Below are 72,089 nucleotides of genomic sequence, written 5' to 3' on the forward strand. Positions count from 1 at the left end.
CACGCGCGCGCACACACACACACACACACACACACACACACACACACACACACACACACACACACACACACACACACACACACACACACACACACACACACACACACACACACACACACACACACACACACAGAGCTACCAAGTATAGTAAGTATCAAATGCTGGTGTCTATGCACAGATGCGAAAAGCAGATGTTAAGGCTTGTCTATTGGCAGCCTTTAGACATTGAAACGTGTCACACGCATCTCTATAATTAGTTATGAGGGTACACCCTGTGCACAGTGGGCGGTTGTTTATGTTATTATGTGGCGGGTTTTAGTCTGTGCCTCTCATGGCACCAAGGACATCTTCACTCCCCGAGATAGGGTGCAATAACAGGCAGTGTAGGCCAAACCCCTCATTTGGTTCAAAGCACGCAGCCCATTAAAGTATGAAATTCTATGTAGCCCCCCGCCCCCTTGTTTCCCCTCAATAGGTGGTATACCCCACCCACTAAACAAACATCGAACTCTACCTGCTCCTATTAAGCTTTGTCCCCCACGTGCCACTTTTAAAAACCTGGCTGCAATATAAGAAAACATTTGCAAAAGAAATACCCAACAACACCACCACCACCAGAAGAAATCAATTATTGGAGCACTGAGCTGAACTGTGTTGCATGAAAACACTTTGGGGTACAATTTGGGTGCTCGCTAGCCATCACCAAGTATCGCTGGCCAAGTATTTGCCCTCAACTGCTTAAGTAGGCCTTTTCCCTTAAGCTTTGTTGCTGCAAAGTTATTGTTTTTACTTATTAAGGGACCTCTGTAGCAAATCAAATAATTTGACAAAAACAATGGCTGGCTTTTTGTTGCTTAAGGAGGAGGTACTGTACAAAGCCACATTCTCCATGACAGGAATAACACTTGTTATAATATGATTATAACAACTGCTTGGACAGTACAATATATAAGCACTGCTCGATAACTAAGTGACGCTTCTTCTTAACAGCTGGATTCCCATAAATACCGGTATACAGCATAATTGTTTTATTTAATTTCCTATTCCATACACTAGCAGCGTTTACTTTATTCCATACTGTACATTACTATTTCCGAAGATCATTTAGCAAGCTTTATTCACTGATGCTGAATGATCTAAATTGACTGTGGAATGCTGTGCAAAAATCATCGGTGGTAATTACAGCAAGACAAATAAACAATAGCTTTATAGTGTCACATTATTGTACAAGAACAAATTATATTAATCAAAATGTATCCTCTAATGTACTAGGCATGATAAATCAGTTAAATGGAACTGCTGCAAACTGCAATGAAATGCAGAAAAATTGGCTGCAACGGCAATTTAATGAATACCTCCATCCACCCTCTCAGAGAAACAAACGGACCACAGAAATATATAAGGGGTGGTATGTCTCCCTGTTTCCTTTCCTTTGCTAAATACGCCCTTAAAATGTTGTAATGTTCCAGAGTCTCAGACTTCTCAGAGTCCAGACTGTAATTTTTCTATAAGTCCTGGCATCTCCTAAAAGCATTTTCCACTTTGCTCCCAGCCCAGCGGGGAACACTTGACTAATGTCTGGGAATGTATAGTATTAATAAGTAAATGCATTGTGATGCAGTCTAGCATAGAAGAGACAGTGGGGCTGGTGAATGTTAGTCCAGTTAAAACTATTTTCAGACAGTTGTGTGTTGCCCCCGCCAGCCCCTGGCCCAGATATGAGCCTTTTCACTGCATTCCCCGCTAGTTCAGCCATCTGACTGCCCTTAATGGTCTCCACATGTACATTCCGGAAACATTGTGCACAAAATAGAAGGGGGGAGCTGGGGCAGGGGGTCAGAATGGGTTTGCTGACCTCACAATCCCTAATGGCCTTCAGATATTGTATTTGATTTAGATTGAGAGCTGAAAGCCCCATTTTCCCTACCAGGGAAGGCATTCACTTCCCAATAGTGACTTCACAAGAAAGAAATGTGGACACTCTATAAAGTGTTTTCCTTTTTCTCCAATCAGAGCTAGCTTGCCCCCTCCTAATTTTCCCCATCCTCTCCCTCCTGTTCTCTCCTTTTTCTCTCTTCTGTCTCTCTATTTCTCCCTCTCGTCAAAGCAAGCCGTTCATGTGATTGAAACTTTGTTTCTCCCATACTCTCTACTTCCAGAAACCGACGACCACCAGACCACCGCTGTGCTCTGTGTGTACAAGACGGAGAACGACTGTGTCATGAAGTTCACATACTCTGAGCACGCCAATGGACAGTCCGTCCTCACAGCTCTCAAAGAGCCAGGTCAGAGCTCCCAACACTGTTAGTTCTCACAAGAAGGAGAGAGGGGGGTTAATAGAAGACCCTGTGAAATTATTTTTGAAACATTCCTTTGGCTGTTTTGTACCAAATAGGCTATGCTAGTTTAATTTATGGCTAATATTTCTAATAGGGCTGGGCAATATGGACGAAAGCTAATATCCTGATAGTTTTAACCCTATACCTCGATATCCATATTGTGAATATAAAATCATATGGTGACGATATTAAAAAAAATAGTTTTGCAAATAGCAGATCGTATAAAACAAGGCTTAACTGATTAAAATCAGGAAAAAAACACACCTTTGACTTTGACCTCTTTATTGATAATAAAAACATATGTAAAATGACATACATTGTTACACCATTATCAAAAGGATAGATGCAAAAAAGCCAGTGGCTTATTTACATTCCATATATTGCCAGTCCTAATTTCTAACATCCTGTCTGCCCACCTTCTCACAGAGTGTGGCGGAGCACCTGACGCCATGACCGTACTGCTAGCGGTGGTGGGCAGCATCTTGCTGGTGGGCATCGTACTGTTGGCTGTCTGGAAGCTGGTCATCACCATCCACGACCGACGAGAGTTTTCGCGCTTCCAGAACGCACGTTCCCGCGCGAGATACGAGATGGTGAGGATGTCCCTCCTGCTAATCTTTACATCCGAAACATTTTGCCCCCATCTCAGCTGCAGCTATTTGGTTATGTAATACTGTTCTAGTAAGCTGCGTTTGCAGCGAAAAGTACCAGCTCCAATTGCGAGGCACACCGCTTAAAATGAGGCACACCGAGTATGATATTTTACATGTATGTATTTTCAAATAAGTCTGTGTCAAATGTCTGTTTTTGTAAAACCGTGGAATTTTGACTTAAGGGCATACATTACATTGCGGTCTCTAACTAAGGCACATGTGGACCACATTCCTCACATCCATGGCTCTCTGTGGATTAGGACAGCAGCCGAATCTGATGTGAGGTCTATGGCTATAAATATTATCAGTGAGAACAGAACTTATGCGACACATCCGTTGTGGCATAAACATCATGTGCTGATTGAAAGCATCAGGCCCCTTGGACTGCTAGAGCTGTCAGTGATTGTTTCTTTTTTGTTTGTTTTTTACGCTGCAATCCGGAACTTATTTTTATGAATAATCATTTTAGCCACTTGAACCATAGTGTCCCTATTCTTGGGCGAATAGTTGGTGAAAATGGCAGGTCTACAAGCTCACTATGCAACATATTGTGAGCTTGTAAATCGGCTATTTCTGACAAAGACATTTGGTGTATCGGGGAAAAATGAGGGGGCCTAAACCGCTGAGAAATTATGCGTTTCATCGTGGAAAGGATTTTATTAAAACTGCAATCCAGAACTTTTGCAACACGCTGTGAGCTTGTTGATCAGCTGTTTTTGCTAAATGTCATACGACAAAGTATATAGGGCTTAACTACCTAAACCCTATATAGTTTGTTGACCGGGTCCTCCAGGGCTCTATACATGGTCCCCTCCTTTTTTCTTTCTACACCTCTTCGCCGAAAATAGCTGATCTGCAAGCTCGCAACAGCTTGTAGTACTGCTATTTTCGCGGAATGTTTTCTTATTATGACATGCCCAAAAAAGGGACACTAGCGTTCATGTAGGTAAGTGGTCAAAGGGCCATCTAACATTGTGTCCCTATGTCTCACTTTGCCCCCAGGCCTCCAACCCTCTGTACAAGCATCCCATCTCTACCCACTCAGCAGAGACAGACTTTAACATGTACGGCAAGTCCTACAACGGGGCGGTCCACTGATCTCTCAGCCAGAGGGTCAGGGCACGGCAGGACCGGTCCAACTGACTTAACTCTGGAGATGTGGCATGGAGGTAGATAGTGAACTAAAGCACACCCATCCCTCTGCACTGCCAAGGACCTGATAGCAGAAGTGAAACAAACTCTCGACTGTGTTGGAGGGGAAATTGCTGCCTTTACTATTTTTTTTTCTTGTCTGGAGGAGAATCCAGCTGATTGCGGAGATGTGACCTGACTTCTGTTTTAGTCTGGTAATGGCGACCGAACTCTGCATTTCGGAGCAATGAAGCATGGACCCCCCATGGGTGTTCTATAAGAAGAGAAAACTGACAGCTTGAGTGCGTTTGTCAACTTTTGCATTAAACGATAGCTCACATAAAAAAGCAGTTTGTATTGTACAGAGCAGGCAAGGCATTGGCCTATATTTGTATGTATATTTTTTTAAACGCTGAAAATGCCTTTCTCACTACCAACTATGCATCCTACAGTGCTTCCTTCTCTGCAAATGGACATTCATACGACATCAGAGGATTCTAGATTCACAAGTTAATTAAAAGGAAAAATACATATTTTTGAAGTTGATTATGATGATATTGTGGTACTACTAACATTAAATGAGTAATAGACTTAACCTCTTACCCATGTTTTGCACAGAGAATACTAGGAATCAGTCTCATAAAGTGACTTAAAAGAATCATTCCTTTTTTTTGTACAACTGCACTTACACTCACTTGGTCCTTATTGCAGGATAGCAACCCTTTTAACATTTACACTCTTCTCTTAGTAATCCTCGGTGAACGGGGGGAAAAAGTACAGTTTAGATGCTGTATAAGCCCTAACATGGTAAACTGCCTGGCATCGCATTCTTAGACACCATGGTAGAATATTTGCTCCATTATATCTAACTGGCATACCATAGAGCATATCTAATATGGAATATACGCTCTCCATGCTGTTCTTTGAGATCTAGAGAAGTAACCATGTAAAGGCCTTTGGGTTCACTGAGAAGTGTGCAGAGGACTGCGTTAGTTCCCCAGTGGCATGATGGCCTGTCCACCCTGCCTCAGGGAGGAGCAGAGACACTGAGGTTTCTATGGGGTGGTGACCAGGGTCATAAATCCTGACACAACTGTTCCCACAGGAAGAGGTGGGTATTGGAAATGGCACTGGTGATCTAACCGGTTTACAGGATTAGCCGGGATGGATCAACTTTGGGGTGGTGAGAAGGGTTTTCTGTTGCCTATTTGTGATGGTCTTAACAAGTGTGTGTGTGTGTGTGTGTGTGTGTGTGTGTGTGTGTGTGTGTGTGTGTGTGTGTGTGTGTGTGTGTGTGTGTGTGTGTGTGTGTGTGTGTGTGTGTGCGTGCGCGTGCGTGCGCATGGGTATAAGTAGTACATAGTGTATGTAGGCGTGCTAAATGCAGTATCCATCACTTCAAACTCTCTGTCGCCTAGTGTTTACTTGACTTCCTTCTTTATCTTGGCACAGCATAGGGAAATGCTTTGACCCAGACCTAGCATGTCTGTTTCAAAGTAAAGCCAACAGTCCTGTACAGTGTTCCTGATTTCACATGGACCACAACATGTATGCAATACTGCACACATGACAGATATGCAAAAGCAATAAACTGATTTACTTTAAAGCAAATGAATGTCTTTCTTTAGCCAATTCTGTTTAACGCCTACAGGGCCTAGATTGTTTGAGAGAAGGGAGAGGACAGGTGGCATGAATTGGTGGTCTGTTTCTGCCCTATGATTGACAAGTATGTAACTGTTTCTCACTCATGGTGTGTGTGTGTGTGTGTGTGTGTGTGTGTGTGTGTGTGTGTGTGTGTGTGTGTGTGTGTGTGTGCGCGCGCACACACATGCTTGCACACTCACTTTAAAGTATCGGAAAACATCTGTTTTTGCTGGTTCTCGCCACCAGTAACCATGCACCCCTTACCCCAACATACACACCATGTTTGAACCTCTGAAGATGTATGATCTCTCTCAAACACACACACTTACACGCAAACTCAGGAAGGGTGGTCTGTTGTTTCCCTCTCTGATGTTATAATTTACACCTCCCTTGGTAGCCACTATCCCGTACAAAGTGATCCTGTCTACATCTGGGACTTAGCGTTTCCAAATGTTCACATTGTTATGGATTCAGACTTGAGTTTTGTAAAGCTAGCATTAAATGCATAATTAGGGAGCACTTATAGCAGCATTCTATAAGATATATTCTATAGCATTTTATGACCAAACCTGATTTATTCTATGTTTTTCATGTTTCGCTTTTTTGTGACTTGAAGACTAAATTGACCTACAAAGTGATCAAAAGTTTACGCACACTATGTTTAACTACATAATATAGTATATTCCTGGCTAATTGCTAGCATTGATGTTCTGCATTATGTTCGCTCTCGACTGCTCCCAGCTGCCGTGTTTGGAGGATAAGACCAACTTCTGGCAACTTGGGGGAAACGAATGGTGTGATGTGGAACATGTCTATGAGACTGTAAAGGGTTGTTATTCCTGCCTGGAGTGAGCTCATAAATCTCTTAACCCCTCCCTCCCTTCTGCTGTTTTTGAGTGGGCAGGCTGCACAGAGCACTGCCAGCACTGTGAAGTCACCCTCATAGGGTGTAACGTGGGTTTCGGCTGGGTTAATGGGGACAAATTAGGTTGATTACCATCAAATATCTCATTTTTATGTGCCTCTGTCAGTCTGTCTCGCTCTCAGCCCTCTGTCCCCTCAAGGGACATGGAGTAGACATTATTGAACAGAGAGGAAAATAAACCCTGTTGGCATAATGTTGATCAAACCTAATCACCAGTGTAGGGAGAAGACCTGGTCCTCATTAACACAATCGATGCATTAATTAGCTGTCATTGACTGACCCAACAGACTCAAATGGACTGTAGGTCATGAGAGATACTGGAGATTGAGGGATGTAGGTAGAATATGCCTACCTCGTCTCGGTTTACTGTTCATTTGTAGAAGGCCCTTGTTCTTTTCAACATTTTCCTTTTCCCCAACACTAAAAGGAAGCTTCTTTTCGCTTATATTTTGATTAAATAGTTGTCAATAATTGCAAATGGTTCTATACTGTTGCTTCAGTGTAATGCACAAGACAAATTCCTCATTATGTGCAAACATTCCTGGCAATTAAAATAATTCTGATTCTGAAACATGGCTACTATACATATATCACGGTCTATGCATAAAGTCATCCTTTATGGTGTCATGTTCACAAATGTAAAGGTTTTTCTTCTTCCAAAACAATACAAGGTAATTATTACTATATACTGTTGTAGTCTGTTACAGAGGGAATATGTCACAGTGTCAGGTATGCTATCAATGTGTTTTTGTGTGCATTCATTTTCATGTCCCTGATGAAACCTAATGATTGTCTTTTCCCATCTAGCCCATGTCCTCACACCCACATGACAAATCTTTTCCCACGTCAAAGTTTTTTCTTTTCTTTTTTTTTTGTACTTTGAATTCCTCCTTTTTGGTGTGATTTGGGGTTTTCAGTTTCATGTCCTCCCTCTTGTTTCCTTCATAACTTCCTTTTTATTTATGTTGGTGTTCTTCATTACTTCTCTGCTGCTGTCTCAGTATTTTATCACTTTACCTCAGTGAATTGGAAAACAACCCGCAAAGCAAGGACAAGTAGCACCACACTGCAATTTGCCTTTTGGATGCATCTACCCCCATTGTGATGTTTTTTTAAGGGAAAGTCAATAACTGGCAGTCGTCACTGACATGTTTGGTAACAGTGGAATGCTCACTGTGCTTTTCAATCTTGAGAGGGAAATTCCATTTGACAGCTGTTTTATTTATCACTCAATAAGACATCAAAGATTTAAAGCAAAGCTCTCTTTCTATCTCTCCCTCTCTCTGTTGCACTTATTTAGAGCTCCCGTGTATTGTTGTCCAACCAGCATGAAATCCTCATTGTTCCTAGTACATATCATGTGCAGTGTCAGACCCCCACCATGTCAACATCATTGTCAGAAATATAATCCAGCCAATTTATTGCACATTATTGACTAATTAGGTGTTGACTGCAAACGGCAACTCCTGCAGTAAACACAGACCCACTTTGCTCTGCTCTGGGGTACAGGGATGGAGGACAGAAGCTGTGACAGCTTTTTTTTGTGGTGGATGGTCTCATTGTGATGTAAATGTTTTGTTTAAACTACAGCCTAGTTCCCAGGTCCACTCCAGAGACAGACAATATGAGGAATGGGAGGTTTTCAGACAAGTCCATGTGTGTGTCAGCAGCGTGCACATCACCAGGCCTCTTTGTTGGCATAAACACACTTCCATGCATATGACACCAGGGTGTGCTGCCCTCAGATGGTTGCTCTCACCATGCCAACTGCATGATTTAAGCCAAGTTGTTCATTTGGCCTAGCCCTAGAGCGTTTTGTGACTAACTCTCACAAACATTTTGTGAATCATAGAAATCATCACAATGTCACATTGCTGTGATACGGTTTTCCTGTTGTTGAATACATTACTGTTAATCTGCTGTTTAGTGCTAAACAGTGCAGTAAAACACAAACATAGATACCCCTCTTCCTTCAGTTTGTTATGTTGACATCACTAATGCATACACACTGGGAGTGATGACCTGATTCTTGCAATTGGATGACCTATATCTGTCATCAAGATTACATAATATCTGAAATGGGATTGCAAAGTATGTAGTGACATTCAGGGAAAGACCAAATGATAGAATTGCCAAGTAATCAAAAAATAGAACGTTTCAGTGACTGTATTGTGTGGGCACATTCCCATAGCTGGTTTAAATCACGTAATTACATATTGTGAACAGTGATGTGATTTTCTTTGTCTGCCGTGGTGTGAAATTTCACATTGTAGACAGGAGATCTCAGATTTCTTTTAATATTGCTCCCCCTGTTGGACATTTGGGATATAATCTTTAATTTATTTACCTTCATATTTTCCATTCAATTATTCTACGATTATTATGTATTAATATCACCTCAAGTCATTTGATAAAGGCCTGTCCATATCACATGGAATAGACATGTGAACATTTCAAATTTAAAGAAATTATGATCCTTGAAAAATTAAATGAAAAATCCTTGAGAAATTACTTAAATATCCAGGCTTATGCTGCCATCTATTGGATGAAACTTGTCATTAAAAACTATTTCTATTTTCAAGGTTTGTGCTGTTGGCGACTCTTTTATATGAAACCTTAGTTACTGCATGAAGGCAGGAAAACATTGTATATATATATATATATATATATATATATATATATATATATATATATATATATATGAGACATTTACAAATAGATTTTTATTTATTATTTTTTGAATGATGGATTAGTCTGATTAACCACTTAAGCCCTCTTCTGTGTTGCACTTTTTTTTTAATTGCATATTTTATAGCAATATATTAATTGATTAAATTGATTAGTTCGATTAACTGCACCCCTACTATGAAATGCAGTATGCCAAATCTGCTTGGACTGATATAAACTAAGTATGCTTGACTTATATACAGTAGAATCAGTTTAGGTTTTAGCTTTTCCTCAATCTGATGATACAAGGGAGCAAGTGATTAAAAACTCTTATATCTTATGTTAAATAAGCAAATAGACAAACTGATCTGTCAACTTCTGTGCGCCTGAGCGGAGAAAGAGTAGAGAAAATGTGTGTGTGTGTGTGTGTGTGTGTGTGTGTGTGTGTGTGTGTGTGTGTGTGTGTGTGTGTGTGTGTGTGTGTGTGTGTGTGTGTGTGTTGGACCCAGACCAACAGAGAGAGCAGCACCGCCACCAGTTTGGCTCAAGCCAGTGGCAGGATGTTAGGTCATGGAAGCTGCTCTGTCAGTAGGTACAGTAAAAACCAGTTCTGGAACGAAGACCTCATTATTTCCCCTTTGCATCATGTCTCTCTATCCCTCCATCCTCCTTCTATCCACACCCGTTGTGTTTCATGTCCATGTGGGGTTATAACTTCACAATGATCACACATGGCCACAGAGACTCTGGACAGTAAAACAAGTGTGGCTCCAGAAACATGTTGTGTGTGTGTGTGTGTGTGTGTGTGTGTGTGTGTGTGTGTGTGTGTGTGTGTGTGTGTGTGTGTGTGTGTGTGTGTGTGTGTGTGTGTGCGTGCGTGCGTGCGTGCGTGCGTGCGTGCGTGCGTGCGTGCGTGCGTGTGTGGGATTCCAGTGATTCCAGTAATTATTGCCCACATGTTGCACTTAAGTTGCACCACTGCTCAAGGGAAATCCTCTGAATGATGGTGGATGTATTTTATGGAGCAAAAGGTCAAATATTTTAACCACGTCACCAGGGATTCTCTCTCACACCTCTGACCCAAAGCAAATTAAACTAACCAGACCGGTCCTGTGTGAAGTGTTTCTGTCCTCCTGACCTTGGGAACAACAGTAGGCAATTTTTCAGGCTTGGGGACTTTTAAAATGAAGTCCAGAACAGAGTATCCTATATGCATGAGCTGTGACTGTTCAAAGTCTTTGTCAAAGTGACCTACTTTTGAATTACTCTGCCTTCAAAGTATTTCCGTATTTGTAAAAATAGACATACATTAAATTCTAAATCTAAATATATGGTCAAATGTGAATCACCTTGATTCAAGATACAAATGCCTTTGCTTTATTTGGTCTATTAATTGTATTATTGACTTCTATCTACTGGCTTTTGCAAACAAAAAGCAACTTCACATTCAGCACAAAAAAAAATTATTAAAAAATAACTATCAAGAGTTGAATCCATGTTGTAGGCTATCCAAGAAACAGCTCATATAGGTTCTGCCAAAAACGTAGCCTGTATGCCTGTGCTGTTTTTACTTAAGTAGTTTGTTTATGCATTTAGGCTAACATGGATTCTGCATGCAGGCATAATAGCCTATTATTCACAAACCTACATTCTTTATGTGATTTTTCAACGGGACAAATAATTCTTGTAATGAGTAAATGCTCACTCAAAGCTGTTAGTAATTAGCTTCACTGTAACTATTGGAAAAGACGAAGAGCTCCCTATTAAATTGCAACTGTAATAACGCATGACAATTACTGTGCATGGCTGCATGCAGCAGAGTTTCCACGTGGGGGTGTTGAATGGGAGAGGCACGCTGGGAAGGTACTGCTCATTTCCTGTCAGGTCTGGAACCAATTCAACACCATTTTACCCCCACAGCTTATGTGTTCAATTTCACATAAGCATTTTCAGTCCCCGATTTGAGAGTGCATGGGAGGAAGTGTTGATATTGAAGTTAACCAATAGGGTCTATCAGTTTCTTATATCAAATCGCTGACCATGCGCTAGTTGTCTAGGGAAATAGTTTAATACTTATGTCTGTTTGCAGACGTTTACCATGGAATTTGATAGTGATTTTGTGTATTGGCAAGATTGACACTGTAAGAATGTTGTTCCTGCTCTCTCGCTACAGTTACGCCAATTGAATAGTTACATAAACAACTACAAAAAGTGGTCCTCGAAGCACAGGTCTCCGCCAGGTCAGGTAGGTTATTGTTAGCCTCGTGTGGCCAGACTATATCACTGAGTGGATATGAGTCTGGTGCTTATGTGAGGAAGTTTTTGAGTGGTGCCAGCCACTCCTACACTTGACCGTGTGTGTGGGTCCGTCCGTCCGTCCGTCCGTCCGTCCGTCCGTTTGAGCACGGCCTCAACAGCTGCAGCTGATTGCAACACAAGAATGCAACCAGTTACACTAATTCAAAGGCACCACTCTCTTCACACAGGGTGTGATTTTTTCAAAAGAATGGCTCTGGACGCAATTGGTTAGACCTACAACCAACTACCAATTACAGTCTCCCATATTTGAATACTGGGCCCTGATTGGTCACCCCAGACTTCGGGAGCAGGAAATTGATTAAAATTTTCGCCAGAAACGGACTGTTTTAAAAATGAGTGACTGACTATCATAAACGATACAGAGCCACCTCCCTGACAATATCGCCGAGACAGTTTGTTTATTTTTGGACCACAATTCTTATATGAGACGATTCTATGATGACCCAATGTAATTCTCCATAGAGAAATTACTTTACGACCCAGGGGATGGACGCGTGACCTCAAGTGGCATTTCTTCCTCGGCCTAGTGGGAATGTGCGTGCAAAATTTCACGGAAATCGCACGCTGTGTTCATGATTTGAGGCATTTTGTTCAAAACGGAGCACTCCTGCAAACTTTGGAAGCCAATCTTAGCCAATCAGGATGGAATATGAAAACTCCGAAAGACCCGTTTTGTTTAATGACTATAGAGATACTGTGTACCGATGTGTGTGATCATGATTGGACAAAATCTGTAGGACTATGGTAAAAAAAAAATATTTGCAAAAATCTGCCTCCTGGTGGCGCTATAACAGGCCGATCGGAAAAATTCGGCCAGAGGTTCTGCTCTGGCATCCAGGGAGTGTGCATGCACAGTTTCATTTGCAAAGGGCCCAATGGTGCCGGAGATTAGCTGGTCACAGACACACATGCACACACGCACACGCGCACACACGCGCGCACGCACACACACACACACACACACACACACACACACACACACACACACACACACACACACAGGGTGCAACACATATGTCTGGCTATGCCTTTCGGCCTGGCGGAGACAATAATCTAGGCCAGTTTAGGCCACACTGGATAATTTCGTAATTTTACCACAGAAAACTTAACCTAACGTTGTGCTGCCTAGAAATAGGCAAAATGCGCCCTTTTGAAGGGACAGGAAGAGATCAAATTGCTACACTATATGGCTTGGGCAGAGCGCATTAGCATGGCAAATTTTCAGTCCAGAATGGGTTAATGATGCGAAATGATATCCTTCATTAAGTTGACAATATTTCACATCTGGAAAAGCCTCCAGCAACATCATGTTCGGGCGACAATGTGTTTTCCAGGTCCCCCCCCCCCTAGTGGCAATTCCGTTGAATTCCCTGCCTTGAGCAACGCCACTTACTGGATTGTTTTGGAAGTAGAACACAGCACGGTGAGTGAGTGGAGAGTCACTCACTATATAAGCAAGGCCAGTCCAGATGAGTTGCATTACACTGTGAACAAGCTTGGCGCTGGGAAACATCTGGCTGAAAGAGAGGAGAGGATCAGAGGACCGCGGCACCAAGGATCTGTACCAGGATGCGCTTCTTTTTCTTCCTCTGGGCAGTTGGGTTCCTGCTGAAAGAGGCGCACGCATGGGGCTTCAGAAATGGAATATTTCATAATTCCATATGGCTTGGTAATACATGTATTTATTAATATATTTTTGGTGTCAGACAGTGTTCTAAATGTTTGACTAAATGTATTTGCCTCAGAATCCTCATGTAATGGTCATGGTCTTCAATCTCAACATTTTTCAAGATTGTTTTGAGCTACATGCGCGGGCGCACGCGCGCGCATAACGCGTAACGCACACACACACACACACACACACACACACACACACACACACACACACACACACACACACACACACACACACACACACACACACACACACACACACACACACACACACACACACACACACACACACACATTGGGGATCATTCTTTTTTTCTGTATGGACTTAATTTGAGTTGACATGCAGTGAGCATCATTAAGGATTCAGGTTAACCTGCTTAACTTTACTACTTGAAAGTTGAAATAGACCTTCATTTGAGTATAAACAGATTACAAACTTAGTGGCAATTGAGTTCCTGTTTAATGTAATCATTTGATCTTTGGCCTTTCTTTATTTCAGTAAAACTAGAAATTAAACTTTCCTTTTTTTCCTTTGGATGTAGACAAATATTAATGAATTGTCATAAATCAGCAATGATCACCCAATATTTTTTATTATACAGCAGGGGACTCTGCATGTGTTCAAGATGTGTCACAGTGGGAGGGGGGCATGTTTATTACCTGATTGAGTGTTGTATGAGACCAGCATAACAACAGGAAATTACTTCATCTTAGCCATGTCCAAATGCATTTAGGCTACATAAAAGGAAAAGATATAGAAACCAGAACCAACCCCATCTTGTCACTTAGTGATGAGTAATTGATGTAGGAATTAGGAAAGTATTAGAACCTCCTCTTTGTGTCCATACATTAATTCAGATATCCTAACAACTATTTGTCTTCCACTTATAACATGGGCCTCTGACACTTATTTTGAAGACCATCTGCTTGGTGTTTATAGAGGTGAGAGAGAGGAAGACAAATAATATACCATATCCTATTTTAAACATTGAATATGAGTTTTTTAATAGTTAATATATTTGGCCGTTATTGTCTGTTATTCCTACACATACTGTAAACACTATGTTCCTAACATCTGATGAGAACCTTTCCATGTATATTATGTGTATCACATGTTTTCTGGGTGAAAAGATAATGGATGGCTTGAAATGTTTCATTGATTCATTTGTGTTTCTTGAATTCTGAAAATGGATATATTAGGGGTGCAACAGTTAATCAAAGTCATCAATTTAATCGATCATTGAAAATGTAAAGGATTTTAATTTTAGACCTTTTTTTTCCTATTTTTGCGCAACACCATTGAACGACCATTGAAAAAGTAATCGATAGTTGCAGCCCTGATATGCGTAGATTAGAACACAGTAGCTGGAACTAAGTTATGTGAACAGGAATGGTACTGGATCTAAGTTATGTGAACAGGAATGGTACAGAAACAATGGTATAGAAATGATTTGGTGAAAAGGCAGTTGGCTCCTGTGGTAGCGAGGCACATAGCACAACAGGGGATTGAAGAGGGCAAAGCACTTCAAATGAACAGGTTAACTAGATGAAAATATTGACTTGAGCCTAATTTGGAGCACACTCCGCAAGCTTTGTAAGATCATGCATGCGTGCTTAACAAAACAGGCTCAGCAGAAGGCTCCCTATTGAGAAAGCCTAGGTTACGACCATTGCCACAATAGAGAGCAATGTACTGTAATCTGGACTTTTCCATAAACACTCTTGATAGATGTCTCTCCACTATAACTCGATCTTGTATTGTTCACTGAATGCATTCACACATGCTTGTACTAGGGTCCCTAGAAAGGTTTCTTGAAAGCTGTAAAGCAAAGTGAAATCTTGTATATGTGTATCAGGTTGCTTGGATACAAATCATTGTAGCTGGTACACAATGGTACACCACACAGGCCTGGCAGAGTGTGAGTTCTCTCATGGCATGTGACAGTGGTACACAGCGCACACCTCAGTCTTCACTGAGAGTGTAAAATTGTACAATTTTACATTAAAGGTACTGTAAAGTGATATTTTTTGGTAAACATACTGTAAGTCTTAAACATCTGTACAGTATATTCAGCAAGCAAGCTATATATATAGAGTGTTTGTCTCCCCATCCAGCATTTTTAGATCGCAATAACAATTTCATCCAGTCAGGAAAGAGAAACCATAGTGAAATTGGAAGAAGAAGAAAATTAGCAGACAAAATTGGAACTTGAACACACATAAGATTGAAGCTGATAAATGATCTTTGTGAGTATCTCTCTCCCAATTGGATGAAATTGGTAATCCACCTGAAAATGTTGCTGAACGAACACTGAAAATGTTGCTGAACAAACACTCGATACAATGATTACTACGGAATACAGAGCTTTAACTTTATTTTTACCAAAATATATCACTTACACACCTTTAATACTGAGGATTTTACTGTTGGCTGAAAATGTGTTTCTGTCTACTTTCATCTTACAGAACAGGCTGCTGGAGTGTACCACAGGGAATCACGCAAAGGACGATATCAGCTGACCTATAAAGAGGCCAAGGCTGTCTGCAATTTTGAGGGAGGAAAGCTGGCCTCTTATGAACAACTGGAGGCAGCTCGCCAGATAGGTCTGCACAAACACACACAAACATATGCATGAACTTTGAATCCACTGTATCTCGCATTGGTCTCCAGTCGGATTGTGTCAGTATCACCTCAAACCTGTCCATGAAGTTTATGTAAGCCCATTAGCCCATTGGTTGTCTCACAGTTTGTCTAAGCACATATGTACAGTAACAAACTGTTTACACCCGCCAGCCTTTAAACTTTGGCAGGAAGGGCTGTGTTTTTCTTGACTTTCTCCCATGAAATGAATCTGTTGGGTCTCATTTCTTCTTACAAGCGTGTTCATGCTCCAAATCCAAATGGGGAGGTCTTTAACCACTTAAACCCTACATATATGCTGAAACCCTATAAACCCTATAGGTCTCCGATCTTCTATTTTCGCCAAATGTTTGCCCCAGAATGCTAGGGTTCATAGGGTTCATGTGGTTATGGCAACATGATTGAGAATATACTGTATATTTGATGCCTTTGGAATGCTTGTAAAGTGTGTAAAAAGGTTTGATTTGTTCAGAGGCTAGATATTATGGAGCCGTACTGACTGAAGCACTTCTCTGCTCGGCTTGGTGCTGTTCGATGACTCCATGTCAAATGTCAGTGAGCCCCACCAGTATAATACAGGCCTGTTAACACCTGCTTGTGTGGGCAACATTACTGTTCCCATGGCACAGAGATTGATTCCAGGCCTCGGCTCTGGTAAGTTCCACACGCTTGTCAGTGATTACAGCTGAGTTTCCCCATGGCATCTTCCTAGGAGGTCCCCTTTTATCTCAGCTTTTCTAGCTGTGGTCTGCTGATTGTAACTGGACCACAGACACAAAGGAGATCATTACGTAGCCTGTGGCCCCAGTTGGCCTCCAATATCAGCATCAACAACATCCTCAAAAGAAGGCTCCTTTTTTCACTGGCATTTTGAGGTCATTTTGAAAGAAAGACGCTGGTTGGTCAGTGAACTGCAATATAATGATTCACTCATGAGAATATCATGAGAATTTGATGTGACAATTGTAATCGTGTCACGATAATTCTCCAATCTTGTTTTATAGTAATATTTTTCAATTTGTTTCTATTTTTCTAGGCTTACATGTTTGTGCAGCTGGATGGTTTGACAAAGGGCGCGTTGGCTACCCCATTGTTAAACCAGGCGCCAACTGTGGCTTTGGTAAGGTTGGCATTATCGACTATGGATACAGGCTAAACAAAAACGAGAAATGGGACGTGTACTGCTACAACCCAGAAGGTGAGTATATACATTACACATAATGACAAATGCTGTTTTTGGTAATCCTGGGTGGGGGTGTTAGTCGTCCATGAGTGTATGAGATGACTGTATGATTGTGGTTGAGTCAGAGACAGGGAGAGACGTGAGTGCCACTGGGTGAGGTTAGGGCACACAGGCTCAAGGCAGTAAACAGCGATGTGGTTCCACAGTGTCTCCAAGTACAGTATGTTTTCCTTCTGCACATACAACCTAGCTTCACATTCATCACCACAACTTGAAGTTAAAATGGAAGTACACAATAACAAAATAATGATTTAAAAAAAAGTGTAGACAAATGATGGGAACGTAGTACAGAACACAACGGTTTTTGGTTCAAAACCACAATCTCACTTCCACCCTGTAAGCGATTAACCAACTTTGAGACACAGCTGCTGATAACTGAGAGGCAGGCTATGGGGGACATAGAACTGTAGCCGTCACCACTGAGTGTTTCTCGACATTCTTTCACATGGAACAAAGTCATGACACCTTTGATTCATTTATTTTCACTGTCCTTGATACTAGATTCCTGCTAAAACGTATTCACTTGCCCATCCCATTAACCACTCAAGCCCTCTATACTGTGTTGTATAATAGCAAAATAGATGATCTGCAAGTTCACAATGTGCCGTGATGCGACATGTTGTGAGCATACACTGTAGATCTACATAGATAGACCTTGATTGTTCTTGTGGCGGAAATTCAGTTGCCAAAGGCAGTACTGCAATAAGAAAATACTGTCCAGATACAGAAAATAGGAGACAGCCTACAGCTAAGGGTAGCAACCAGGCACGCCGGAAGGGGTTAAATAGTGGGGGGGCAATGATGACGTCATGGCTCTCACATTCCGTTTTGGTGTAGCTCCAAATAGCGCACACAAATGGACTATGGACACCTCTGACTATAACTAAAATAAGCACTTTAATGTGTTGTTAGATGACAATTGTTTAAGTTGCTCAGGTTAAAGAATTTAATTTAAATGAAGTTTGTGTGTTTCCCAAACTTTTTATGACATGCATTAATAATAATAATAAAATAACTGTCCACAGCTGGACAAACTGCAATAATATTATAGCCTAATAATAAAATACCTATACCATATAGAAGAATTGAGACGCAAATTTTCGTGAGCTTGTGTGTGTGTATATATATATATATATATATATGATTTGTTTGTTTGTTTTCTCCTCAAACCTTGCAAAGCTGATTTCATGGTCTCTCAAGTTAGACAACTTCTCCACAATCTTCGAATGCTTCAGAGAGTCTGCAATTACGCCTTGTAAAAGTTGTGACTGGAAGCTGTCATAGACAGTCATAGACAGTTTGTCATTTCCATTCTTAGGCGGAAGTATTTGGAAATTGTGTGAGCCAACCATTCTGTCTTGAGAGACTCATTTTATGGAGATAGTCAACATTTCAATTTGTTTCCTTACTACTTTAATTTATTTTATGTCTCATAAGCAACCTTTGGATGGATGTTTTCAAATGTTTGATCTAAGACTGCAGTATGGTTTTAATCATGTTCATTAAATAGCCTACAATTATATACTTACCTCTTCCCCCTTTAGCAAATGTAGAGGGAAAAAATACATGTGCACTAATTTGCACATGTGCTGTTGATTTCTCTCAGTCAACAAAAGGACTTTATTTTCTCCAATTGTGATTCAATTCAGGGCTCACATGCAAGTCATAGACCCAAAACCCAACAACCCTTGGGTTGTACATGAGTACATGAATTCTCATCTTTTGATGTTGATGTTTCCCACAGCCAAGGAGTGCGGTGGTGTGCTGACAGACCAGCAGAAAACCCTTCAGTCTCCTGGCTACCCCGAGGAGTATCAGGACGAGCAGATTTGTTACTGGCATATCCGTGTACGTTACGGCCAGAGGATCCGCCTGCACTTCCTTGAGTTTGACGTGGAGGATGATACATCTTGTCTCGCAGACTACTTGGATGTTTACGACAGCTACGATGACGTCTCTGGTTTCGCTGGGAGGTAAGATTCACTGCCTACTGGGTAGCCTAAATAGAATAGAATGGAACAGATTCAATACAGCTGTCTTTGATTAAGGATTGAAGAGTACACAGTAAAGTCCTCAGTGCTCATTGATCCATTTGTACACTTAAATTAACTCTGAGGATTTTACTTTATAGAGTTGTCATTTGTAGGCACCTTCAGAAAGTTCTGTTGTTCTGATACTCATGTTTATCTATGTTATCTGTTTGCAGGTTCTGTGGTGATTATTTACCAGATGACATCATTAGCACAGGTGAGATCTCATTATGTTATTTGTTTTGTTGTGATAGTGCTACTGTCTTACGATTTTGACTGAATTGATACTGGTCCTGTTTTGTTTCCTCCTTTTATTATCAACAACCTACCTCAGTCTGTCAGACTGCTTTGTTATCCGAGACATTTGGGCACACTGCTGCACCAGTGGACCATGATAAAAACACAACTTAGAGGCTTGTTACACCAAATGGGACATTTTGGCCAAACAGTGGTGCTAGAGGAAAGGCCATGGAGTCCCCAAAACCAATATATCCTTCAATCTGGCTAGGGTACTGCTTTTAGATTATGAGATATCTTGTGTGCAACGTTTACATTTTGGCTTGACAACGGGTATGCTAAAGGAAAGGGCATGAAGTAAAATCAGTAGGGCTCATAAGATGAGATAGACCTATATCGATCCCAATTGGGAAATTCAGATGTCGCCACTGCATAAAGCATTTAGCGTTTTTCTCTATATAATGACAGCCCCACTTTGTCTTACCCTGCAGGAAATGTGATGACAATAAAGTTTCTCTCTGATGCTTCAGTCACTGCTGGTGGCTTCAAGCTACAGTACATTGCCTTCAACGCGTCCCTCTTCTCGCAGAATGACACTGACTATTTCACTCAGTTATAACACACTGGTGCTATTCCTGTTGCTGTATATATGATGTTGTTCTTTAACTCATGTAACACATCTTTGTACTGTATCTAATCAAAGAAACAATGAGAAATAAACAGCCATTGTGTTAAACTTTCTGTCCATTCATTTTCACTGACTACTTGCTTGACAATTATGGTCACACAGCAGAAAAAAGAAAAACTTGACCATCATTTTATAAATAGCATGAATATTGGGAATTCAATTATGATATTCTGAGACAATTTTTTATACGGAGAGTGGACGAATATGTTTCTATGCTTGGTCAGGGTCCATTCCCAGACATAGAAACACATTAATTAACAATGCTATTGATTGGAGCTCACTGTTGACAACTTTGTAGTAATAAGTGACAAAAAGAGCACATTAACCACATGAACCTATCGTCCCTATTCTAGGCATGTCATAATAAAGTGAAGATAGCAGATCAACAAGCTTACAACACATCGCCTTACGATTCGTTGTGAGCTTGTAGATCAGCTATTTTTGGTTAAGAGAAGAGTGAAGAGATTTTGTTTAGAGGGACCAAGTATAGACCCCTGAGGGAACCTGATCAACAAAGTATATGGGTCTTTAAGTGGTTAAAAAAACATGGAAGAACCCGCTCTATAAGTGGGATCACAATCACAATCAGTTTTACAGAGGACTGTCCCGATCCCTGGAGCATGGAATGAAATCAAATACTGTAGGTGTATTTGGTGAAAACAAAAACGTTTTTTTGTTAAAAGGTTAAAGCACTATATTCTAATAGTACATTACATTACATTACGGTCATTTAGCAGACGCTTTTATCCAAAGCGACTTACAATAAGTGTATTCAACATAGGTAGGGAACGAAAACTACTAATCACCAGAAGTTTTAAGTACATTTCCTGCAAAAACAAGCAACCAAGAGTATACCTAGCGCTAAGGTAAAAGTGCAATATATCAGCTACCTACTTTCTTAAACAGATGAGACAAAAAATGGCAAAATCAAATGAGCACGAGCTAAAACAAATAAGTGTATCGACTAAACAAGATCCAATAAAACAATACAAAAATAAAACAAGAGTTCGTACAACTAGTTAACAACAAGTAGGCCAGGCAAAGAGGAAGGATAGTGTTTCCTGAAGAGGTGGGTTTTCAGCCTGCGGCGAAAGATGGGCAGTGACTCTGCTGTCCTGACATCAGTGGGAAGTTCATTCCACCACTGTGGGGCCAGAACAGAAAAAAGTCGTGACCGTGTCGATCGACCAGAAGGACCGTTGAGTGGCGATAATAGTAATGGTGGTGATAATAGTAATCATTGCTATAGAGCGTTTGTTCAGTAGCAGGAGTCTCCCCATATCTCCAGCTCTTTAATAAACAGAAAATACATTTTGGTGGCAATATGTCAGGCAATCAGGAGAGAGTACCCATTTATCATCTTCAATTTTATGGTGTTACAGTTCCAATCTTGTGCTCATTTGTCTGCTAATTTATTTGTGTCATCACTTCCAATTTCACTTGTTTAATCTGTATCCTGTCTGAGTTCTCTATCCTGATTGGAAAAAATTGGTATCCTGACCTGAAAATGAATTTTCTGTTTAATAAAGAGCTGGAGAGACATGGAGAGACTCCTGTTACTGAGCAAACACTATAGCAATGAGTACTAGTATCAGAATATAGAGCTATTTGACACTTATTTTAACCAAAGAATATCACTTACCCTACCTTTAAGATAAGATTAGATAAGATAAGATAAGATAAGATAAGATAAGATAAGACTTAGTGATGATTGATTATTTTATTTTTGTGCCCAACCCTCTTGGGTTTATAAGACACCATTTTACACGATAAGATGAGATCAGATAAGATAAAAGGAAAATTTCCAAATGGCAATTTTCCAAAAGGAAATTTGCCATGGACATTTCTGTTGTTTGTCATTGTATGCTGTTGTGGCACACTACTTTTGAGTACCTCACATGGTTGCATTTTGCTTCAGGTACCTGTATGAGTAGTGACAAATAAACCTTCTCGATTCTTGTTTGATTCTAAAAAATATAAAATAACATAGTTCATACATGCACAGATTGCCACCAACCAACAAAATGCATATTGCTCATTGTACAACATATCCACATACAATCATCATAATCATAATCATCAATAATCATAATATGCCTTATACTTTGCAGTCAAAGTAAGTCAGCCTCATCAATGCAGAATCATACAATGTGCACACTAATTGATTTGGACTTAATTATCATTACATTGAATAAGAACTGGTGTCAATCTAATCTTCTCTTCTACATTATCCTGAAAGATGTTTATTTCTTCAAGAAAAATGAACGAAGCGCTCAACATTCTGTTCACCAGTAGACCTGCTCAACAGATGGAACTAAGACCTTGGTCGTGCTTGACAGCTAACAGCAAGAATATTACTGCATGTTATACTTATCTGTTGGAACAGTGTGTCATTATAGATACAGTGTGAATCTGTATGATGGCAGTTGGCACACTTGTGTCATATAGACTCAACACTTTCATCCTTGGTCTTTGTTCCACTCTGTCTGATTACCTTTTTAGTTAAACTAGGGTGACATGTAACAAGCAGAAACAAGTAAGAACTCATTTTTGGCTGTATGAATACTTTGCTCTCTTTTGAGTGCAGAGGCTGATTATTAATTGATTGATTGATGTACTTTATTTAGTAAGACATGAGAACAACAGTACATGGAAGTACAAATTCACAATACAAGGTCTACTAAACTGGAAGACTCATAAAAGCACTGAGCTTGTTTCAAATGAGTTCCCCATGCACACAAATCATGATGACATATAAGAGACAGACAGATATACACAACTACTCTAGAATGTCATACAATCAGTTTACAGGTTACTGGTATGAAGAGTGAGAAATATGTACAAAAGGAGAAGGAGAGAGGGGGGGGGGTAGGGGGGTAGGTTAGGTTAGGACTGGACTAGACAGGGGCCATTTTCCAATTGCAGCCTCCTGAAGGTGTATCTTTAGGGCTGTTTTGAAAGAGAGTAGGGTTTTACACTCCTTTACTCCTTTTGGTAGGGCGTTCCACATTTTTGATGAATAGCATGTGAACGAGTTACTTCCCTTTGTTGAGCCAAAAAAGGGTTGGACAAGGTTTGTGGAGCTGCCTCTGGTATTGTGATCATGGACATCATTAACATTTTGGAAGTATTTTGACAAATACAGGGGGATCCCAATGTTGTGATATATCTTGAAGACCAGGCCCATAGCAAGTTGCTGTACTCTGTCCGCAACCCTAAGCCATCCAATCCTATCAAAATGATCAGGGGTTAGATGGGTTTTGTAGTTGAGGCCAAGAAGTAGCCTTACAAGTTTGTTTTGGGATGTTTGGAGCCTTGTTTTTAAGGCCTTGGAGGTGTTGTGATACCATGAAGTACATGCATAATCGTAATAATCTCCTTGACTCTGAATCTTGTGGTTGTCTTCCTGCCTTCACTACTTCATACACGTCATGTGGGGTCAATGTGATGAAATAAATAAAAAGTAAAATAAACTCATGGATGTGATATGATGGACGTAACCACTTAAACCCCATATGGTTGAGCGGAGTCCCTCAGGGGTCTATACAAGTGTATTTTCTGTTTTCTGTTATCGTGGGGAAGCTTTTGCTGAAAACTTGTGAGCTTGTCGATCTGCTATTTTCAGCAAAAGCTTTCCCCACAATACTGATGCTGGGGTTTAAAGTGGTTTAGAAAAAAAAGATAATGAAATTATATTGATTTCTCACATTGAATAACCCAACATTTGGTACAAAATAATATTAAATAAAGTGCTAGGAAGAATACCAATTAAAATACCATAAACTCAAAAAGGAAACTAATGAATAAATACATAAATAAATGAATAAACAAACAAACAAAAAACAAACAAACAAACAAACAAACAGTTGTCTTTTAATGACACAGTACATTGGAATCATAAACACACACACTGGTCATGGAGAAACATACATTTTAAGCACATGTGCACACACACACACACACACACACGCACACACACACGCACGCACGCACGCACGCACGCACGCACGCACGCACGCACGCATGGTGATGTGAAGTGAACCAGACACAACCAGAGCCATGTGTCATGTGGCTCTTTCTCCTTATAAGGCAGAGTGGGCGGTGCCGAACGACGACGTATTGAGGGTCAAAGGGGATTTTTTTGTGCGTCGGCGTGCGTGCTAGCCTGGTTTGGCGCGAGCGTTTTCGCGGCGCAACAACTGCATCATCAGGACAGAGGCAGACAGCGGAGCGAGGCCACATCTCTCTCTTTTTTTAACACCAAACACGTATTTATTCACCAAACAAGCTGAACCTGGCGAGTAGCGACGACACGTTAAAGGCGTTCGCGTTGATGGTGTTGTTGACCGTTAAGCAGCGTTTCTGTGCATCGTGAAAACTCTCCAGGTGAGGAAGAGGAGGAGGAGGAGGAGGAGGAGGAGGGGGGTCAGTGTTGATGCTATGTTGTTGTTTAAATGTCTGTGTCAAAGTTTGCCGACATGAATGGCAAGGTTAAAGTGTGAAAGTGAACACAAAATGAGCTCCGCTGTCTGTCATTGACGCGTTTAGCTACACAATGTACCTCTAGTCACCAGCACCAGAGTCTTCAGACAGTGTGTAAGATGAGACCCCGGCCTTGCATGCGTTGTGTGAAGGCAGGGGGCTAGTAGTGCTAATAGGCGACCTTATGCAGGCTAGTGTGTGAAGTTAGCACATGATGCTAGCTGCAGATCTGTGTTGGGCTCTATGGTCGTTCCATCGCCTTGCTTGTAAACACGTTTAGACTCAAGACATGTGAGGGTTTCTTCCGTGTGCTAGCTAGGCCAATGGTTCTCAAACTTTTACATTTCAATGTCTCCCCTTAACTCTGACAATATACACATGGAACCAAATGGACCCGCTAGGTTCCATTTGTATACTGTCAGAGTTACAGACTTGTAAGGGTCAATTTAGACCCCCTAAAGGAACCCAGAGAGTCTCTGAAATCCACTATAGAACCACTGAGCTAGGCCTCAGTGTACTTCACTCTTTTTTTTTAGAGTGTACACATGTAACCAAATGTACCCTCTCTCAGAGTTATACATGGTTATTGTTAGATAACACATTTTTGTGTATGGGATGTAGCTGTGCAGTTGTTGTGGAGATCTTTTTTGATAGCCCAAAACTGCACTGACTAGTAGTCACTGCTGCTGCTGCTTCAGTTGTCACCTGTGATGCCACCTTTTTGTTCCTTCTTTTTGACATCAGTTTCACTTTCTCCTGTAGATGTTTTCAATGTGTGATTGAATCCAACAAGGTGCATGGTCATTGATCTGAGTGGGCCCCCCAATACTTTGTTTTGAAAAATTTGAAAACCTTATTTACAAAACATTATACTGATGTCACATCATTGTGACATTCTAGTCTACACAGTACAAATAATCAAAATAGTGTCTGTAGCAACATAATGGCACCAAAATGAATGATCAAATAAAAGAGTTGAAGTTGAGTATAACACACATGTCGCCATTACACAATACTGTATATAAATATACAAGCTAATATCAGATCAATCAAATCTTTTCTTTTTCAATTTAGCTCTTCTTTTTTAGCCTGGCATGGCCAGACTAATATCACTGCATAGATATTAGTCTGGAATCTCTGTATGGAACCTGCATTTCCGAGGGGCAAATTCAAAAAATGCCTCTGGTGATAAACCCGCCCCGTATTTGCATACTGGGCTCTGATTGGTCCCTCACAACTTTGGAGGGAGAGAAATAAAATCTCTATTGAGAGGGGCCAGACCTAATCTGCCACGGGCAATTTTCTTTTGCAATGGCAGATTCGTCTGGAACCAGGCTACTTCTTTTTACCTCTTTTTCTTATCATGCCAATCAATTCCTTCTTGCACACTACTGTGTGACGTCACTGCTGTTGTACCCTACTGTCTGGCTCACCTGCCAGTTAGGAGCCCCCACCAGGAGGACGTTGCACCTCCGTCCTACTCCTCCCTCCCAACACTCGCAGCAAAACTAGCATTGTTGCGATATTAGAGACTGTGAACATAGGATTAGGGATGGGATGATATGAATCTCAAATATTTTGCCCAATATAACTGACATGAAATGTTCATATCGTCCCATACCTACAGGATGTGCAGATAGATGGAAGGATTTTGTTTTATTTATATGATTTTAACACAGATATTTTTGTTCACAGTGTTGCATTATCGGGAAAGAAATAAGGGCATAGTGAGTTAACTGCATCCCTTTGAATTTAAACGTGTCATACACAGGCCGTGTACTTACTGTAGCAACGTCACTGTCTTTATTTAGCCCTTAGTGCAGAATCCTCCTCCTTTCACCCTACTCTTTCTGTCTAGTTTTTTCTCCTCAGTCCCACTAATGGTCTTCTTTTCTCTGCTCCCTCTTCCAGACATTGAGCAGGTGAGTCAGGATGATGGCGACGGCGGAGCCTCTGAGCAGCTCCAGCCTCCTCCCACTGCTGGAGTCTCTGGAGGACTCCTCGGCAGGACAGTCAGAGCAGACAGATGCCTACCTCACCATTGCTAAGTAAGCCACTTGAATCATGTCCCCTTTACCTCCTTGCAAAGAGACGGTGTATATTAATTGGTTCCCTCCTTTGCCCCAACAGTCGTCTCAGTGGAGATGATGGGCGCCAGTTCCTCCCTGCAGTTGAAAAGCACTTTTCTCGTCTGGTTAAAACAATTTTGGTGAGTGCCGCTGTGTATGTGCCATTTATAACACCGTTCAAATGGAACTCACCATAATAATGTGTTGACGTTTCCCAGTGTAGAATCACAATTATGATGTTGTGTTTAGCAACCATAACGTTTTTGATTAAAGTTGTCGGTGAATAATGTTGAGTGCAGGCAACATTGTACATCAAATAAATAATACACTCAAGGCTGTGGTATATCGTGATTCGTGACTATGTTGAATAATACACTCAAGGCTGTGGGGTATCATGTTTAGTCTGAGGAAGAGCCTGTGTTGCTCGAAACATCCCTGCATTAAATAATATCTTCTACATGCGAGTTATTTGGTGCGGGGATCTTTCTGCTCTAAGATATTTTTTGACCCAGCACTGTTGGATTGGACATTAGGATGTGCATGTTTTTGTCTCTGTTGCAATGCTACAAGAAAGGCACTTTGTTTTGAGGTATAGCCATCTTCAACTAGATTTTTGTATAAGTATTATAAAGCAAGATTAAAGACTAGTTGACCACTGATTGCTCACGTTGCTGAAAGTTGCTAACTATTTGTTTTTGTTTTACTTTTATGCAATATGCGGAGTCCGACTAAGTATAGTCTTATCATGTGTAGCTGCAACACAGATGCTGTTGTCTTGGCCATGACTGCCTTGTAAAAGAGAATCTGAATATCAATGGGAATATTCCTAATAAAATGAAGGTTAAATGATTTCTTGTGGTGTTGCTTTTCCAGACCCACATTTCCAGTCCAAACACTGAGCTGAGCCAAGCTTCCCTGCAAGCTCTAGGATTCTGTCTGTACCACGCTCATGTTGCCAGGGGAGTAACAGGTATAGACACAAATACTGATTTTTCAGTACACCTTGTCAGGGCTGGAGTTTTCTCATTAATTGAATTCACTAATCATTGTGCTGGATTCTCATTTTTCAGCAAAGTCTGCTGAGGATATATTAGCGGCGCTGTGCTCCTTAGTTGTGAAATCAACAGATAAAAACACATGCATTAGAGCATTATGGGTCATCTCCAAACAGAGCTTCCCTCTACAGGTGGTTGCCAACAAGGTCAGTGTCCGTATGTCATCGGAAGGATAGCCCCTTTCGGAACCCTGAATACCTTTTTTGTATTTGGGAAGGCGGTATCCAGGGTCCCTTGAAAGTCAATGCACTCTCCCATGTACCTGCTGGTACCACTGTCTGGGCCCGGGCAAATATAACGTCTCTAAAGTTTTGCAAAGAGATTTCAAAGACACTCGGAGCTGCATTAGGGTCCCACGGAAACGTGCATTGATCTGCACTTATCGTCGTTGCCATACCATTGAAAAACAAAACTTTAGAGACGTTATATTTGTCCGGGACCAGACAGTGGTACCAGCGGGTACATGAGAGAGTGCATTGACTTTCAAGGGACCCTGGATACTGCCTTCCCAAATACATTGAATAATAAAAAGGTATACAGGGTTCCGAAAGGGGCTATGAGAAGGCAAAATTCAATGTGTAAGAATTTACGTGTGTTTTTATAATGCATGTTGCATCCTCTACCCAGGTGTCATCTATATTGGGTACTCTAGAAAATGTGTGGACCAGAGAGGACATCCAGTCTGTTGTAATGGAGCATGAAGCCTTGAATGTTATTATAAGGTAAACCGGTCTTCCCCTTGCAAAAGAATATTTTAATCGTTGCATATTTTCATTGCAGTGGTAAGATGTCAACATTAAACTTTGCTTAGAATTTACATGTTTACCAGCAGCATCATTTGTATTATTATTTTCTTGGTTGGTTTCTTTTATTCTCATTTTGTTTTACCTGTAATGATGGTAGGTATTTTTAAGCGTTTTTACATTTTAAAAGCAGGATTTACCCAGAGAAACCAATGTTAGTTGTTGACCAAGAGTGCTGACTGCTAAAGTAAAAATTATTTGCGCAACCTTAGTATTCCATAATTATTTATTTTGCATTTGATCCAAAAAAGGGAAGAGACCAAGGCACTCTTGTGGAAAAAAGCCTTTAATAGTCTGGCTAATGCATGGCAAGAATTAAAATCCTTTTGTAAAGTATTTCTTAATATTGTTTCTGTTTTTTTGTCTATTTCCTGTACATTATACAGTATATTTCTTAACATTTATCTCCCTAACCCTTGATCTAAACTGGCTCCATTCCTTATTGTAGGATGCTGGAACAGGCACCAGTCCAAATGAGTCAAAGTGCGGTGCGTTGGGCCAAGCTGATCATTCCTCTAGTGGTTCACTCTGCCTCCAAAGTCCGCTTACGGGCCGCAGCTGCTTTGGAACTTGGCCTGCCTCTTCTCCTTGAAAAACAGAATGATGTGGCTGGTATACTCGAACCCCTGATGTCCTCGGTGAGTCCTTTGTGTGTGTGTGTGTGTGTGTGTGTGTGTGTGTGTGTGTGTGTTGGTGTGTTGAGTAGTGGTCAAAGGAGTGCTGAAATATCTCTTTTGGTAATGATGAAGGTGGGATGGATTGAAACTTTTTTTTTTTTTAATTTTTGCCTATGCCAGTGAAGACTCCTAACGTTTATGAAATTGTTTGTATCTCAAATATCTTGTCTCCCCAGAAACTCATCCCCGAGCTCCAGAAGCTTTTCATGTCTAAGAATGAAGCAAATGTGCTGAAGCTTTGGCCCTTGTTCGTCAAGCTTCTGGGGAAGGTAAAGCAGTCCTCTGTGAATATGAATGTATTAAGATGTTTATACGGTCATCTAATTTGTACTTCTCCTACATAGCTGCTCCACAAAGGTGGTCCCTTCATCAACTCTGTGTTACATCTAGAAGAAATGGGCTTTCGTCATTCCTCGCCTACCATCAAGAAGATAGCCTTCATTGCCTGGAAAAGCCTCATAGACAACTTTGCCCTCAACCCAGGTGAGCAATTGCGTGTCCTCACTGACTGACTTACTGACTGACCCTATCTTACCCAAAACCCCTCAGTGTTTTGAATGCTTTCACTCACATCTTTTGTTTCCCGCATGTTTTGCTCTTTCTATTGAAGACATCCTGAGCAATACCAAGCGCATGAAGCTGTTGATGCAGCCCCTTAACATCCACTTGCGAACAGAGGCCCTGCAGCTCACCAAGGTGGAGGTCTGGTGGTACTTGGTGGTCCGTTTGGGGCCAAACTTGGGGCCCAATTTTGAACAGGTAAGCTGTGTTTGTCTGTCATTATGCATGTGCACTGTCTGATATTTACTTCAGTGAATTAGTCACTTAAGTGTTATATACTTTGAGAAAACGAATAGCTAAAATAAGTGTTGTGAGCTTGTAGATCTGCTATTGTCACTATTGTTGAAAACTTGAAAGTGGTAAGACGACGGGCCACGGGTGAACAACGTGCACATCTGTCATTGCAGGTCTCTGTTCCACTGCTGCAGTGTACTATTGGAGCCGACTCCGCTACTGTCCCAAGCACCCCTGTTAGGGGCTCCAATCAGAACAGTGCTGTTACGCCTATCCCACCTAAGACTGGTACTTTACACATATCCACCATATCCAGTCACTAGACTGCAATAAAGAAATATATACTGTATATCTTCACAGCGTGCAGGTAAAGTTCCTGCCCACCACTGCAAATTCCAATACCCAAATCTCTCTACTCACTCCACGCTCATCCAGCTTAACCCGGAAATACTTTGTGTGCCAAATGGTTATTTGCTTTTGGAGCAGCCGAGACCGGAGAGCAAGTCACCTCCCAAGAATATTTTAATGTCAAACAGCGACTCTACAACCAGTGCACCATAGCATGTTCTCGGCCGCTTACCGGAAGACCGATCGATCGGTCATCGATTTAAATAGGCAGATTTTAGCTCCTAATAACTCGATCGGCCGTTGCCAAAAGCCCCGATACGTAAATCCGATCTATTACAAAAAAAGCTGTGCCGTTTACATCCAAAATAATGTGCCATTTTAATAGGGAATCGATCTGTGTTCTGGGAGCACTCTAGCGGCTGCCTGCATTCCAACACGCAGCTGGTGTGAAACGTAAACAACAGCTGTAAGAGCAGCACATGTGCTGTCTGCGTCATCACGTTCGCAATGTCTCATTTGGCAGTTTTTCATTGTGTCCGAGACAGACTCCAAAAATGCAGATTGCAACACGTGTGGAGGAGAAGTCCCACGTGGAGGAAATTCTCCAAAGACGTTCAATACAACCAACCTCATACAGCACTTCAGGAATAAACATTTAAAGGAGCATGCAGACTATGTGAAGCTAAATTAAACGAAAGAAGCTCAAGCTGCGACATCAGACACCAAAAAGAGAAGTTCACACAGATGACAGTTACTGCAGCGTTTAAAGCCATCAACCCTTTCCACAGTGACGCCAAAAAAGCAAAAGACATAACTAATATATTTATTGTATTTTGATATACAGTACCTCAGGTAGGCTTACCTTTGAAATGTTTATTCATAAATGTTGAAGTCATAAGGATACTGTTGTTAATTCAGGTCAGATAACATTTATTTTTGATGTACCTTATGTAAAAGTTTAATTTAAAGTTAAATTCATATTGGGACTGATATTATACCATATGTAGCCATATGAGGCTGCCATTATCATATAGATAATAATAATATGGAATGTCCCAACTTTTCTTTTACTATGCTATACCTCCGGTCTACCTCCGGAGGTATAGTATAGTCCGGTCTACCTCCGGTCTACGGTTTTGTTTGTACTGTATTTTTGTTTAGTTACTGTAGTAGCATTCAACCCTCTCTTCATTCATCAATTTGTCCGATATATTGAAGCTTAAAGCTGATATACTATACTGTACTCAATAATATTTGGAGCTCCCTCCTATTTAAGAGGCCAGGTTAATGAATACTGATTGTTTAATAACGGTCAAACTAAGCGACAAGTCAGTGTCATCGGTATGGTATGGGTAAGACCATTCAAACGAGACGGGTACTGTAGTAGAAAAGGGTAAATACTTTTCTTTCAAAATAAATCAGGATTGGAGTCGGACGATCCTGAGGGAGGGGATCGGTAGTCTGTACCCCAAATTTGTGATCGGAGCACCCCTATTTGTTGTGCGAGAATGCATGTCATATATGTGAAATACAGCATATAATATACAACATGACATGCAGGAGGAGCGAGCTGGCAGGAATGTGAGTAATTGGAATGTGGCTGTCAGTCCAGCATGCTTGATTCCTCCGGACTCGCCGTGTCTAATCCTCTCCTCCTCGCTGGGGCCGGGGCTAAGGCGTGAGTGGAGGACACGAGTGGACATTGGAGTGAGCGAGTGTGGAAGTTGGGGTATTGGAATTTGGCTTAGGAGTTTGAAACCCTGGTGGTCCTTCCGGCTATGCCGGACGTCCCAACAGAACACAATTGGCCATGTTCACAGCCTGGGAGGGCGATATCTGTCGCTAGTATCTCCTACAGCAGGGGTCCTCAACAACAAATCTTGAAGGTCCACAAATCCGTTTTTGAATAAGGCTAGGGTCCGCACATGCAGGTTAGGGGTAGGTTAGGGTTATAGTTATTTAAAAAAAAAAAAAAAAAACTTTTTTTTTTTTTTTTAAATTATAATTTTCCCAGGGTCCACAGAGAGGTGCCCCGCGGTCCGTCCGCCTGTTGAGGACCCCTGTCCTACAGGTTGGTCAACGCATTACTTCCTCCCTGTGAAACCGTTCACTGTCAGGTGAAAAGAAGCCACTTGACATCACATGTGGTTGTCTGGGATACTCCTAGGACCAACTTTAGGAGTTAGTAGTGACAAGGGTTCTCAGCGATTCTCAAACGTTTTTATTTCAAGGACCTCCAGGTTGATATTTATTAGGCCATGTACCCCCATTTGAAACAATTTGCTATCTCTGGGACCCCAATCTACACTGTAAAATCCCTAGTGTTAATTTAACTCTTGAGAGTGTTTAAGTGGAACCAAATTGACCAGAGAGCGTCCATTTGGTTCTATTTGTACACTTAGAGTTACAGACCTGTAAGCGTCCATATGGACCTGGTGGTCCTTGGACCCGACATTGACCAGTGTACTATAATGCACTGGGAATCAGGAATTTACTAAATTTGTAGAAAAAAGTGGAAGAAAAAAAATCTCTTCACTATCCCATCAATAACTATTATGAGGTATGTCGTAAAAGGTTGATGGAAAGTGTGTCTTTGGTCATCCACCAGGCCCAGTGAGCTTCAACAGCCCGGCCTCCAGCACGCCTCGTTTGAGTGTGAGCTTGAACGCCAGTTCAAGCTCAGCAGCCACCCAGACCTTCCCCTCCATTCAGCTGCTAGGTGTGGAAATGCTACTGCACTACTTCCTTGGACCAGAGGTCGTACCCATGGCAGCCAGGAACAAACTTGTCCTCAGTCTTGGTTTGTGGAGTTGTACCTTTTTATTGACCATATTCATACAGCGGCCATTTTGCTCTCATACTATACAAACCCTGACGAGGTGGGGCTTTCAACCCCCGAGTATAAGTTAAGAACAAAATTGGCCACCTTGTGAATATAGTCCATTGTTTGCTAATGAACAACATTTTGAAGTCTTACAGTATTTCCTTTGCCGGCTTTGGAATAGTCTCATGTCACACATGTTACTCTCAATGGTGTCGTTGAGTAACAAACTGAAGTGAATTAGAGTTAAAATTTCAGCACGTATCATTTGATTTCTTTCCGTAGCTACACTTGAACGTTACATTATTAAAGATGTTTGAATTTTATATTGTCTGTATTTTTCAGAACCTCTGACACACCCGTTTATATCTGGTATCTCCTCCTTCACTAAGAACGCAGCTGTTTTCATCTCTAATGTCAGAGATGGCTTCATTGCTGTTGGCAAAGACGCACCAGGTAAACTTAATGTCTTAAACTGACTCGTATAGTGGCAAAATCCCCAAATTGAGTGCTGATGTCAGAACTCTTTACAAACTATGAGGTGAAGCTGTTTGCATCACTGCTCAGTGTTGATGATCATGCATGGATAGTTGATATGGAAACATAATGTTCCTTGGAGTCAATTTTGAAAGCGTAGTTGGAGTGTAATGAATTAATCGTTTTCCTGATGTAACTTGTGATTCCCGCTTTTCTCTCTACCCTTGCAGAGTCCCTGCTGACTCTCATATGGAAGAGATTGGTCAGTTTAGTCAACTCAACAATAGAATCTGGTAAGTGCCTGTCAGCTTGTTGTAGCTCATGCTTATGCTGTACACAGCTGCTGTATGAAAATAAAGTGCAACTGAAGTGGATTTGGGTTTTCTTAAGAGACTGTCCTTTTCAAATGTATTGTGGCCGCTGCAAAGCAGGACGGGGCTGTAAAGTTGCTTGTCCCGCCCAGCAGCTCCACATAGAGCACCACGATTGGGCAGGGCCCTGTCAGTCAGGAGGAGGTTCAGCAAGGCTCCTGGCCTCGTCTCCCAACCCGGCCCAGTCCCAGTTTCATCTCAGTTTAAGTCCGAGCATCCAGAGCCTCAGGGGGTCTTGACTGCCATGACGAGGAGAAAGTCTGAGGGGCCTGGCCCCCATGATGACCATTCTCTTATGATTCTGATTGATCAGTTTACATGCAAGGAGAAATCATTATAAGCCGAGTTGGACTCGGCTGTCAGCTCACAATTAGTCTTCCATATCTGCTCTGTCTGTCCCTGACAGTGGGCAACAAGAAGGATCGCCAGGCCTGTGAAGTGCTCACCCTGATGTTCCAGGCTCTGCAGAGTATTGTCTCCTCAGAAGCTCTCCCAGCAGACAAAGTGCTGGTAAGATGTGGATGGCTTAGAACTATTTACATTACTATGATCACTAGTTAAATGCAGGTTTGCCATTTTGTTAACGGTGTGGCCGAAGGCCAGTCCATCCAGGGCTTGTTTGTATACTGTACATGTACAAGTATGTATCTGTCACCTCAAAAGTAGACCAACCCAGATGGTTACGCCAACCATCTGGGCACCTAGGCGGGCAATCACAACCCATGCTGCTATGTGTACAATGTCATGAAACAGACCCAGGTCATGCTGCTGTCTGATGTCACGAAACAGAACTACCTAATCGTCAGTTTTGTTATTTTGGACTTTTTAGGAATGGCATGCTCAATTAAAACGTATCTTATGTTTAGCTTGCAGATGTTACTCTTACAGTACTTAATCATTTGTGTCCCAGTACAGTAATCTGTATGGCCACCTAGTCTGCCACCTAGTCGGAAGTTATTCTATTATTTAGCTTCACTGATTTTGAATGTTCTCCATCTCATGTCACTCAGGCCCTGTTTGAGATCACAGTGAAGGGCATTCCCCAGAGGATTCTCGGCTCTGCGTCCTACCAAGTGGGCAAGATGGATGTGCTAAATGTGAGTGCTTATCAGATAGTGTTGGTTTCATATGCATTTTTGTGCTCTCTTAAGGTTGATTAATCCTTCGCCTCTCTTCCACAGGGTACCCCTGCCTTGTACCTCATATTTCTCTTGTACAACAGCAGCCTGCTCTCAGCCTATATAGAGCATGAGAGGTAGGGTTTACGTTAATTGAGGATTTATTTTAATTTTCAGAGATTCTTTTATTGCGTTGTGTAAATTATAATTTGAACTGAAATCAATATTTCACACCTTACATGCTGACCCTGACATTCTGTTGGCCAGATTCTTTGAGTGTCTCCATGCCCTGGTGGGCTGTGGCCTGTCGGGCCCCACATCCCCACTGGCATTCGTGGAGGCCGTGCTTGGGGCTATGGGCCGCAGCGCTGGATCCCTGGAGAACAAGGAACAGCTGTGGAAGATGTGGAGCACTGTGGTCAGCCCACTTACTGACACCATCACACAGGTAGAGAGAGACTGGTTGAATCTGAAAGTGTGTGGTCTAATTGAGGAAAATCATATGCAAAGAAAGTTTTTTGTGTGCGTGTTAGTTGTTCCCCCTTTTCTCCCAATGTAGCCTTTATGCCAATTCACGATATACCCTCACACTTGCGTAGTCTTGTCACTTCTGACCCCTACCGGTTGGTGCTAGGCATGTTATTGAGACTACATGCCTCTTCCGATATACTTGGAATTGCCTTCCTCTCACCAGCCATTGTGGAACCTCACCGGTAGGGCGTAGCGTGTGCGGAGGAGCGCCCTATTCCTCACAATCCAAGACCCCTGCTGACAGACAACCTTGAGCAACCTGTAAGAGTTGCTTGTTTAGCGACAAAGGTGAATTATCACCTGAGAACATGGCGAATTGTGCTAGTATGGAAGCCCGGCCAAGCCGGAGGCACTGTGGAAGATTCGAACCCGTAGTCTCTGGAGTGGTTGGCTTGAGTTTTACCCCTCTGCTACATGAGTGCCCCGCAAGGAACAGTTTTAATACAATTTGGCAAACGTACATAATTAAAAAGAAACTTTACTTGTATTCAAATGTCCTTTCATAATGTGTTTATTTAGCGGTCTTGATGTCTTAATGTTTTGTGTAAACTAATTTTTTTGCATTGTTGAAATGTGCTATACAAATAAGCTTGCCTTGCTTAGAGGTCGTCAAATCTGCTTAATTCCCTACAGACCAATGAAGTGAACCAAGGTGATGCCCTGGAGCACAACTTCAGTGCCATGCACTGTGCCCTGATGCTTCCCGTGACACATCTGCTATCTGGAACACCACCACTGCTGCAGGTGTGTTTTCTTGGCGTTTTTTTTTTTCATTCGCAAAGGCAATCTCACTTAACCTCCATTTTCATCTCCTCAAGGCCCCAAACCAACTTCAGAGCTCTCCCATTTCAGTTTTTGAACACCACCTGACTCTCGGCCGTTCATCCCCTACAGAATACCCAGAAGTTGATGCTCAGCATGTGGTCCAAATTATACAAGGCGTTTGCTCGCTGCTCGGCCCTGGTGGCTACAGCCGAGGAGAACATCTGCTGTGAGGAGCTGTGTAAAAAAATGGGTTCTGCTGTGGACAGTCGTGCTCTAGCGGTGAGTAAAGAAGGACAAACCATCAGCACATTCACAGGTACAGTAGAATCCTTAGTTACAAATGGATAACGCTGTGACCACAGCAATTCAGCATTGTAAAGCGTCTGGAGTACATTGATCTTAAAACTTCATTTTTGCCATTCTGTATGACAGAGTATCCTATATTACAATTGGCTTATGGGAGTACCGGCCGGGAGGCGGACCTCTGATGTCGCACTCATGTCACCATGACTCAGCCATAAACATATAAGGAGTTCCCAATGCAGCTACTCCCAAATATGGAGTGTGTTGTCTAACCTCAATGTGTCGTCATGGCATCAGGTGCAAACAAATCACTCAGCTCAGTAAATGGGCACAAAGGGGGGCATGCCCATATATGGGCATATAGTAATGACATCAGGGATCTCTCTCTCTATACATATATGGACATAAAAGGGACAAGGACTGACAGATAAAGAGATCTTTCTTCATATATGGGCATAAAAGGGACAAGGACTGGTGGCTACAGAGATCTACATACAGTATATACGTATGGACATATCAGCATGCCATACATTATATGCCCGTATTATGGGCATATACTGATGACATCAGGGCTCTCTATATATGGGCATAAAAGAGACGAGGACGCCATGTCGAGATATCCATATATGGGCATATCAGTTGCATTGGCGGTGCGACGTAGGCGTTCGGGCCGGCCCGAACCTCTAGTGTTATTAAAATAATTAGCACATCTACAGTGGTAACACAGGGTCTACATATTGAAAAATGTAGACCCTGTTTTCGGGTAGATGGGACACCTACTGTTTGACAAGTGGAATTGCCTGAACCCCAAAGAGCAATATCTCCCCAGGCCAAGTGGCCGTTCTGTCGTAGCTCAGTGGTAGAAGTTTCATCTCCCGCACAGAAGACCTGGGAGTGAATCCGAGGAAGGACATGCAACATATGGATTGCATCTTTATTACTGAACAGATTTTACAGATTGGACATTTAGCACTGAGGATTTACTGTATACATCTTTCATGTGTTGCATTTTGGATGGATGGATTGATTGATTGATTTTCTGCTCTGTGTTCCTCCAGAATCCCTACACACTGGATGCAGTAGCCAGTATCCTTCAAGTCATTATTGAGTGTGTGGATTTCTCTCCCTACACACCCCAGTTTCAACCGATAAAGAAATGTAAGGATTCATTCCATGATTGAGCTTCATTTGACAAATTTAGAATTTTGGAAGACGGTGCACATACTGTACACAGTATGGGCACTGTTTTGTTTTGTTTGTAAATGGATAGACAGACAGACCATTATTGATCCTGAGGGAAATTCAGTTGTATCTGTGTTTTATACTTGCTGCAGTGCTACAATGACAATAGAGAGATACGTAAGAAGTAGTGAGGTAACAATAGTTAAAAATAAGTTGATTATAAAACATATGCATGTAAAAGAAAAGACATGTCTGACCTGGCCTTCTGCACTCGTTTGCATAATGTATGAACAGTTAGTAGATATAAGTTGGTTTCACACCTGAACGTTTTAGTTAGAATAAAAATAAATCCTGGAGCGTATTGTTGTAAAGTCCAGTTTGTTTGCTATGTACGGTCACTAAAATAAATGTTGTCTTATACAAAATTGAATCCAGTTATAAACTTAAGTTGAATGATGATGAAGTGTTGTACATGATGAGTCGTGACGTCGTCGTGCTATCACACTCACATACACAGAAAGAGAGCATCCATTGCTTATTTCATATCTTAAGTAGGCTACAACAAGGAGGCTACATGGTGTTAGTGCTTCAATCAAACTCTGTTTGTAGGACGATATGGATATACAAAAGCTCAATGAAAGGACTTAACTCCCTCCCCAGTGGTGTGTTCTAGTTTTTTTTCGAAGGGTATACCATATTATTCCCTCCCACGCACGACATGCACGCATATATATATATATATATTCGTCACCGAATGAAATGTTTAGTAGATTAAACAAAATCTTCTTGGACAGTATACTACGTATATAGCGTAACACGGTAGAACACACCACTTTCCCTTCCTCTATTCTATAGTAGCCTGTATACCTCTCATAAAAATCATTGACAGCCAAAGGGTTTTTCTGTGATCGATGCACCGAGCTCCACAGTAATCGAAAGAGAATTAATTGGTCACCGTACTATGCGTTTGATCTTTTGCATGCAGAATGTTACCATGGCGTTGTAAGAAGTGAACAACCAACTTGTAAACCGTGAAACACGGTAAGGGTTGCCCATGAAATCTCATTAAGCCCCAAATCCAGCTTCATAGTACAGTCCTACGGAAGACAAGAAAATGAGTCTGAGTTTCCCTAGAAAGTTCTGTCAATAAACGAGCGACTGTTTCAGTTACGTTACATTCGTTGACAATGTTGGGTGCGCTTGACAAAGTGCCATTTGAAAGCAAACCGAATCAAATGGAAAATGCGACAATGTTGCAACTTAGCCCCTGAAACGTGCAGTCTACCAAACTATAGGTGTGTAACTGCCCATAAATAAAGACATGTATCATGCATGTGTGTAGCTCCAAAAATGATCAACAAAATATCATTTTTACTACATTTGAATGTAAACTGTATATCATTCATTTCCTATTGACCCCCAAAATCAGGCTTATTATTTTACTGTACAAAAACTAAATCTTATATGAGATTACCTATAAATGGATACGACTTTCCTTTCACTGTAAGACAATAAGTAGAATATTTCACTCAAATGACATTTGAGTGAAATTACATATTTTATGATAACCTACGATAAGGACTTTTACCTTGTTTTTTCCTCCAGCCCCTCACACACCTCTTCAGTGGAGAACAAATAAGAAGAACAAGGCTCTGGGAAACCTGTATACGTACCAGGCTCTCCTGGTCCAGTCCCTGGAGGCTTTCCTAGTCTTAGAAGGTCCTGAAGCGGCTGCATCTGAATCTACAGGAGCAGCCCTGGTCTCCATCGTGTCCACGCTCTTCACCAACCTGGCCTTGGCTTCAACCATCCAGGAGGCTCTGGCATCTCTTAATCAGCCTCTCACCCTCTTCTACAAACAAGCCTCCTGTGAACTGCCCAAATTCTCCTCAGGACTTATGTCCAAGGTGCGTACTTTATAGAACTACCTCATGTGTCTCTCTGTTTGCAAGACAAGCGGTCGGTTTGTCTTGGTATACATATATGTTAGGGATGCAGTGGTTCTTTGTTTAATATTGAACCGTGTGGTTCGCCATCCACAGTTCAATACGCACTTGTGAATTGCTGATATATATATATAGTGTGTGTGTGTGTGTGTGTGTGTAGTAAGTTTGTGCGATATGGCAAAATATTCCCATGGTATTTTCGGGGCACGACCCCGCCGTACAACGAAGTATACATTCGGCTGTAACACGTGCAGTGTCGGGTTACTATAGTAACGTACCTGCGCGCTGTCAATTAACACATTGAGTGCCAGGGGTTTTTCAAAACAGGGTACCTCCAGTGCCTGGAATTTTAACCATTTTTGGACCTTTTTCAAGTAGTCACAAAACATTTTCAGTGATCACCGTCCTCACGGTGATCCCCTCATTACACACATAGAGGTCTCGTACAATCCGGGGAAAAAGATTAAAAACATTCGGTAATCCGTTCCATAGTTGCAGCCAGTTGAAAATAGTCGAAAATACATCGTAAAAACAAAAAGTACACAGGAGCCGAGATACAGGCTTTTGAATTCATAACTCAACCAGGAGGTGGATTGGAGTCTAAATCTTCGTAAAATGATATCTCCTGGTGCTGTGAAGGAAAAAAAAAAAAAAAAATGGAGAAAAAAAAAAAAAAAAAAAATCATATTTTCCCCAAAAACGGCCATAACCGTTTTTGGCACACCATGTTAGGATTATGAAAAACGGTCCGGACCGTTTTTGGCACTCAATGTGTTAACAGAGATGAGACGACACACAACTGTCTTTCTGCTGCGTTGCACCTCTCTCACTGACCAAATCTTGTTTCGACCATTAGTTTTTAAAGTGGGGTTCGGGGACCCCTAGGGGTCCTTGGGGGAGTTCCAGAGGGTCCCCAGCAAAATGTGTTAATATAGCATAACAATCATTTTAAATAGTAGATCTACAAGCTCACAGTGCGTCACTTTGTGCCGCGCTGCGAGCTTGTACATAAGCTATTTTTAAATAACGAAAATGTTGAATAATCTTTTTTTAAACATGAATCTTCTCTTCTGCGGGTCCCTGGCACAAAACATTTTCAAATAGGGTTTGCGGCCAAATACATATCAGTTTGGGGGTCAACAAAGAATTGTAAAACATATCACTTCCATTGGATATTCCTTCCAGGACTAAGCTCAGATCACAGGCTAAGAGATGAATTGAAGTTCAAGAGTAGCCTACCACAGTTTGCACCATTGGCAGGAACGATGTGTCAAAACACACCCAACTTTCCTTGTAACTAAAGGGACTCGCAACGCACGTCGGGCAGCGAACAAACTTCCATTTCAAATCGCATTGATTGACTGGTGATATAAACGTAACTGACACAAGGTTCAATATCCAGACTTGACAGCAAAAGTTAAGAATCAAGTGCTGGATCTTGTGAGAGGATTTGAACAGCGAGGATTTGCAGAAACTAGAGCTAGTTTCATTTTCGTTTTTACGGCTCGTCTTTGAACATATAAATATATATACAGCTAACATCAAATGTACAGTAGTTGATAAATAGACAACTAGGAAAGGAAAGCAAAAGCTATTCCCTCTTTCCTCTGCTCTCCACCGCTCCATTCAGTACTGAGGAGGGGAATGTGTTGTAGCCTAGACTCGTCAGTGCAACAACAATGTGCCTTAAAATTGTTATTAGAATGGTCCAAAGTTATTAACATTTTGCGCACGCTTTGTTTTGCGCTTTTAATTTAATTTGTCTATATTTGTAGAGTTGAATTCTCGAGGAGGTAGACCATTGGGCTACATTTTATTTAGCAAAATAAAACAATCTTCCAATAAAAACAACTGACGCTTGCCAATATATTCGCCATATTGTCCAACCTTGGCATGTAGTCTGTTAAATTGATCAGATTAAAAGGTATTTTCTTTCCCTCTGCTCCAGTTGGAGAAGCTTATAGGTGAGGTGCTCGGCTGCCTTCAGACCCGCTCTGCACTAGCCTTTGAAGATGACCTCTTGGCCCTGCTATCCCCTCTGTTTTGCGTTCTGTTCCCTCACAAGAGCAAGCAGCTCCGCACATCTGTCACCCAGTTTTGGAATGCCACATTTGCCAAATCGGCCAGTCTGAAGTATCCAGAAGAGCTCAGGTAAGCATCTCCTCATTGACATGGGAAAACCAACTCAAAGTAGATTTTACCTTGCATTTTTACATGTTCTGTCAAAGGGAAAATCTGTCTGTCAACTGTTGTATACGAATACATCACTTCCATGGCAAATCTGTTACATTTTCTGTCCCACAGACCAATTCTGTGCCAGGTTAAACATAATACGCCCATCATTCTGCCTGGCTTTGAGGCAAATAGTCTAGATAGCGATGAACTCAGTGGACAATATTCGGTGAGTAGTTCTTTACGTATTGCATTTTACCTTATTTAGTGATATAAAGTTAATGTATTTCGTTGATGCATTTTATAGCACAGTTTTTCCAAATAGCCTTTGAGAGTGAGCTCTCGAGCTACAACACATGGGAAGGTTTTATGTCGGATTGAAATTTCACATTTCATTGTTTCAGATAAAATGCCCACTGCTTGTTTATACCGGTGTTCTTCAGTGTGTATACGGAGTGTTGTGGTTAGCCAGGACTTTTTATGTTTGTGTCACTGTCTGCAGAGCCAGAGTTCTCAGCTGGAGACCAAGCTTAGCGGAGTGAAGGTGTCTTCTGCTGTACAGAGGGGTTCTCTGTTGGGCCGGGCCGCTGAGCAGGACAGGACGTCCATGAAATCCAAGCCTGTCTCTGTAAGGGCTTCTGTTGACCAGTAGTCATGCACTCATGCTAGTGCTACCATGCCCAAATGCTCTTTGAAACTAATTTAGTTATGTGTTTAATACTTTTTCGTATTTGTACTATTACTATTTGTGCTCACTACTAACTACTTTTCCTAAATTAAAATTGGCTTACGGAAGGAGCGGCTGTTGGCCACGTCAGGGCAGACATAAACCAAAAACAAACCTGATACGCCCATATATAGGCATATATGGAGATCCGGTTGTCAGAGCCATAGATCCGACTGCTATGCACATATATGTCATGTCATGTGCATATTTGGGACTGACCGACTTAAAACTTGGCTTTGGATGTGCGGTGTCCAGAACTGCCGATCCGAACAATACAGTATGTCCATATATGGGCCTGCCATCAGGTATCTCCTTATGTGGGTGTAAAAGGGACACGGGTAGACAGACAGATTTTTGGTTGAAATTGCCACTGATGCTGGTGGGAATTCTGCTTAAAACCAAAATGTTAACACTTATTTGATGCTTGCTATCTTTTTAGATTAGCTTTTATCTCGTCTACATAATAAATTGGTACAGCTAAACTATTATGTTAGTCAACACTATTATGAATTACTTGTTTTGGATCGTGTTGGATTGAAATTATGATTTCTAGTACCGTATTTTTAAAAGGTTTTCTTAATTTGATTATTACATTTAGCATCATGCTATACTAATGAGTCCTGTGTATTCATTTTCTCTCCCACAGCAAACAAAACTGGACTTTGGCTCTCCCAAGCCTCCCTTCAGGAAGGATTTAGATGAGGAAGCCTCCATAGACTTTGTCTTCATTCCACCTGAGACCAAGGAGGCGAGAGTCCTGACAGAGCACCAGAAGGAGATGAAGAGGACGAAAAGGTCAGATAACAATCAGGCTGCGGTGTTCCTCGAAATCCACATTTCACAGTGGGAATATTTTCAGCCACTAGTGTGAAGCTCATATCGCTTTTGTTGCTTTTGGTTGCAACAGGGGGGACATCCCTGCCATGTACAACAATCTGGATGCTTCTCTAGATACCACAGTCTTCACCCAGTACACTCAGAGCCAAGAGGAATCCATGTAAGTGTTCAACAGCTGCCAGCAGAATGAACGAACCATATCAAATATCAAATCCCCCACAAAGCAGCTTTGAAAGATTTAACATGTAAATGTTTTTTTTTTTTTTTAGGGACAAATTGCAAACAGATGTAGTGGATAGTGTTGCAAAAGAAGCTCCTGGCAAGGTAATAACGACTCTGTTTTTGAGGAACAAAAGCAACATTCTATTAAGGCCAATTCTAGGGCTGGGTATCGTTAAAATATTTCCGTACCCAGAAGCTTTTTTTTAAATTAACCGTTTAACTGATGGTATTAATCTATCAAAATTCATATTGTTAGTTAATGGTTAATTATTAACATCCCTAAGGATGTTAATAATATCAAGGATGAACATCTTAAGGACTCATATTTAGTACCTCATATGTGTCTTGTTCACTTAGGTTCACGATGAAGAAATGGAAAAGGGGGAATCAACTGATAACATAACAGAAGAGACTCAGGAATATGCCAGCCACGAAATCACTGACATGGCAGAAGTTGCGGTAAATGACAAGCAGGAGACTTCCGAAGACATTGTACCAGATTCAGCAGATGTCTCGGTGGAGGAAGTCAATAGTAATGTTGTAGCAGAGGGCTTGGACACAACGCCTAAAAGCACCAGTCCCAATGTCTCTGGCTCGTCTGATTTGATTTCGGACACCCCTCAGAAGTCCAACAGCCGTCGCCAGTCATTCATTACTCTTGAGAAGTATGCTTCTCAAGAGTCTGCCAGTCCCGTCAATGTGACCAAGTTCACAGGTCCCCTCACAAAGACCTCCAATAACCCAGAAGCTACCACCACTTCTATCTCATCCTCTCTGCCCTCCCCGGCAGCCACTGGTACTGACCCTCAGGTTCCTGAGGAGACAGGGGAAACGAGGCAGCAGTCTCCTGTGGACATTCCTCCAGTGTCCTCTAAACTGTCTGAAGGCAACTTCTCAGAGGTTAAACTCTCAGACAAACCACACAGTGAAGGAACGGAAGATGAGGAAGATGTAATCCCAGACACCCAGACTGAGCGGAACAATGAGAAGAAAGCATCTGAATCTGACAGCTCTCGGGAAGATTCTCAAAGCTCTCAAGTTGAACCTAGAAGGTCTGGACGCGCTCTAAAACCAAAGCACCCAGGCGAAGATGGTGAGAAACAACAACGCAGACGAAGAAAAGGAGAGGACAGTCAAGGTGATTCACAAAATGCAAGCTTAAATGACAGCCAGTCACATGGCACACGAAGTAGAAGTAAGCAGGAGGAGATTGGCAAGTTGCGAACAAGAGGTCAGAAGAACGCAGCCGAATCAAGCCAAACTGATTCCCAGCCTAGTACGCGAAAAAGGATTACTCTATATAGCAGTTCAAAGGAGTTGCTCGGTGAAGATATGCCCAAGAGGAGAAGCTCCAGAAAGCACGAGAAAAGCCAAAGTGAGTCAGATACACCACCCTCCAGCAGCGAGTCACAGGAAAAAAGGCGGCCTGGTCGGCCTAGCAAATCAGCTGTGGAAACGGAGGAGGCAGGCAGACTCAATCGAAGGACTGGGGATCAGAAGGATTCTAGCCAAATGGATCCTCATGTGGCCACAAAGACCAAAAGAGAAGAGGAAGAAATAGAAACAAGCCTGAACAATTCACAGATGACTACTCCTTCTCAAGCTGATAGCCAGTCAACAGCTAGAACAAGCAGGAGGAGCAAACTGGTTGAAGCATTAGGTGGGCTAATGAATGCCAAGCGCATGAGAAGCAGTGCTGCAGGTGACGAGCTAAGCGGAGATGACTCTGAAGTACTCACACCTTCAGTTACTGACAGCCAGTCACAACATGGCCCAAGGAGACAAACCAAGGCTACTTCTGAGGTAGCAGTGCCTAAGCTCAAAGATGAAAGTGTTGATTCTTTAGAAAGCGAGAATAGTAACACTCATTCTCAGTCTACACCAACAGCTGTCAGTCAACCAAGGCCCAGGGGCAGGCCTAAAAAGGGGGAAGGCTCCCAGTCGCTAGAAGCAGCTGGGTCAGCAGAGTCCAGCAGGGGCAGATATTCAACACGGAGATCATCTCAAGCCTTATTGGCCAACAAGGAGAATTCTGAGTTGGATTCCTCTGAGATAAGAGAAGACACACTCATGGCCAAGCAACAAAGCAAAAAGAGCAAAGACTCCCTTCCAATTTCACCAACTTGTGACTCATCAGAATATAAAGTTGCCCTGGACGTTGGAAGTGGCAGTTCTCAATCGCTTAAGGAGTCGGAGCCTCAAAATACACCACCTTGCAGCATCTTGGAAACCAAAAGTCTGGAAGATCTGCCGAACAGTCCGAATATGCAAGTTTCAAGGCCACCTCTGGTCACAAAAAACGTTGAAGAGCAACGTGATGAAGTCAAGGAGACTGAGATGGCTGTGGAGGTTGGTGCAATAATTGCCACAGAGCCTGTTGTTCTTGTGGAGAAAATGGAGACTGAAGATGCATATAAATCTGCACCTGGCAAACCTGTCTCGTCCCACAAGAGGGATCATGAACAAAGTCCCTTGCAAGTAAAGCCGAACCTTGATGATGCTTCCATACAAGAGAGCAATGTTCGAGAGTCGCAGGTTCCCGATAACCTGGAGTCTGGCGGGATTACATCTGAGCAGTCTTCTGACCTGCCAGTTCTCCCCTTGCAGAAAAACTCCCACTCTGACACTATTGTGTCCACAGGTTTACTTTCCGACTCCCCTGTGTCCACAGAACAAAGTTCGCTTTCCACCTCTCCTGTGACCAGTGCCTCACCACCAGCCGACACACTGATATCCTCTGGTGAAACAGACAAACTGAGCCTGCGGGTGTCACAGTCTTCAGAGGAAAAGGATCGAGAAACTGTTCACCCTGTGGAGGCGGTTACTGAGGATCGGGTGGAGAACGCTGAAGTGGAGGATTTAAATTCAGCAGAGGACAAAGAGGATGTAGATGCAAACGGCTCGTTCACTGGACAAGACCAGCCAGAGTGTCCAAGTGCCTTAGATGAACTTCCAGAGGATGAGGAACAGTTTACTGCTATCAAAGAAAGCCAATCAGAGCTTCAGGTCGAACACATTGAACCTCTCAGAAAGAGCATAGGTGAAGATGATGTCCAATCAGAGCTTCTGGTCCAACATATTGAACCTCTCCGAGAGAGCATAGGGAAAGATGATGTCCAATCAGAGCTTCAGGTCCAACATATTGAACCTCTCCAAGAGAGCATAGGGAAAGATGATGTCCAATTAGAACTTCAGGTCCAACACATTGAACCTCTCCAAGAGAGCATAGGGAAAGATGATGTCCAATCAGCACTTCAGGTCCAACACATTGAACCTCTCCAAGAGAGCATACGGAAAGATTATGATGAACAAGAAGAAGAAACTCAAATAGACCACAGTGACACAGATGCAGTTGATTTAGATGTAGTTGCGGCTCTGACTGATGGCTCGGTTCCTTCAGTGAGCACTTGTAAAGAAATGTACCAGGACTCTCCAGCTAAGCAGAAGGGCCTGGAGGCTGTCAATGGGCTAGAGGTCATTGAAAGCCCCAGCAGCAGGAAAGCTAGAGGGACTTGGTCGCCCTCTGCCTCCCCCTCTACCAGTATTCTCAAGAAGGGCCAAAAGAGACCAATGGAGGAGGACACTCCTTCACCTCTTGTAAAGGTAAATTGTCACTTAATTTACGTTCTACTGAGACTTATTCCAAGCAATAAATATTTTGACGTGTGTGTGTGTGTGTGTGTGTGTGTGTACGTCAAAAAACCATATGTTTTTATTTATTTTTATCTTGCAGTCAAGAAGAGTTTCCTTTGCCAACCCAATCCAACACCAGGAACTGGCAGATGACATTGACCGTCGCAGCCCAGTCATCAGAACCAGTTCCCCAAAAAGATCTAAAACTACTAGTAGCATCACACACCATAAGGTATATAGTCATATTGCATTATTATTTTCCCCCACTTTAAAAAAACAAAAGTTAAACTGGACACCTGATGTTTATTTTTTCAGGCACAACAAAAACGTTATTTTGATTATTCTCTGTATTGCAGTACGTCACTACTCCAACAAAGGGCCTACTCCTCCTCAGTCCAAGGAATCTCCACAGTCCTGGGTACAAGAGCTCCAAGAAATGCTTGGTATGTGCCCCCAACTCTATTGACGTCAATTTGGCGTTTCCAGTCATTCTGCATAACTTTTTTGTTATGATTTGTACATACTGAAAGCTAGATTTATCTCTTGATGGAGTTTTGTACGCATTCATTTTCAGATATCAGAAATGAGTCAAGAGCCACGGCCAATCCCCAAGGATTGTGTGTACCCTGCCTTGGTTGCATGCTCTGCACCCGTGGAGGCTGTGCTGCCTCAGATCACTTCCAACATGTGGTGAGCACAGTAAAGGGATGATCCAAGTGTACACAGCTGCTGTTTTGTGACGTTGTTGCATGATTGCATCAGTGCGAATCAACAATTCAATTCAAACTTCATTCCAGACACACAGGGGGTCCATAGAGTACATACAAATCACCAACATCACTCGACAAATTAAACGATAAATAAAAAAAGAAATTAATCCCTCATGTTAATTTATTTATCTTTGAATAAACGTTTTGACTGACGTCATGTCCTTCCTGTTAATGTCATCTGTGCAGGCCTCGAGGTTTTGGGCAGCTGGTACGAGCCAGGAACATCAAAACCGTGGGTGACCTCAGCGCACTTACCCCCAGTGAGATCAAGACTCTACCAATTCGCTCCCCAAAGATTTCCAATGTCAAGAAGGCACTTAAAACCTATCACGAACAACAGGTGAGATTTTAACAACTGGGTCAATCTAAGCAAGCGATGCCCAATTGTGTAGCTCTGATCATCTACTTTGACATAAAAAAAAAAAAAAAAGGACATTTCATCTACTTTGACATCAAATGAATTTCCCATGACCATCTAAATGCAGTGTTTAGTCACATATGCAAATAACACATTTTACATCATTCAATCTTTTATCTGACAGGGACAATACAAAATACATCTATGTATCAAGTTATAAAAACATGAAACCCTTTCATTGTATGGGGTTTCTAGCCAAGGCTAATTTGCGACCCCAGTACAATACATGATTCCATTTCTCATTTCTACTTGGAGCCATTGGGTGCCTTTCAAAGCCTGCTCAAGTTACATGGTTCAATGATAATGACTTAATTTTCAATTTGATGTGTGAACTGTTTTTCCACAGCGCAAAGGGCAGGGAGGTGATGAGTTGAAGAGCTTTGACGAAACGGAGAAAATGACCTCTGAAGCCGAGACCAATAGTCCACAAAACCAGGAAGAGGATGACAAGTCCCCAGGCGAGCCTTTGGGTACGTTTCAAACTAATGTAGTACTAGAGAGGTGCTGTATATAATGTACAGAGAGTGATAGGTCTCAATAGAGAGGTGCTGTTTATAGAGTGATGGGTCTCAATAGGCTGCTTTTTATTTGATTCTTGAGTTAAACCTTTATTCCCTACTTCGTCAACAGCCACAGAGCTGGTTGAAGAGCCTATGTCAGAGGACCTGAAGCCGGATGAGGACAAGTCCACCGCTCTGATAGACGATGATCGGCCCATAGACCAGTTGAATCATGATGGACGGCCAGTGGATTTGGGGGCCCTGGTCTCTAAGGTGATTCCACAGGACCTTAGCCACTGTTCAGATGAGCAGCTGGTCCACTTGCAGGATCAGATGGTTCACTTGCAGGACCAGCTGTTTCACTTGCAGAATCAGCTGTCGGGCAAGATGAGGAGTGTGGTGCGGGAGCAACAGGCACGCCTGCACCAAAGATGCAGCAACGCCTGACGTGAACATCAGTTCAGCCATATGAGACTGTTGTAGGGGGTTTGTGACGTGTAACAAATAACCCGGAATCGTGAATTGGTCGTGACCCACAACAAATGATACAGACTGGTGGATCTATTTGTGACTGTCAATGTTGAGAGAGAGTTCAGAGTCTTGGCGATGGGATTTTGGTCATTATAACGCAATTGGACATATTCACACGGCAGTCATCTTAAACCGCCACAGTGTGATATTTTCCACCTGTGAGTATGAAAATAAGAGCAAAATGGCCACTGTGTGAATGGTCTATTGGCAGCAGTGAACTGGCAACATGGTTTGTATGTTGAAGGGCAGGAACGATTGCCAAATTACTCAGTTCTTGGACAGAAAGACCATGGCCTAATCAAGATTTTTTTTTAAATGGGACTTAGTGTTTTTAAATTCACAATTATTATTTTAATAAATAAATGTTTTCATTCCTCCTTACCGTGTTCCCTGACTGTAAACAAATAAAGCTTATTTTACATTTTTGGCTTTGTTTTTAACCATTTGTATTTAGCATGAGCTCTGAGGCGGTTTAACTGACATCTCAGTCATGGTGGAAGGGAAGCACTGTGTCACACTCCAGGTGAATAACATGAAGCAACATTGTTTTTTTGTTTTTGGGGCGGTGTAGCCGCCCCCTATAAGTGAGTTTTGGACACCGACCAAAACATTTGTGTACCCCCTAACCCTTCCATTGTTAATGCAAATCGATACTTTTTTTCATATCAGCCAATCACATTACAGCTAGTGTCATCACCACTAACTGTAATGTGATTGGCTGACTTTGCAAATTCAGGACTGTGATTGGCTAGCGAAACACATGACACATGTGCAGCCCTATGAATAGCAGTATGGACTTTAAAAAAAGTCATTTATCCTTTTTTTAAAGTGAGTCATGTTGTGATGACCACACACCGCCCACTTCACACTGGGTGTGATTTTTTTATTATTATTGTGATAGCCTGGAGATTGACACTTTTTAAAGATTTGTTTTGCTCAATCCTCAGACTCGGATGTTCGTAGAAGAAATATTTTTCATCCTTGCTCTTTCAGTTGCATATTTGTGTGCATACTCAAGAAACCTGTTAACTTTAGTCAAAAATGTAAATGACACGGAGGTACAGTAAAACACTTTGGCTAAAAGGATAAGTCCTGGGACTTTTTTACCCCCGGTTTGTGCTAAATTTGGGTTCTACCAGATCATGGATCAGGACTACCTCTGGTGTTGTGGGTGTCACTCACTTTGGAGACGTACAGTAGTTAGACAGGTATGTGGGCCCTGTCCCTCTGAGTATCTTTAATACCAATGCCAATGATATTTGCTTAACCCTGTCTTCTACCCTGAGCCATCCCAAACTAGCAAAGTGTGTTGGAACTAGGTGGGTTATGGGCTTTAGGCAGAGTAGTAGTCTTATCCGTTTGTTTTGGGAGGTCTAAAGCTTGAGGTGTTGGGAGAACCAAGAGGTGCTGTGCAAGTAAATCAAAATGACATTGAACAAGGGCTCCAGCTAGAGTCTTTAGTGCACTCCTGTGTTCTTTAATCGACTTCCATGATCACCTTTGATGCCATATTTTCCCCTGTCAGTTTATCAAGAATACAGCCCAAATAGGTAACCTCTTCTTTACTTAACAGTCACTTTACTGCTGCCAGTATTGTCTTTTAGGCTGTCATGTTTACATAAAACACTTCATCTGTATATATGTTTGTAGGACTTGTTAATGCTGCTGTCATCTTGAACTTTGTTTTGTTGTTGGGATCTCTTATCATGAAATGATGGGCAGTAGTGGACAATACCTCTGCTTCTTTTATTCATACAGTACTTTTGAAAACGTTAATAAAAATGTTAGTGATCTGTATCTGTACTGTCTCGTGGTTTATTTGAAGACATGGTATCCTGAAAGAGATCCAGAGATCAAATATGAACTTGTTTTCTGCTTTCATTAGTGTTATATTATAGTTGGTCAGAAACTGTTTACAGCGTCATCTGCATCATCTTCTCAGGAACACCATAGGGCATACTGTAAGCCCAAAGGATATTCATGAGTTTTTGTCTGTGTATGGTGTCAAAAGCTTTTTGGAAGTCAATGAAGGTATTCAGCTCTGCTCGAATGTTGTGCGCTCAGGGCGAAAGCTATTCTGTGAGTTTCTCAGCAGAGGGTCTAAGATGGTTGAGGATTATCCAGCCGCCTTGGCAACTAGTGAGCTCAAGCTGATGCCCGGTAGCTGTCCACCTTAGTGAGGTCATCTGACTTTAGTACCGGGGGTCTATTACATTACATTACATTACATTACAGTCATTTAGCAGACGCTTTTATCCAAAGCGACTTACAATAAGTGCAATCAACAAAGGTAGGGAACGAAAGCTACTAATCACCAGAGGTTATAAGTGCATTTTCTGCAATAACAAGCAACCAAGAGCATAACTAGCGCCACGGTAAAAGTGCAATATATCAGCTACCTATTTCCTTAAACAGATGAGACAAAATAGCTAAATCAAATGAGCAGGAGCTAAAACAAATAATTGTATTGACTAAACAAGATCCAATAAACAATTCAACAATAAAACAAGCATTCGTACAACTAGTTAAGAACAAGTAGGCCAGGCAAAGAGGAAGGGTAGTGTTTCCTGAAGAGGTGGGTTTTCAGCCTGCGGCGAAAGATGGGCAGTGACTCTGCTGTCCTGACATCAGTGGGAAGTTCATTCCACCACTGTGGGGCCAGAACAGAAAAAAGTCGTGACCGTGTCGATCGACCAGAAGGACCGTTGAGTGGCGAGGGATTCAGTCGCCCCGAGGTGGCAGACCGGAGTGGTCGGGCAGGGGTGTGGGCATTGCCCAAAACCCGGAGGTAAGAAGGAGCTGTTCCTTTCACTGCCCTATAGGCTAGCACCAGGGTTTTAAACTGAATGCGAGCCGCTACGGGGAGCCAGTGCAGAGAACGGAGAAGGATAGTTGTGTGAGAGAACTTGGGGCGGTTGAACACCAGACGAGCCGCAGCTTTCTGAACAAGCTCCAGAGGTCTGATGGCAGATGCCGGAGCACCAGCCAGGAGGGAGTTGCAGTAGTCCAGGCGGGAGATGACAAGAGCCTGGATGAGCACCTGGGCTGCCTTCTCCGTGAGGAAGGGGCGAATTCTCCTGATGTTGTAGAGGAGGAATCTGCAGGACCGTGTCACTGATGCAATGTTAGCCGAGAACGACAGTTGATCGTCCAGGGTCACACCCAGATTCTTCGCAGTCCGAGTTGACGTCACCACAGCGTTCTCAATGGTGATGGCCATGTCTCGGTGAGGACAGCCCTTCCCTGGGATGAACATCAGCTCGGTCTTGTCCAGGTTGAGCTTCAGGTGGTTCGTCGACATCCACTCCGAGATGTCAGCCAGACAAGCAGCAATGCGTGCCTCCACTTGTGTGTCAGAGGGGGGGAATGAGAGGATCAGCTGGGTGTCATCGGCATAGCAGTGGTAGGAAAAGCCATGGGAGCGGATGACAGCACCAAGAGATGTAGTGTAGAGAGAGAAGAGAAGAGGACCCAGAACCGAGCCTTGGGGAACCCCAGTAGTGAGCCTGTGTGGTTCTGACACAGACCCTCCCAGCATCACCTGGTAGGAGCGACCCGTCAGGTAGGATGCAAACAGGGAGAGTGCAGAGCCTGAGACACCCATCCCCTCGAGGGTGGAGAGGAGGATCTGATGGTTCACTGTGTCGAACGCTGCAGACAGGTCTAGGAGTATCAGGACAGAGCAGAGAGAGTTCGCTCTAGCGGCATGGAGTGACTCCGCCACTGCCAGGAGGGCAGTCTCTGTCGAGTGACCCACTTTGAACCCAGACTGGTTGGAGTCCAGGAGGTTGTTCTGGTGGAGATACGAGGACAGTTGTTTGAACACAGCACGTTCGAGAGTTTTAGATAAGAAGGATAGAAGGGAAACCGGTCTGTAGTTCTTGACTTCAGAGGGGTCAAGTGTCGGTTTCTTGAGGAGGGGGGTGACTCTGGCAGTCTTGAAAGTAGAGGGAAAGTAACCAGATGTCAGAGAGGTGTTAATAAGGTGGGTTAAGAAGGGAAGAAGTTCAGGTGCAGTGGACTGCAGCAGAGGGGATGGGACAGGGTCCAGAGAGCATGAGGTGGGCGGCTAGAGGTAACAAGGAGAAGGACCTCGTTAGGGGAAAGGGGAGAAAAGTGGGATAGAGAGGTGGAGGGGGGGGGGAGAGGAGTAGATGAAGCTAGAGAGGGGAGGGTGGAAGACGGACGGGTGTGGGTAGTGCGCAGGGCTCCAGCCGACATCAGGGTCAGCAAGAGCCTTGTACTCATTTCTATTCCTCAAACCTATAGACCAGTAACCATTGTTGGGGGTCAGTGTGATTGGTCCCTTCCTGTTGATGGACTCTCTGGCCACTCCTAGATCCCACTCAGTCTTCCCTTTAACCTGAACCTCATAGTAAAACTTTCCTGAGGAGAAGCTTTGTTTTCCTGAAACACAGACACATGGATAGAATCTCTCTTTAGTGTCTGGGAGATTCTTCCTTATTCCTCCATCACTCACTTGTTTTCCATCCTCAGACAGGATGAGTTCAGGTTGTGCTGTATCAGGGTCCAGAGTCACATCCACTGCATATTGCTGGATCCTCCTCAGATCAACATCACACAGGTTCTTCTCCATATCTTGACTGAGTGTCTTCTCCATCTCTTGACTGAGTGTCTTCTCCAGCTGAGCCACAGCTGTCCTCACAGTCCACACTTAACTGTAAATAGTGTATTGTATCAGCAGTGGTTCTGGGGTGTCTTCAACCAGTGATGTCTGTCTTTACAATCCAGGAATGTTTATGATGTGATTACAACAGAATATGAAGTTGTAAGGGTTTATCTTTCTGTTTGTGATCTATTAGTCTGTCTTTCAGTGTGTGAGGCTCTCTTCTCTGTGACTAATGCTCCTCACACTCTGTGTAATCAGCTTTTAAGTCAAGCTAACTTAAATCTGACCTCCCCAACTATGACGTCAGTCTTGCCCAAATATGGAGTTCCACACGGCTCCAGAATGACCTTCAGGAATATTGGTTGTGTGGGTGTCTGCATGTGTGTGTGTGTGTGTGTGTGTGTGTGTGTGTGTGTGTGTGTGTGTGTGTGTGTGTGTGTGTGTGTGTGTAGATATCAGAAAAAAAGGCCAGGTATTCTGCTAAATTACCCCCCCCCCCCCCCCCCACACACACACACACACAAACACGCACGCACATACACACACACACACACACACACACACACACACACACACACACACACACTACTCTGTTCATCTCTCGTTTGGACCTCCCAACTAAATGATTGAGGGAAAGCTCTGTGCATTACTGACCCTCAAAATGACTGTCAACTTACTTCATTGTTACAACAAATGTTGTGATCAATACCGGAATGCTCCACACTCCATTTATATTCAGCACACTGGAAACACAAGTAAATGAGAAACAAAATGCCGCAATGGAGAACCATACAATGTTGTGTCTCTGTCTCTCTATCTATCTCTTCTTCCATCATTCCCTATGTTCCTTCATCCCTTGTTTCCGGTTGGGAGCCTTGTTTCCATGTCATTGTTCAGCCCAAAGGTTTGACCAAACGCCCGCTGGCATGGTGGCATATCATTAAACACCGCCACACGCCAAGCCTCCAACGCTCTCAGCAGCGTGGCGCCCGACACTCACACACGACCGCCGCTGCTTTCCCGGGACAAACTAATGAGGCCATTTCCCCATTTTTGTCTTTGCAATTTTCAGAAGGCGGCAGAAAAGCACAGAGGCAGAGCCGGCTAAATCAACCCACGCCTATAAATCTCTAACGGTGTACAGAGAGGGAGAACTCGACTGATGTACCTGCATCATCAAACCAGGCTTTTCAAAGCCTTTAAAAGCCTTTTTTCTCTCCAAGGACCCTCAGGAAATATGGTTCAGAGTGCTGCTAGCCCAGACCAGCAGTTGTTGCTGGTGATTCCATCCTGTGGACTGGAGAATGATCTGGAGGAGGAGGAGCTATAGGAGAGACAGACAGGCTGTCCAATGGTTCTGATAAAGAGCTAGGAGAGACAGACAGGCTGTCCAATGGTTCTAATGAAGAGCTAAAATGTTTGAAAATTGCAGATCTACAAGCTCGCGTCACGAGCTTGTAGATCTGCTATGTTCAAATAGCCTAGGTTTAAAATAGGGCTAAAGTGGTTAATGTATGTTTTATAATATAATCATTTATATCTGCAAAGTAACTAGTAACTAAAGTTTTCAAACAATTGTAGTGGAGTAAAAGTACAATATTTGCCTCTGAGATGTAGTGGAGTAGAAGTAAAAGTACTGAACACTGGAAATACTCCAGTAAAGTAAAAGTTAGTTTATTAGTTAAACGTGACACTTATTGGCCCGCGGACCCCTATTTGAAAAAGATATGCCAGGGACCCCCATAATAAAAGAAGATTTTTATCACTCTAGCATGGATTCTCAATCTCTGGGACCCCAATTTCTAACGTAAAATCTATGTTAATTTAACTCTGAGAGTGTACAAATGGAACCAAATGAGTTACAGACCCAAGTACAATGAGTACAATTTTGAGGTACTTTTACTTTACTGGAGCATTTCCAATTGTCTATACTTTTACTGCTACTCCACTACATCTCAGAGGCAAATATTGTACTTTTACTCAACTACAATTATTTGAAAACTTGAGTTACTAGTTACTTTCTAGATATACATTATTACATTATAAAACATACATTAACCACTTTAGCCCTTTTAATACCTAGGCTGTTTGAAAATAGACGATCTATGCGACGCGCTGTGAGCTTGTAGATCTGCTATTTTCAAACTTTTTAATATAATATAATAATTCATAACACTTTTACTTTTGGTACTTTAAGTACATTTTGATACCAATACTTTTGTACTTTTACTCAAGTACATGTTTAATTCTGAACTTTTAGTTGTAACAGAGTAATTCTAAATTGCAGTATTGATACTTTTACTTAAGTAAAACACTTGAGTACTTTTTCCATCACTGATGTTCTGCATAGTAGTGTTTATCTGTCTGTTTTTTAATGTCATGAATTGAGTACATTTGAAAACAAGCCATTAGGCTTTCATGAGCTTTTTAATCCATTTTAGTTGACCTTGTATTTAAACTGTACTTCATGTACTTTATCTCTGCAACCTTCTGAATAAAGTATTCATTCAATCAATCAATCAATCAATCAATCAATCAATCAATCAATCAATCAATCAATCAATCAATCAATCAATCAATCAATCAATGTCATGAACCGACTGGAAAACTCTGGACGCCATCTAGTGTCCATTAGCAGACACTACATGTCATGTGTCTGAAGATTATTATGGATGCTATAAATCAGTAGAGACCCCCACATTAACGTATGCTTTATGGCCACGGACCCCTAGGGACCCCCTGGCCCAGGGACCCCATCTGAAAATATTTAGTGCCAGGTACCCCCAGACGAGAAAAGTTATGTTAAGAAATTCAACATCATTCAAAATGTTCCAAACATTTTCAAGGGTAACCAGACATATCGCCCTAAAACCATTTCGCCCCTGTTTTTGAGCGGACATTTCGCCCACCGCCGGACATTTCGCCCGGACATTTCGCCCACCCCCGACGTTTTTCCCAGACATTTCGCCCACCCCCAGACATTTCGCCCGCCCACCCCCAGACACTTCGCCCAGACATTTCGCCCTGCAATTATATTGTGCGACATTCATTATAAATATATAATCCATCAGTTGTGCGAGATTCATTATATTGAAATTACCTTTGCAATTGCAATTATTATAGTTACCATTCATTATAAATGGCTTTATTTAAGAGGGGAATACATACATACATACATCCTACTTTTGCAATTATTATAGTTACCATTCATTATAAATGGCTTTATTTAAGAGGGGAATACATACATACATACATACATACATCCTACTTTTGCAATTATTATAGTTACCATTCATTATAAATGGCTTTATTTAAGAGGGGAATTTCTCAACTTTCACAACTTGTTCTACTGTTTGACTATTTGCATAGCTCCGTTTACAACTTGTTCTACTGTTTGATTGATTGCAGTTTGCATAGGAAAAGGTACAAACGCCTTAACTGATCACCACCTGAATCTTTGTACTTTAATGTCCAGCTATCTGTGTACTTTAATTGCTTTAATTGGCGGCAGATGGCCCATTCCGCACCTCCTGGATCTAGGTCTATTGAATTTTAAAGACAAAGGAATGGAATGTGACCTTCCTCTGTGATGCATCTGTACTGTAATGACAATAACAGAATAGCAGAATAAAAAGTATTGCAAATGTAAATGTTCATTTTCTCCTGTCTTAGCGTGTGTGTGTGTGTATATATATGACTCCTGGCAAACCTGTTCACCGCTGCTGCATGTCAGAAGTCATCTCCACTGTTCCTATGTCATGAGCAACAGACACCGTTGGCTTGTTTTACAAATAGGCCTAAAACATGTCTACAACCCAGTCCAGAACTGACAGAATACATGCTTAACATTAGCTATGCCCTCTGTCAGTTATCTGTCCATATGCTCTGTTCATTATATACATTACTTCACTATCACTGTCCATTTAATCCTAATCAAGACAATAAAAAAATAATAGGGCTTGTTTCAATTGGGGTCCTTAAAAGGGACACACACACACAGAGAGAGAGAGAGAGAGAGAGAGAGAGAGAGAGAGAGAGAGAGAGAGAGAGAGAGAGAGAGAGAGAGAGAGAGAGAGAGAGAGAGAGCGAGAGCGAGAGCTTTTATCTAACCATAACCCTCTCTCATTCTCGCACACAAACGGCCAGCTAGCTTCACTATCTATGGGCGAAATGTCCGGGCGAAATGTCCGCAAAAACGGGCGAAATGTCCGGGCGAAATGTCCGCATTTTTGGGGCGAAGTGTCCGGGCGAAATGTCCGACTTTTTGGGCGAAGTGCGGAAAGGGCGAAATGACTGGTATTCTTTTCAAGATGTTTCAAAACATTTAAAAAATATATCAGATGTACAAGCTCGCTGCGCCGCCTCGAATTGACGCGCTGTGAGCTTGTAGATCTGATATTTTTGAATAGCCAAAGTATAAAATATGGATAAAGTGGTTAAAATGATTGTGATGCTGTATTTTAAATTGAATCGTTTTTTTTTTCAAACATACTGGTTTTAAATAGACAATTTATTCAAATATGTAAATGATCTCATTAAATATGCACGATTCACATATGCAAAGTACAAAAGTATTCACATTGAAATATACTTAAGTGCTGAAAGTAAAAATAAAAGGATTCCCTCTGCTTGCAATGAGGGAACAGGGCGCATGCGCACGCAGCGACCGGCAGTGAGAGATATGTTTAATGTATGTAATATGTTTTGCTAACTCTTGCTGTAAACCTATTTGCCCTTTTGGGACATTAATAAAGTTGAACCTTGAAAGTAAAAGTACTCATTTTTCAGAATATCCCATTTCACACGTTTCCCAATGTGTAAAAATGCTTTGAAAAGAAAAAAACCCAGCAGATCTACAAGCTCACAACGCCTAGTGAGCTTGTAGATTTCAAATAGCCTAAAAGTATACATAGGCCTGTAGTGGTTAATGTATGTTTTGTAATAATATTAAAAATCTATAAAGTAACTAAAGTTTTCAAGTAATTGTAGTGAAGTAAAAGTACAATATTTGCCTCTGAGGTGTAGTGGAGTAGAAGTAAAAGTATTGGAAATTGGAAATACTCAAGTAAAGTACAAATAACTCAAAATTGTACTTAAGTACAGTACTTGAGTACATGTAATTAGTTACTTTACACCGCTGCTCTGCACAGGTGAAGATGATTTAGTGTTGATGAGCGAAAAGCAGTCTGTGGATCTATTCACTCTGCAGGATAAACATCCGGTCAGAAAACGGAAATGGTTTGTCCATGTGACGTCGGGGTGAACGTGTTCAACGCACCGGATCCAGTAGGCGGGGCTTTAGACCGGATGTGAATACGGATTTAAATGAGATCACTACGTCTGCTTGGCAGTGCTTTCAAACATTTTGGCTTGCAACATGTCACGCTCCTCTGCTGAAGGTAGAGTAATGTTTGATTTATATCTAAAGTTTAAACACTCACTGTGTGGGGGTTTGTAGATCTAACCCTGCCATATGTTCATGTGTGTTTATAAATCTACTTTAGCCTTGGACCAAGACGGCCCGTCAGGGATTGTATTATTTATGGTGATCGATTCGAGTCTGATGTTTGTTGGTAGTTTTAAACTGATCATAAATCCCCATAAATTAACCCAATCCAACATATAAAGTGTTTAAACACAAAGACACGGATGTTACCCGTCCATACGGGTCTGTTGTGTTCCGTAATATTACGTAGAGTTGAATAAAGACGCGTCTTAGTCCCGTGTGCGTCTGAACGCCGTTCTAGTTCCACATTTACATGGACATTTACCTGCTGCAACAGCCACTTTACCAAATAGTTTGTGGTTCTGTGTTTAAGGCTCGTGCGTCTATAATTATGTATGCATTGTAAATATAAAGTGATTATCTTAAAGCCACAGATGTTATCCGTACATACGGGGTGTTGGTGTTCAGTTAATGTTCAGTATAAGATTAATAAAGAAGTGTTTTAATCCCCTCTGTGGATGAACGTCATTGTATTTCCTGGATTACATGGGGTGTAATACCGGTGTTCACCTGCAACAGCGCCACTTACACCCATTGAATGATATATACAGTGATGTTCAGACAGACCAGATTGAAACATTTATTTATCGAATAATGCGGAATATTACCGAACATAAAGGGTCTGTATGGTGGGATAACATCTGTGGCTTTGGGATAAACACGTTATATTTAGAGTAACATACATTTATCAAGATGTTTGAGACTTTAACATGGAACCAACTAACAAACACTATTTTTGGAGAGTGTTAAGAATGTCAAAGATAGGATAATGATGATAATGTCATTTTATTTGTACAGCACTTTTCACATTTCATACTTTTCATGAAATATCTAGAACAAAACAAATGTAAAAGCCTAAGGATAGAGATTAAACTGAGCTAAATTGTAACATAAGATAAATAACACTCAGGCAGGATAATAAGTAATCTAAACTAAATATCGATATCAAAATCGATAAGAAATCTGAGTCTTGATCTAAGGCTAAGATGAAACTATAATATCGTCTCTATCGGGAGGAAACCATAGAATGTCCCAAACTGTTACTTTTCAGGATTTAAAAAATGGCAAAAGTAGCAGATCTACAAGCTCAAAACGTGTTGCTTTGTGCCACGTTTCAAGCTTGTAGATCTGCTACTGTTGATGGTACTACTTGAAAATGTGTCCACATTTTTCAATATGTTTTTTTAAAGCGAACATTTTTAACACTAATATTTGCTTCTGGGGGGATTCTACAAATGTCTTCTAAATCAGTGGTTCTCAAACTTTTTCGTGCCAAGGACCCCCAAATATACATTTATTAGCCCGCGGACCCCCATTTGAAAAGATAAGCCAGGGACCCCCATAATAGAAGATTTTTACGGCTCTCTAGCAGTGATTTTCAACCATTTTAAATTTCAAAGACCCCCAGTTTGACATGCATTAGGGCTACAGACCCCCATTTAATGGCATGTATGTCTCTGGGACCCCAATTCATATTGTAAAATCAATGTTAATTTAACTCTGAGAGTGTACAAATGGAACCAAATGGACCCGTTAGGGTCCATTTGGTTCCATTTGTACACTCTCAGAGTTACAGACCCATAAGGGTCCATTTGGTCCCTGTCCATCATTTAGCTGGGGACCCCCTGGAACCCCCTCAAGTACCCCTGGGGGTCCCCGGACCCCACTTTGAGAACCAATGTTCTAAATCATACGTTTTTTGAAAAAAACTTATGTTGCTATAATCAAACTTTTTCATGTCAAGGACAAGGACCACCCAAAATGATATGTATATTTGTTCCAGGGACCCCCCAGAAGCAAAAATTTGAGTAAAAGAAATTCAGAAATTTTCACAATTTTTCAAAAAATAGCAGATATGCAGGCTCATAGCGCCGCACTCGGTGAGCTTGTAGATCTGCTATTTTTGAATAGCCAAAGTGTAAGATAATGGTTAAAGTGTTTACACTGACGCGTTCCCGGTCTTAAAGGGTTAACACTATAGCATACATGGGCAACTGGCGGCCCGGGGGCCACACGCGGCCCTCACCTTAACTTAATGCGGCCCGCAGGTTAATAGTGATATATGTTATTGATTTCAGCTGTTCCAATTCCAAACATGCAATCATGACCCGCTTTAATTACTCCAGTCTATATTATTAGTTCAATGACTTTATATCCAATGTATTTGTATTTAAGTTCATAAAGTTAACTTAATTATAAGCAAATCCGTTTGAAGTTAAATTTAAAAAAAAACTGTCAGGATTCCAATTCCAAAATAGCTGATCTACAAGCTCAAAACGCGTCTCGCGATGCGACGCGCTTTGAGCTTGTAGATCAGCTATTTTTTGCTACTTTTGTGTTACTAGAATGACGAATTTAACCCATTAATACCTGGAACTGTGTCATTTTTAGATTTGAGCTAAAAAGCATTATTTTACACTTTGGGCTATTCAAAAATAGCAGATATACAAGCTCATAGCGCGGCAGTGCCGCGCTACGAGCTTGTAGATCTGCTATTTTTGAAAAATCGTGAAAATGTGTGCAAATCTTTGAATATATATTTTTTTAAAGCGAACATTTTTAACTCAAATCTTTGCTTCTGGGGGGTCCCTGGAACAAGATATTTTGATGGGGGTCCACGGCCAAATACATATAATTTTGGGGGTCCTTGACATGAAAAAGATTGAGCACCACTGATATAGAAACATACGTTTTTCAGAAAACTGTTGGGATTTAGGAGACATGTAGAATCGGCTTCAGGTCTCAATGGGTTAATTTACAAAAAAAGTAAAAATATGGAGATGAGAGGCGTCTGCCCGACAGTAACAATAATATGCAATGTGTCCCTCTGGAGTGAGTGGAAATATAGTGGCCCTATACACCATCAAAGTTGTATCACCCCTGCACTATAGCCTACTTAAAAACTGTATTTTCTATTATTATTGTTATTATTATACAATATATTAAATTTAATGTTGGTATATATCTGTGTCTTGCAGGTTAATCATGTGACCTTCTGCAGAGTGGACTAAATCTACTTCATACAGTGAGTTAAAAACGCTGAGTCATGGCTCCTAGCTATGACTCAGCGTTTGACTCACTGTATGAATGCTTCAGGGAAGGTTCAAAGGATGGATGGAGTCATCAGGAGATAGCTGGTAATAGAGTGTCTGTAACTCAGGACAAGGGGCTTGAAGATGGAACCTCGATGGCGTCGACGCAACAACGAGCCCCTGAGAGCTGAAACGTATAACGGTGCCAACGAACGTTCTCCGTTTGAGATACAAGGCGTACGGTGCTCGGGACGTGGTGCCATACAACCTACGCGGCTCTATTAATACCAGCTATCTTCAACCACGCGGCGGGAGGCCCCACACGGTACGTACCTGGATCACACCTGGCCAGCAGTGGTGGAAAGTAACTAGGTGCATTTACTTGAGTACTGTATTAAGTGCAATTTCAAGGGATTTGTACTTTCCTTGAGTATTTCCAAATTTCAATACTTTTACTTTTACTCCACTACATCTCGGATCCAAATATTGTACTTATTACTAAACTACATTTATTTGAAAACTTTATTTTAGTTACTTTGTAGATTTTTACTATAATTAAGAAAAACAATTATTAACCACTTCAGCCCTATATACATTTTGGCCATTTGAAATTAGCCGATCTACAAGCTCACAATGCGATGCGACGCATTGTGAGCTTGTAGATTGGCTATTTTTAAAAGATTTTAATATATTTTGAAAACTTTTGAAACGGGATATTCTACATAATGAGTACTTTTTATTTTTGGTACTTCAAGTACATTTTGATACCTGTACCTTTGTACTTTTACTCAAGTGAATTTTGAATTCTGGACTTTAACTTGTAACAGAGTATTTCTACATTGCAGTAGTGATACTTTTACTTAAGTAAAAACAAATCAGTATTTTCTTCCACCACTGCTGGCCATTATAAACTAGGGCTGTGTCACCATTACAAAATGGAAGTTGACGATTCATTGTCACATGATTGATTGCGATCAAAGATTTAATTGTGTTTGATGTTGAGCATGGGAACATTATGAATACAAATGTAATTTATTTTTGGCTTTTAGGGCTTCGTGAACAAAAGTTGCACAAGGTAGATATGACACATAATATACATCATTTAATTACAACAAATACATTCATAGTGGGATTAGCAGAGTGGAAATAGCCAATCTACAAGCTCAGAACGTGTCGCATCGCAACACGTTTTGAGCTGGTAGATCTGCTATTTCCACAAAATGTTTGAAAATATATGAACATTATTAACATGGTAATGATTATGACGATTATGCAAAACATAATTGCAAATTCAAATAATTGCAATTAGGCTATTGCGTAATAATTGTGACCGGTCTAGTATAAACCCTAGGGTTTATACTCATGGTAACTGATGACTGGTATCAGACATCACTTTGAGAGCCACTGGTCTAGCGGCTGAGAGCTGAACCAAGACGTCTGTGGTTTTATTTTCAAGCCGAATCCCAACCCTCAACATTCTGCCTCCTCCAGTGTTATGGAGAAATTGGTGACCTGGCAAAAGATGTGTCCATCGTGTCCATCACATGTCAAACATCCAAAGTAAATCACTGCTGTTAGTTCATGAACAGAGTTGCTCTGTTCATAAACAAACGGTTGTTATTTACATTTGGACGTGGTGATGTTTTTGTGAAGTCGCATGTTTGGTCGCATGTTTTCTGAAGGTCACCAATTTCACTGTAACACACAACCATGCTGGAGGTAGGAGGCACAAACTGGAGTTTTGGAATCAGCGGCCATATTGGAAATAAATCGGGCCTCTTCCTCATTTCCCTTCACAGGTGTTACCAATGATGCTAATGAAGGCTCTGTTCCAAATGGACCCTTACCAGTGTGTAACTCTTGAGTGTACAGATGGAAACAAATTACAGTCCATTTGGTTCCATTTGTACACTCAGAGTTATGGGTGTCCTTTGAGAACCACTGTGCTACACTAAATAGAACAGAGCCTTCATTTGTATCATTGGTAACGCCAATCCTTGGCCAAATGAATATTCATGTGGGGGTCCTTGATATGAAAACATTTGAGAGCCACTGTCTTTAGTTGTTTCTGAAACTTGATGAAATGATAAGCATTGTAGACTTTACTTGAACATGGTGTTTGATACAGGAATAGACGGCACCTCTTTGCTAAATTGGCAATGTTTCTCCCAAAATGTAAAGCAAATGAAGAATTTGCAAAATGTTCTTAAATCAGGGGTCTTCAACAGGGGGTCCGGGACCCAGAGTTACTACAGGGGGTCCGCCAAATCTTTTTTTACATTAACCACTTGAACCCTAGCATCCCTTTGCTGAGGAGAACTTAAGCCAAAAATAGCAGATCTACAAGCTCACAACGCCTCGCGCTGCAAGGCGTAGTGAGCTTGTAGATCGGCTATTTTTTAGCAAAGAGTTATAGGTGTAGAGGGAAAAAAGAGCAGCAAAAGTTTATCCCAAACACAATTTTATACAATATAGAGGGGGTCCCTGCTTCATCTCTCTCTCAGCTAGGGGGACCTTGGCCTGAAAACGTTGAATACCCCTGTCTTAAAGGGATAGTTTAAAAAAGTGGTTCTCAAACTTTTTCATGTCAAGGACCCCCTAATTGACACTTATTACCCCGCGGACCCCCATTTGAAAAGATAAGCCAGGGACCCCAATAAGAGAAGGTTTTTACGGCTCTCTAGCAGTGATTCTCAACCATTTTCATTTCAAGGACCCCCCAGTTTGACATGCATTAGGCTACGGACCCCCATCTAGTGGCATTTATACCTCTGGGACCCCAATTCACATTGTAAAACCAATGTCAATTTAACTCTGAGAGTGTACAAATGGAACCAAATGGACCCGTTAGGGTCCATTTGGTTCCATTTGTACACTCTCTGAGTTACAGACCCATAAGGGTCCATTTGGTTCCTGTCCATCATTTAGCTGGGGACCCCCTGGAACCCCCTCAAGTACCCCTGGGGGTCCCCGGACCCCACTTTGAGAACCAACGGTTTAAAACACTTTTTCCTATGGATTAGTCAACCCATGGAGACATGAATTCATGAATATGTTTTTGTTTTTGTCTCATTCCTAAACCAATAATTTGATGACCGGCAGCGGTTCCGGTAGGAGACACAAAGAGTCTCCTTTGTGCCTACCGGTCCATAATTCAAGGCTCCGTGGGGTGACTAATCGATAGAAAAAAAGTATGTTTTTGGGTGAACTATCCCTTTTTAAGTAATGTAAAGTATACATGATGTGAACATGTACGGGTGGGTACATCATTATCAGACCTAAAACGTATTGTTTTATGCCCACAGTGGCTGTAGGCCAGTCAAGCATCTTCAAAGCATGTACTTAAAGGAGTAGTTCACCCAAAAAATCACTTATTTTCTATAAATTGCACACCCCATGAAGCCTTGAATTCATGATTTAGTTTTTGTCTCATTACTAAGCCAATCATTTGATGACCGGGTGTATTTCCGGTAGGAGACACAAATAATTTACTTTGTGTCTCCTACCGGATACATTAGCCGGTAGGAGACGGGAATCTAATTATTGGCATAGGAATGCGACAAAAACAAATCCATGAATTAAGGCTTCATGGCGTGTGCAATTGATAGAAAATAAGTCATTTTGTGGGTGAACTACTCCTTAAAGTTACTTAATTACTTACTTTGAGGAATAGAAATGGCCAATTACACATTGAAGTGCCCACTTTTCCCGGGTGCCCACTCTTCTAGTTACAAAAATGTTGATTTATTTTCAAACATGTTCAATGTTCATGTACAATACAATTAAATCCTTAATCACAATTATTTGTGACAATTACTCAAGTAAAATGCCATAATGGTGACACAGCCCTGTCAGTGACCAGCTTATGGCTCTACAGACCATCTTGGCTTCCAAAATGTCACCCTGTAAGGCCTGCTCAACTCAACGTTTTTGTTTTCTTTTTTGTGTCTTTACAGAACACGAAGATGACAAGAAGTAGACGTCCGTAAGTGAAGATGGCAGGAAGGTAGGAACCTTTTGATTGCAGCTGCTGCTTGTTAAGGGGGCTACATGCTACATGCTACCATACCATGTATGTGGTCATTTGCGTCGTCTATCGTTTCACGTCATTTGCATCGCGTCATTTGTGGGTAAAGCTTCATCACGTCGGTCCACATCACATAGGACCATGTGCCTTTCTGTGATGTGGATTAATGTGATTTTATTTATTGTTTCACGTAATTTGCGCCCAAAACTTTGATCACATCGGTCCACATCACATATGACCATATGTGGTTGTAACTTCTCCTCTTTTTCTCTATTCTTTGCTTTAATAAAGCAATAAGGATAACAAGGATAATAAGCAATAACAAGATTATTTGTTTTTATTTACTTTTGTGTCTGAGTTATTTGATCGATTTTTTATTTTTGTCTATCTTTCTTTTCACAAACACATTTCTTTCTTCTTGCCTGTCTATTGCACTAGTTCTTCACTAGTGGTTTGTGTGTACAAATGTATGTGATGTGGAGCTATGTGATTTATGTCTGGTATCATTATGGTAGCATGTAGCCCCATTAACACTGTGTTAACAGTCATCTATGCTGTAGGTCTGTGCAAACTAAAAGAGAAAGCAAATGATGTGCGACGTGTCATTTGCTTCTTTCTTAGTGTTTTTTTAATTTCATCTGCTGTTTGAGTCGTGGCTGCTGTTCAAGGTAAGTGATAGTAGTGACACGGTCTATCATTGGTTGTCGGGCAGAAACCATATATATATATATATATATATATATATATATATATATATATATATATATATATATATATATATATATATATATATATATATTAAAAAAAAAATTGTCGTAAAGACATTTCTTTACTTGGTCATACCGTGTGACAGTGTCACATACTAAAGCAGTACAAACAGCCGATCTACAAGCTCACAACGCAAAGATCATGATAATTATATTGGATCCATTGGAACACAGGTTATTTTGTGTCCATTTTTAAAAGTAACAATTTTGGACATACAAGGTTTCTGCCTGACCTCCATACTTTAACTTCCCCTCTTTTCTCTTCATTATTTGCTTGAATAAAGTTATAACTTTTTTTCCTTCTAGTGTGTCTTTGAGTTTTTTTACAAATGGAACCAAATGGACCCATCACTGGTCCATTTGGTTCTATTTGTAGTACTGACAGTATACGTATCCAGGCTGTTTATGTAATGACAGGGTACAGTATATGTAGGCCTACGCTAAGCTGTATAATATAGTGACAGGGTACAGTATATGTATACTAGGTTGTATAATATAGTGACAGGGTACAGTATATGTGGCTCTTGGTCACATAGCAAACTCACATAGTTAAACCTACTTGTGCTTTATCTATTTTTGATAAAGTTAAAAATAATTTTTTGCCCTGTCATAGTATCAACTAAACATTTTTTTAGCTTTAACTGTAAAATTTTCACTATCAGCGCCGCTTGCGTTGCGTCATTCAACGGGTGGCGGGCCAGCGGTTTGCGTCGTTTGCGTTCAATGCCCGTCATTCGTGAAGAATATGTAAGGGACTGGACCAGTGTTTTTTATTATTGGGTCACGGCCAGCGTTTGTGTGATTTATGTCTCGTAGCATTTCGCGTCATTTGCGTTTTGATTTGATTTGCGTCGCGTCTCAGGATTTCACGTCATATCCGTGCAGGTAAGTCTTCATCACGTCAGCCCACATCACATAAGTCCATGGTGTAGTGTAGTGTAGTATGTGATGTGGATTGATGTGATGTATGTGTTGTCATTTCACAACACATGCGGGTAAAAATTACATTTGATTTCACGTCGCTTCCGTCATATGCAGGTAAGTCTTCATCACGTCAGCCCACATCACATATGACCGTACACCGGGCCGTATGTGATGTGCATTGATGTGATGTATGTCTTGTGTTGTGTCATTTCACAACATATGCGGGTAAAACATCATCACGTTAGTCCACGTCACATATGAACATATGTGGAGGTATGTGATGCATGTCGTCCTTTACGTTGTGTGTCGTTTCGCGTAATTTTATTGCCGTTGTACCGTTTCAGGCTATTTGCGAGTAAAGCTTCATCACGTCAATCCACATCACATAATAATAATAATAATTATTATAATAATAATAATAATAATAATAATAATAATAATAATAATAATAATAATAATAACATATTACTGGTCGTAGGGTTATATGTGATGTGGATTTATGTGATTTTGTGATTATTTCACGACATTTGCGGATAGCTCGTCATTCACATTGGTCGGCAATTTTTTCTTTTAGGCGAGGTACACGCCGTTGTTTACAGTAGGCCAGAACAGGGAGAGATGTAGGGCCATCATTCATATCGTATGCATTTAACCCATTAAGCCCATTAACCTGGAACTGTGTCATTTTTTAGATTTGAGCTAAAAAGCTTTATTTTACACTTTGGCTATTCAAAAATAGCAGATATGCAAGCTCATAGCGCAGCACCGAGTGCCGCGCTATGAGCTTGTAGATCTGTTGTTTTTGAAAATTCGTGAAAATGTGTGCAAATCTTTGAATATATATATTTAAAGCAAATATTTTTTAACTCAAATCTTTGCTTCTGCGGGGGGGGGGGGGGGGTCCCTGGAACAAAATATTTTGATGGGTGTCCGCGGCCAAATACATATCATTTTGGGGGTCCTTGACATGAAAAAGTTTGAGAACCACTGATATAGAAACTTATGTTTTTCAGAAAACTGTTGGGATTTAGGAGACATGTAGAATCGGCTTCAGGTCTTAAAGGGTTAATGACTTTGGTTATTCCTGTTGCTTGTGTTGTATGTTGTGTATTAATGTCATTCATAGTGTTGTATATTGTGTACTAATGTCATTCATAGTGTTGTGTACTAATGTCATTCATGCTGTTGCTGTATTGCTGACAAATATTGGCACAATTGATTTTGCGTTGCGTCATTTGCGGTAAAGCTTAATCACGCCAATCCACATCGCATATGACCAGTATGTGATGTGAAGGTGTTTGACGGATGTCGGCATGTGCATCACGTATAGTTACTCGTTATTTGTGCCGTCATTTGCGAGTAAAGCTTCATCACGTCAATCCACATCACATAATAATAATAATAATAATAATAATAATAATAATAATAATAATAATAATATAATATAAACGATACATACAACCATATGACCAGATGTGATGTGGACTTCGTTTCACGTTGTTTGCGTACAATGCTCGTCATTTGGCAGGAGAATAATGAAGAAAATGGACTGATGCTGGACTGAGACTGATGCAGAGAACATGAAACAAAGAATGCTGCTGCCATTGCGTCATATGCGCCTCGTATGATTTATGTCAATCGTTCACAAATGATGTAAATTATACGAGTCTCTCTATCTATCCCTCTCTCTGTCTCTTTATCCCTCATCTCTCTATCTCTATCCCTCATCTCTCTATCTCTCCCCCTGCTAAGTATGTTGGAGAATGTAATGCACATTACAAAGTGCTTTGGTTAAAGGTACTATAGATAAATTCACCATTTAAATTGTAAACTTTGAATTGAACTCATAGGCATCAGCTAGCAGCCACTGTGACACTGTGTAAGAGGCAGTTCAGTCACTGTAGACTGTATTACTCCTGGAAAATAAAATAAACCTTAGTCATAACTGTGTGATTGCATTCTAAACATTACAGTCATAACTGATGTCATTCAAAATGTGTAAGCTCTATATTTAACAGCTACCAGGCATTGTGCCACTGCAGAGGTTCCCAAACCTTTTAGCTCAGGACCCAAACTAGTGAAGATAATAGATTTGCAAGCTCACAACGAGCATGTACATCTATTTTCACAACCTCTTTTTTTTTGTTTTGTTTCTAATTTATTGCTTAGATTTGTTGTTTTCACGAAATGGCACATGTTCTATTTTGCTTGCTTCTTATATGTGCTTTTAATTCATTTTAATTTTACTATTTGACCCCAGAAAAAATAGTCACTGTTTGAATCTGGATCTGAAATTATCAATAAACAAGCAATGGCAAAAACACACTGGAATGTAAACATTTCAATGTAAAGATTTTCATAACGTTTTAGCTCGAGACCCAAAAGAGAAATGTGATGTCTCCCTGGGACCTAGTGAGAATAGCAGATCTGCTGCAAGCTCGGCTTGTAGATCTGCTATTTTCATTACTCTTATTTTAATATTTTAAATGGAATTTCTTTGATTTTTGTTTTTAAATGTATCGGGTTCTTTTGAAACATAAGAACGTTTTACTACTCTAAATATGTTATTTTATTCATGTAAAACAAATGTAGGATACTAAAAGGAAAGAGGAATATTTATTGACTGATCTCAAAAACAAATGAAAACTGGCAGAAATAAAGACTCACTCCATAAAAACCTTATGGAAAACTCCTTAGACAGAGACTAAGAACATATATTTTTATTTTATTTTTTCTATGTTCATCAAGTGCTCCAAGTGCTCAAAGTGAAAAGTGCAGCAACACACATTTAGGTCGTAGGACCATCGTCAGTGCAATTAAAGCTTCATCACGTCAGTCCACATCACATAATGACCGTAATGTAGTGTAGTGTAGTATGTGATGTGGATTTCTGTGTTGTCATTTGTGGGTAAAGCTTCATTATTCATGCCGGTCAATAGGCGAGGCACTGACGATGGTCCTTTGACCCAAACGTTTGCTGCTGCACTTTTCACTTTTAGCACTTGGAGCTCTTTATGAGCATGAACAAATAAAACACTAATATATTTTTTTTGTCTCGGTCTAAGGTGTTTTTCTTAAGGTTTTTGTGGAGTGAGTCTTTTCTTCAATCGGTTTTTATTTTTTTTAAAGATGTTAACATAGCTACCCATTTATGGTCTGTAAATGATTACATTATTACAAATTTTAAAAATATAAAATTGGTTGGAGGAGTCAAGATTTTATTTCACACTTGTAAGTTTTGTGGACATTTTTGTTTTTTGATAACAAATATGATCTATATGTCATTTACCCGATTAAAAGCATTATCAGGTTTTTATTAAAACAAAGTAAAACAATGTCCACAGAGCTTTAAAAAAGTGTTAAATAAAATAAAGTTCCTCTAAAAATGTCAATCTTAATTGTGAAACTTAATTACATGTTACTCATGTACTTAATCCATAGGATTAGGTTTTCATCTGC

At 41.3% G+C, this 72,089-nt stretch overlaps 3 protein-coding genes across 4 annotated transcripts in view; all 3 read left to right on the plus strand.

Annotated features, from left to right (window-relative positions):
* itgb5 (integrin, beta 5) overlaps positions 1 to 4,654 on the plus strand; it is a 47,228-nt gene extending 42,574 nt beyond the window's left edge. The window contains exons 14-16 of the mRNA XM_084085227.1: positions 2,160 to 2,285; positions 2,766 to 2,932; positions 3,995 to 4,654. Of these exons, the coding sequence (XP_083941353.1) occupies positions 2,160 to 2,285; positions 2,766 to 2,932; positions 3,995 to 4,090 (389 nt within the window). The 3' untranslated portion in view covers positions 4,091 to 4,654. The remainder of the gene's footprint in view (positions 1 to 2,159; positions 2,286 to 2,765; positions 2,933 to 3,994) is intronic.
* An 8,480-nt stretch (positions 4,655 to 13,134) lies between these two features.
* Positions 13,135 to 20,221, plus strand: tnfaip6 (tumor necrosis factor, alpha-induced protein 6). The gene is made up of 6 exons (XM_084084572.1): positions 13,135 to 13,347; positions 15,819 to 15,956; positions 17,030 to 17,191; positions 18,981 to 19,209; positions 19,443 to 19,483; positions 19,995 to 20,221. Exons 1-6 carry the CDS (start codon positions 13,248 to 13,250, stop codon positions 20,120 to 20,122), a joined length of 798 nt encoding a protein of 265 aa, XP_083940698.1. The 5' UTR covers positions 13,135 to 13,247; the 3' UTR covers positions 20,123 to 20,221.
* Positions 20,222 to 24,372: 4,151 nt separating this feature from the next.
* Positions 24,373 to 50,833, plus strand: rif1 (replication timing regulatory factor 1). 2 transcript variants are annotated; one of them, XM_084083960.1, is made up of 35 exons: positions 24,373 to 24,577; positions 26,585 to 26,721; positions 26,804 to 26,882; positions 27,616 to 27,712; positions 27,813 to 27,943; positions 28,425 to 28,519; positions 29,049 to 29,238; positions 29,454 to 29,546; positions 29,622 to 29,760; positions 29,888 to 30,036; positions 30,246 to 30,360; positions 33,029 to 33,220; positions 33,587 to 33,697; positions 33,949 to 34,011; positions 34,496 to 34,599; positions 35,100 to 35,186; positions 35,271 to 35,344; positions 35,475 to 35,655; positions 36,372 to 36,482; positions 36,633 to 36,782; positions 37,865 to 37,964; positions 39,594 to 39,895; positions 41,883 to 42,085; positions 42,239 to 42,335; positions 42,609 to 42,734; positions 43,480 to 43,628; positions 43,741 to 43,830; positions 43,940 to 43,994; positions 44,250 to 47,495; positions 47,626 to 47,757; positions 47,882 to 47,968; positions 48,100 to 48,215; positions 48,482 to 48,635; positions 49,060 to 49,183; positions 49,344 to 50,833. In XM_084083960.1, the coding sequence occupies exons 2-35, from the start codon at positions 26,606 to 26,608 to the stop codon at positions 49,658 to 49,660; spliced, it is 7,575 nt and encodes a 2,524-aa protein (XP_083940086.1). In that variant the 5' UTR covers positions 24,373 to 24,577; positions 26,585 to 26,605; the 3' UTR covers positions 49,661 to 50,833. The 2 variants fall into 2 exon arrangements, with proteins under 2 accessions (XP_083940086.1, XP_083940087.1); XM_084083961.1 differs by lacking the exons at positions 24,373 to 24,577; positions 26,585 to 26,721; positions 26,804 to 26,882; ... (7 more) ...; positions 30,246 to 30,360; positions 33,029 to 33,220 and having other exon boundaries at positions 33,589 to 33,697; positions 34,464 to 34,599.
* Positions 50,834 to 72,089: the final 21,256 nt, after the last annotated feature.

The sequence above is a fragment of the Gymnoscopelus microlampas genome (genome assembly GCF_963454915.1).
Source record: "Gymnoscopelus microlampas genome assembly, chromosome: 17".
NCBI lineage: Eukaryota > Metazoa > Chordata > Actinopteri > Myctophiformes > Myctophidae > Gymnoscopelus > Gymnoscopelus microlampas.

Coding starts and splice junctions, on each gene's coding strand:
- rif1 (XM_084083960.1), top strand. CDS start 26,606: ATGATGGCGACGGCGGAGCCTCTGAGCAGCTCCAGCCTCCTCCCACTG. Junction 28,520..29,048: donor GCCTTGAATGTTATTATAAG/GTAAACCGGTCT, acceptor TCCTTATTGTAG/GATGCTGGAACAGGCACCAG. Junction 35,345..35,474: donor GCCTATATAGAGCATGAGAG/GTAGGGTTTACG, acceptor TCTGTTGGCCAG/ATTCTTTGAGTGTCTCCATG.
- tnfaip6 (XM_084084572.1), top strand. CDS start 13,248: ATGCGCTTCTTTTTCTTCCTCTGGGCAGTTGGGTTCCTGCTGAAAGAG. Junction 15,957..17,029: donor GGAGGCAGCTCGCCAGATAG/GTCTGCACAAAC, acceptor CTATTTTTCTAG/GCTTACATGTTTGTGCAGCT. Junction 19,484..19,994: donor AGATGACATCATTAGCACAG/GTGAGATCTCAT, acceptor CTTACCCTGCAG/GAAATGTGATGACAATAAAG.